Source organism: Vombatus ursinus, unplaced genomic scaffold, assembly GCF_900497805.2.
Source record: "Vombatus ursinus unplaced genomic scaffold, bare-nosed wombat genome assembly UNPS02014798.1, whole genome shotgun sequence".
NCBI lineage: Eukaryota > Metazoa > Chordata > Mammalia > Diprotodontia > Vombatidae > Vombatus > Vombatus ursinus.
In genome coordinates this window covers 4,195,398-4,263,904 of record NW_020954576.1, presented here as the reverse complement: position 1 = coordinate 4,263,904, position 68,507 = coordinate 4,195,398, and the positions used below count along the sequence as shown (strand labels likewise).

The following is a 68,507-nucleotide window of genomic DNA, read 5'->3' as shown; positions in this document are numbered from 1 at the left end:
CCATTTAGCATTTCACTACCAGCCCAAGTTCAACATACTAAATCCTACCTTTCCCCTTAAACTTGAACCTCCTAATTTCATTATTTCTATCATTGCCACCACAATTTGAAATCAAAATTACAGAATTTCAAGGTGGGAAGGGACCTCAGTGGCTGTCTACTCCAAACAATTCCTGAAAAGGAATTCCCTCTATAACATATATAAGTAATCATCTAACCTCTGCTGGAACACCACCCAGGGAGGGAAAATTACTACCTCCAAAAACAACCAATTCTACTTTAGGATAGCTTTAATTGTTAGGAAACTTGCAAATAAGCCTAAAGTTACCTCTTTGTAACTGCCACCCATTACTCTTAGTTCTTTCTGCCTTTTGAAACAGCTTGGTATTATCTATAACAATTCCCTCCCCTCTACCCTTCATACAAAATCTGTGACCAATTCCTGTCAATTCTCCCTTTGAAATATCTCTTGCATTAGAGTTCTGTCACTTCTCACTAGCCTCATACATTCCCCAGCACCAGAGAGACTATTTCAATAATGTCCTAAATAGGTCTTCCCACCCCATAGTCTCTCAGCTTCAATCCATCTTCCATACTGCTGCCAATAAAAAGGGGACAATAATAGCATCTACCTTGAATAGTTGTTGTGAGAATCAAATAAGATAATATACATGTAGTGTTCTGTAAACTCTAAAACTCTACGTAAAATTTGGCTATATTCTGTGCTCCATCAAAACTAAATAGTTGTCCAGGTCAAATATGGGAGCCTAGGTAAAAGGTAGTACCTCTGACAGAAATAATGAAGTTGAGCTTAGCACCCTTCAGTTTCCCATCTCTTTACCTTTGCTCATGCTGTTCCCTATGCTTGGAATCTTTCCTTCTTATCCCCTACCCCACTTTGCCTCTTAAACTCTTAACCATCCTATAGAGTCCAACTCAAAGGCCACTTCCTCCAGTAGCATTCTTGGATACTCTTTGTCATTAATGACCTCCTTCCTCTCCTAAACTAACAATAGTTCCCTGTTTTGCAAATTTCCCACCAACTAATTAACATATAAGGTTACATATTACAGTTACCTATATTTATTTCTCTTACTTCTACTATCCTCCCACTATATACCATCATGATTTCCTGGTGTAGCAATGAAAGCTGGATGATAATATTGTTAAGTAAATTTAGATACTGGTTAAGGAGCTGTATCTTATCTAAACTTTATTCCCCAAGTACTGCTTCTCCCTACTATGAAGTATCAGTGCCTACTGCTTACAACAGTGGGCACTAACCTGTCAGAGGGACAGGAGAATTTTGGTGAAAAAGTATATTGTATCACCATCCAACAATGAAATTGGCTTCCTTGTAAGTAATGAGCTCCCCATTATTGGAAATGTTCAGAAGGACACTAGATGCTTACCTATAAGGGATGCTATATTAGGGTTTCCTATACTGACTGAGACTTTGGACTAGATGAGACCAATTCAGGACCAGAATTCAGCCTGACTTTTTAGCCTTTGGATAGCAAAAATCCCCTACTAGCGTTCACCTACCTCCATTCTGTTATTGGTGCTGGTATCCACCAGTGTGGGCCACTCCCCAACAAATTCTACAAGACAGACAGAAAGTGTAAGACATTTTTATCAGGTTCATCTATAGAACATGCCACAAATTAATCTCAGGGGTACTTGCCAACCACACAATATGTACTCAATATGGATTTGTTGTTGATGATAATGAGTCAACCACAATTAAGAAAGAAAACTTATTTTTAAAATTCTCAACAGGTACCTTTGAGGAAACTAGTAGCAATAAAAAATGATCCTGATCAAATGAGATATTTGTAATGTACTTAGCACAGTGGCTAGCACATAGTAGGTATTTAATAAATGCTTGTTACCTTCTCTTCCCTTCTTAACAGCATGTCATAATTCTAGAACTAGAAGAAATAATCTACTCCAACCCAGTCATTTTATAGGTGAGGTAATTGAAGCTCAGAGTGGTTTAGTAACTTGTTTAAGGTCACAGATGCAAATAACAAATCTAGGACTTCACAGCTACATCCCCTCATTCCAAATCCAGTGTTCTAGTAGACCATACTGTCAGCTTTGACCAAGACTGCAGTGGCAGAGAAAATAACACCTAGACCTTTAAATCAGTGGTATAACTCTCAATTCTGGGGTCTCAAATAAAGCTTTTTGCATTTATGAATGCAATATAAAAATCTGCAATTGAGAGGACTTTTTATAGACTTCCTCATAATTCTGAGGTTGTTTGGACATTATCTATACTTCATATCCATCTAGCAATGATACCCAAGTGCTAAGTAACTCATGGAAACACTTACATCAGTTCCTTTTTTTTTTAAAAAAAGTCACTAGACTAATAGATGAGGGAAATGCCATAACTAGGAATATTTAGAATCCAGCAAGGCATTTGACAAAAGCCTCTCATGATTTTTTGATGGACAAGATGCGGTGATGAGAGGGGGATGATAATTTGTTGTTGCTGTTGTTCAGTCATTTCAGTCATGACTGATTCTTTGTGACCCCATTTTGGGTTTTTCTTGGCAAATATACTGAAGTAGCTTGCCATTTGCTTCTCCAGCCCATTTGACAAATGAGGAAATTGAGGCAAACAGGGTTAAGTGACTTTCCCAGGGTCATACAGCTATTAAGTGTCTGAGGCTGGATTTGAACACAAGTCTTCCTGACTCCAGGCCCAGTGCTCTATCCACTGAGCCACCTAGAGGCCTCCATATTATCTTCTTTTGGATATTGCTCCCTACCTATCCTTTCTTTATGTTACTGAGAAACATCCCATTAGATTTCAACAGATTGGAAGAGTGGGCTGAAGCCATAAGAGGATATTTACTTACGTCAATACATGCTTAAAGTCCTACGAACGCATCAGTATGGGCTTTCCCTCTGTGCAAACAGACCATGGTAATTTCATACGAGGTCCTTCACCATGTCTTTCTGTAAATACCCTATAGTGGATTCACATCCTAGAGGCCTTTCTCTGGTTTTTTGAAAGTGCTTCAAGGATACCAGTACAACTCCATCTGTCCCTTTGTTATCCCTCCATCTCACTACTTGACTATGTACCTTCTTCACGTATACCTTCTTCTCTAGGTGGCCTAGTTGATGTTTGCAGACTCACTTCTTGCACACAAGTTGTGATAGGCTCAAAAACCTCTGGTTTGGGGGGTTTCTCTAAAACCTATAAGGCTCATAAATGATATGCCTGTCCCTCTGCCTAGCTCACCCTACCTGCCCCTTTTCTGAAATCTTCCCTCCTAAAATTATTTATATTATAATCCTCCTCACTGGAAACTTCTAGTCCCAGGGTATATTTAATGAGGCCTTCCTAGGGAGCCTGGTTAGGCTGTGTCCCTGTAACCTTTTTGTTTGTGACGTCATAAACAAGTAACCAATGGACATGCCTGAGTGAGAAACTACCCCTCCCCCTATAAAACCCATGGCCCTCAGTCACATAGCTGTCTTTAAGGGTTAATCTTCAATTTTTTTCAGATTCCTTCCAACTATGAGATTCTGTTATTCTGTGACTCATATTTACGAAATTCAGTGCCTTTTGTTCCTACCCATAAGAGAAAAAAATCTGATCTGAGATCCAAAAGGTCCCATCCAATATAGACTTACAGAGAAAATTAAGTAGACTACTCCTTAATAACATAGTACCATGACATAGTGGAAAGTGTGTTGGACTTAGTAAGGAAAACCTAGCTTCAAATCCCTTCTCAGATACTTATTCACTGGGGAAAGTCACAGCCTTTCTGAACTTCAGTTTGCTGACCTATAAAATAGGGAAACATTACTACTGACTGTTCGGGGTTGTTGAGAGGCTCAAATGAGATAATGGGTGTAAAGCAGTTTTCAGACTTTAAAGTGAGCCCTATATAAATGTCAGTCAGTTGTTGTCATTAATCCAGGAAGACCTAGATTCATGTCCTACCTTGGACACATACTGGCTCTATGAATATGGGTGAGTCACTGAGCTCCTCAGGGCTTTAAGCTGCTAACCTCTGTCACCAAACCCATTTTTATGGGACTCTCTCCTCACTCCTGGAGTTAAAGGCCCTGCCCTATGAGTGGGGCAGAGCAGAGTTGTTGAGAGGCAAGAGCTTCAGTTCTTAGCTGGTCTCTTTTTGAGGGACTTTTTGGGGCCAGTCCCTCCTTTGGGACTGGTAAAACTTCAAGTTTTCTTGGAGTATTGAGTTGGTTTTCAGTTTTCAGAGAGAAAATGGAAAAGGCCAATCCTACTTCAGATTGCTGAAGGAAAATATTATAGGATGACATGTGGAGTGGGCAGTCTCCATCATGTCCCTATTCCCAGTTTGTTACTCTAGAGACTTTGGGGAGATTCCCCTTGGGTGAGATCCAGAACCCTCTCTCTTACTTGGGCTGAGTTATCTTGCTCCCAAAGGGAAAGCTCCTTCACTCTATGTTGTCTGGTGTATATTTTCCTATGTATTTGTTGTTTTTGTTGTTCAGAAATTTCAGTCCTGTCCGATTCTTCATGACACCATTTGGGGTTTTCTTGGCAAAGATACTGGAATGGTTTGCCATTTCCTTCTCCAGCTTATTTTACAGATGGGGAAACCAAGGCAAACAGGATTAAGTGATTTGCCCAGGGCCACACAGCTGGTAAGTGTCCAAGGCCAGATTTGAACTCAGAAAGATGAGGCTTCCTGACTCCAGTCCCAGCACTCTATCTACTGTGCCACCTAGCTACCCATTCTCTTATATATTCCTTCTCCAATTTCTGTTTTGCTGTGATTTGAATAAATGGATTTCTTTTCCTATCTTCTATGTGTTCATTATGGAGCTGGTATTAGTAGAGAAGGGGTCAGGTCTTGGATATAGAGCTTGTTGTCCCTCTTCCTCCCAAAATGATAAAGTGTTCAAAAGTTAGATAGGATCTGATCATATTCTTAAATGAACAATATTTAAGGGAGCAGATAGATATGCTTCCATCCTAGTACCCCCTCTCTCTAAGGAGAGCTGAGTGGTGGCCTCACCCCAATTTCTGCTTCTCCTCCTGGCAGGAATAATAGTATCACTGGGAGAAGGGTGGGGGAAGAAAATGTTAAAGCTGTCTATTCTGCCTCCCTTAGAGCTACACACACAAGGATAACACCCTCACTTCAGATGGGCCTCACCACATACATATGTAGAGTCCTCTACTCTCTTTTTGTCCCTACACATACATGTATTATGTATCTATACACATAAGCATTGTGTACATGAGTTCATGTGTTTATGTATATGTGTATGTGTGTGTTGGTATATAAGTTTCTCTGGAACATATATGAATTTCAGAGAAAGGACTTTCATGTAAAAGGAGTTTCCTGGCCCTGTACCAATAAACCAATGAAATCACTGGGTCAGGGGGAGGGGTAAGTCTTCATATATATTACCATCATCTGAGCAATAGAAAGATGGACCAACAAAACCATTCAATGGAAATGGTGCTGATACTGAGTACAGAAATATTGAAATGATGGCAAGTGTGCAACCCTGAGGGCTGGTGATGGATCATGAACACTGGGCAAATGCCGATCTTTTATTTTCCACCATCTTCTGCTGCACAGCTGTGTTGTTCCATAAGAATCTCTGCTTCTATGTAATCTCTCTGCAGGAGAAGAGAGAATGAGGATTAAATGATCAGTTGGATGCTGGTTGGTGACATAGGCTTCTTAAAATAGAAGAAATACAATATAATAGAATTTCATCTTAGAACTGGTGTGGGAAAGGTAAAATGTGGTTAAATTCAATTCAGTACTGATTTATTATGCCCTTAGTGTGATGCTTAACACTGAGATAACATTTGTCTAATGGACTTTTTGTATTATAGTGAGAGATGAAACCTGTTGAACAAAGTACCTTTCAATATAAACAGTTCTTTTTTAAAAATGAGGCATTTTATAAAGGTTTCAGTTTGCTATTTGTAAGGGGCAGGATTGGTCAGGTGGGATAAGCTTGATGAGATTACGAATATGAACTTTTGTGTGGAAGCATCCAAGGGACACCTTCTTACGGAGGGTAGTGTGCATGCTAGAGCTTTGCTGACAGGCTATGGGGAACTCCTCTGACTAGCACCCAGCAACTGTGGTCCTCTCCAAGATGATTTAGTGACTGACAGTCAGGTTGACAAACCTTTCATGAAAGGATCACAACTCTACTTATGAGCTAAAGTAAGTTGAGGCTCACTCTTTTATTCAGAACTGCTCTTCGCCTTTCCCCTTACACCTTCTTCTGGACTACAGGAGGAACAGTTAATGGCAATGAGGTAGCCTAAGGAGTTTCTGGGCCTCAAGTTCCCGGCTGCCTTCTGCTAAAACTTCCTTGTTTAAACATAATTCAGAGTCTAGATTGTTGAGAACAGACTTCCCCTGCCCAAGAAATGGCAGTAGTCAAGGCACTGACAGGGTTCCTATTGAAATTAAGGCATCAACAAAAATTTATTAAGCACTTTCTCTGTGCCAGATATTGTGCTAAGCAGTAGGGATGCACTGAAAAAGCAAAATAATCCCTTCCCTCAAGGACCTAAGATTTTAATTGAGCAGACAACATTTATATGTATGCATATACATATAAATATATATGTACCATGCATATGTTTAATACATATGTCATATGTGTATATTTATATATACTATACACGTAATTCATAGATGATACATATAGAGTATATAGATGATAACCTTAGAAGAGGAGTATATAGCAGTTGGAAGGGACAGGAAAGATCCCCTACAAAAGGTGACCTTTGATATGAGTTATATAGTACACCAAGGATTCTAATATATAGAGGTGAGGAGAAGGAGCATCATATACATAGGGAACAGCCAGTGTAAAGACATGGACATGGGAGATGGAGATTCATTTGTGAGGAACAGCAAATAGGCCAATGTGACTAGATCAGACAGTGCCTAGGAAGGGGCCAAGTTGTAAGGAAATTTAGATGCTAAAAGTGGAGTTTATGGTTGATCATACAAATAATGAAGAATGAGTCCATGATGTTAGTAAAAATCACTTTGGAAGATGAGTAGAAGATAGATTATAGTGGGAGGAAATGAAGCAGAGAGACCTATTAGAAGGCTTATTCTACATCCTAGACTATATATGGTTCCCAAAGTGGATGATACAGCCCCCTGGGGGGTGCTGGAATGATCCAGAGAGGTGATAATAGCCTTGGGTGTGATTGGGGGATATAGAATAAAAATAAGGGGGCAGTGGAAGCATAAGGAAAGAAGAGAAGAAAATTGTGAAAAAACATTCATACATGTTTCATCTGTTGTGTAACGGAAATAAAGTTGTAACAATCACATTATTTTCCAAATAAACACACAAAATGCAAGTTATAACCAATCAGTGGTCAAATCTGCCAACAGGTCTTAACAAGCAAGTGTTGGCAGGAGAGTGTGTCTCACGTTGTCGGGAAGTCCAGCATGCATTGGCAGGAATATGTGAATGTAATGATTTATTTATAATACAATTTTATATGGGTACATGAGGGAATATTGCATCACCAAAATTTCAATGCAGGAAAAAATCCACAAATTTACAATAGATTATTAAATTTAAGATGCATCATTTTTTTTAAAAAAAAAATTTATTTTTTGAAATGTTGCAAATTTCAAGGGGACTCTGAGTAATTTTTTTTTCAAAGGGGATGGTAGGCCAAATAAGTTTGGGAACCTCTGGTCTAGGAGAAAACTGATGGTCTGAACTAGGGCAGTGGCTATGTCAGTGAAGGGTACTTACATAAAGGATATTGTGAAAGTAGAACTGACAAGATATAACAACTGATTGGCTGTATAGGGCAAATGAGAGTGTGCAGTCAATGATGACATTGAGGTTGCAAACCTGGACAACTAAGAGGATGGTAGGGCCCTAGGTAGTAGTAGGGAAGTCAGCCAGTCAGTTAATAAGCATTTCTTTAAAGTCCCTGCTCTGTGCCAAGCACTTTACTAAGAGCTAGAGATACAAAGAAAGGTACAAACTAGGCCCTGCTCTCAAGGAACTTACAACCCAACAGGAGAGACAATATTCAAACAACTATATAGGAAGATACTATGTACAGGAGAAATTAGAAATTATCAACTGAGGGAAGACATTAAAATTAAGGAAGATCAAAAAAAAAAACTTCCTATAGAAGTTGGGATTTTAGCTGGGATCGAAGGAAGTCAGGGAAGCCAGGATGTAGGGATGAGGAGCAAGCACTTTACAGGTATGGGAGATAGTCAGTGAATATGACCAGAAGGTCAAAAAAGGAGTGGTTGGGTTTTTTTGGGGGGGTGGGGGAAAGAAGGTTAAAGAGTTCTGTTCTAGATAAATTTGAGATGTCTATATGACATCCTATTCAAATTGTTCAATAGGCAAGTTGGTGACGTGGGTCTGGAACTCAGGAGAGATTCTTGGCCTTGGTGTATAAATCTAGAGATTATGAGCACATTGAACCCATGAGAGTTGATGAGATCCACAAATGAGATAGTATAAAGCATTTGAATCGAATTCAAATAAAAATGAGTGTCACTAAAATCTACATATGAATCTTTGTGGGCTGAATATCGACTTAGCTTTAAAATGTAATATTATCTGCTCTATTGTATTTTAATTTATCTTGTCAAATATTTCCCAATTACATTTTAATTTGGTTTGGGCAGACTCATGAGTGTTGCAGGCAGTATATTGGACACATCTGGTTTAGAGAGCAAATAATAAGTACATAGGTAAGTGCTTGTACATGGCCCGAGAGATGAGATTCCAAGAATGTACTTTTCCATGGGAAAACTGGGGGAAACCAGATGGCTAATCAAAAGTTTAAAAATTCAGGCATCTGTCTGCTAAAGGGAGATATCTTTAATATTGGATTTCCTATAGAGAGAAGAGGATCACCAACTAGAGAATCCATTATCTCTGAACAGAATTGAGGATAGTTTTCAAGTCAAAAAGGAAGTCATACCAAAATATCACATTAATCACATATTATACATGGATAACAGACTATAGGCACCACTGAAAATCAGAGTCAACAGCTACTTCATCTCATGGGAACTTTCTCCAACAATATCAAAATATTATTTGGATTCCTCTTCACAGCTGGAAAACTGGAGCCACATCATGGGCAGAGGAGGGCTGAAGATCAGGACCTTACCACCCTTCCCCACTATTTCAGTGAGCTGTTCAAACTTGGCATGTCCAATGGGTAGGGAGTTGCTTATTTAGCAGTGTTCCCAAGGTGTGTTTACTTTCCAGGACTCTAAATGGGTTATTTGAGTGCCTTACACTTTTCTGTATCAGTTCATTGGGCTCCTATGAATCATCCACATCTTATGCATTTTCTGTTGGGGAGAAATAAAAGCTGCTCTATATCTGATAAGCATTTATTACCTGAGTGACTTGCAGGAGTTGGGGAGATTGTTACTCACATTTGAAGAAATCTATACACGAGATATACTATGAGCATAATTAAAAATAATCCTGAAGTTGTAAGTAATGAACAAGAGAGAGGAAATGACTCAAGTGTCAGTCCCCAGGATCAGATCTGGTCCATGTGAACCAAGGGCATTTAAGGGATCTTGAGCCTCAGGTTACACCTTTCATATTTTTTATTCATCTTTTAAAGGCCTTTGTAAACTCTTGCAACCTCAACAACAAATTTACAAATTCAAATAAACCATGTTTTGCAAAATCAAAACAATAAGCTGTGTTCTTTTCCCTTATATGCCCTTGGGATATAGCTTTATCATACATCAGAGCACAAAACACAACTTCTGGCACATAAGCATATGAAAAAGCACTAAAATATTTCATGTCCACATAGAAAAACTATTTTTGGCTTAAAACGTGCTATCAATATAATATTGCCACGATCAAATGATGTAAAGTGTGGCATCATGTGAGGAGACAGCTTAAGCCTACAATGGGCTGCCAAGCCTCAAATTCATGATCTTCACTTCTGAACAGAACTGAAGATGGCTTTCAATTCAAAGAGGAAATCATACCAAAATATCACAGTAATCATTTGATATATATAGACAATATCCACTGAAAATCATATTAAACAGCTACTTCATCTCTCAGAAAATTTTTCCAACAATATCAAAATGTTATTAAACTCCATAAATATAAAATTCTTAATGGTCACCCAGAAAGGATAGAGGCTGAATGTATTGAGCTTAAATACTGAGGTCAGACTGACAGAATGGATGAAGATGATAAAAATGTCTTGGTCAACTTCAGACAAAAGGCACTTGAATCCGGGAGGCTAGCAAGAAGCAAGTTGAAGCTATGTTTGTTAAGAGATCAACTAATCCCCTGAGGTCCAAGCACAACAGAAAGAACACATTTAAAGCAATTTACACCTGCCCAGTATCAGAAATAATGTATACTTTTAGCATAGTAAAGTGAAAACAACAGGGAGAACAGTCCCTAACAGTGTTAATGAAACACAAGACTCATCATCCCACAGCAACTAAGGAAAGATTAACATGCTGTTCCTTGCCAAAAAAGAGGAAGAGGACTGATAGGTGTTCTCAGGCCAAACAACCGTAAAAAATTTTTAGAAATACCTTTGCAACAAACAGACCTTACTTCACAAAGAAATAGTAAAGCTTGACAACAGGCGTATGCCACAGGATTTGCTGAATGCAATTAAACATGGTTCATCTCTGGATGAAGTCTGTGAAACAGCTGAAATCCAGGAGTAGAAACAAAAGGTACTTCATGGGCAATATATACATGAACTCAAAGAATAATATATTGACAAAGCAGTAATGAATAAATGGCTTAATTGTTTAGATTTGTTTCTAGAAATGGAAGGATTTATTCAAGATCATTGCTGCCAGAAATTACAGAAAGATTACCTTTAACAGGCCTTGACTTATTTAATGATGATTGTATAATAAAGTGGCAGAAACTGTGCAGCATATCACTAGTGGTTGCAAAAATTTAGCATCTAAAACCCAAAGACCCCAGCTTCTGGGATAAGAACTCACTATTTGACAAAAACTGCTAGGAAAACTGGAAAAAAGCATGGCAGAAACTAGGCATAGACCAACATCTTATACCATATAACAAAATAAAGTCAAAATGGATACATGATTTAGATATAAAGGCTGATACTATAAGTAAACTGAGAGAGCAAGGAATAGCTTACTTGTCAGGAGAACAGAAGAGTTTATGACCGAACAAGAGATAGAGAACATTATGAAATGCAAAATGGATAATTTTGATTGTGTTAAATTGAAAAGGTTTTGCACAAACAAAGCCAATGCAACCAAGATTAGGAGGAAAGCAGAAAATTAGAAAAGAATTTTTTACAACCAGTGTCTCTGATAAGGGCCTAATTTCTAAAATATATAAAGAACTGAGTCCAATTTATAAGAAGACAAGTTATTCCTCAATTGATAAATGGTCCAAGGATATGAATAGACAGTTTTCAGATGAAGAAATTAAAGCTACTATACTCATATGAAAAAGTGCTCTAAATCACTATTGATTAGAGAAATGCAAATCAAAACAACTCTGAGGTACCACATCACACCTATCAGAATGGCCAACGTGACAAAACAGGAAAATGATAAATGTTGGAGAAGATGTGGGAAAATTGGAACATTAATGCATTATTGGTGGAGTTATGAACTCATCCAACCATTTTGGAGAGCAATTTGGAACTATGCCCAAAGGGCTGTAAAAATGTACATATCCTTTGACCCAGCAATAGCAGTTCTAGGGCTATATCCCAAAGAGATCATACAAATGGGAAAAGGACCCACATGTACAAAAATATTTATAGCAGCTCTTTTTGTGGTGGCAAAGAATTAGAAATTGAGAGGATGCCCATCAATTGGGGAATGACTGAACAAGTTGTGGTATGTGAATATAATGGAATACTATTGTGTTATAAGAAATGATGAGCAGGCAGACTTCAGAAAAACCTGGAAAGACTTATATGGACTGATACTGAGTGAAGTGAGCAGAACCAGGAAAACATTGTACACAATAACAGCCACATTGTGTGATGACTAACATTGATAGACTTAGCCCTTCTCAGCAATGCAAAGATCTAAGACATCTCCAGAAGTCTCATGATGGAAAATGCTATCCACATCCAGAGAAAGAACTATGGAGTTTGAATGTAGATTGAAGCATACTATTTGCTCTTTCCCCCCCCTTCTGTTTTGTTTTTTTTCTTCTTTCTTGTGATTCCTCCTATTGGTTCTAATTCTTCTTTACAACATGACTAATGTGAAAATATGTTTACTAGGAATCTATATGCAAAGCCTTTCAGATTGCATGCCATCTTGGGGAGGGAGGCAGAAAGGGAGAGGGAAGAAAATTTAAAACTCAAAAACTTATGAAAGTGAATATTGAAAACTAAAAATAAATTAATAAAAAAGGTGAAAAAAAGAAAAAGTTTAGCATCTACTGAATACTTAGACAGCTACATCCAGTTGACTAGAATTACATACCAGAAACTCACTATCCTTTCTAAACTTTGTTATTCAGTCTTTTTTTTTTTTTACATGAGGCAATCTGGATTAAGTGACTTGCCCAGGGTCACACAGCTAGTAAGTGTCAAGTGTCTGAGGTCAGATTTGAACTCAGGTCCTCCTGACTCCAAGACCAGAGCTCTATCCATTATGCCACCTACCTGCCCCTTATTATTCACTCTTTTCAGCCATGTCTGACTCTCCATGACCTCATTTTCTTGGCAAAGATCCTGAAGTGGTTTTCCATTTCCTCCTTCAGCTCATTTTACAGATGAAGAAACTGAGACAAACAGGTTTAGATGACGTGCCCAGGATCACACAGTTAATAAGTGTCTGAGGCTGAATTTGAACTCATGAAGATGAGTCTTTCAGGTCTGACACTTTATCCACTACACCACCTAGCTCCCCTTTCTAAACTAAAAAATGACAAATCCCCATACTACAAATATAAATCCTCAAAATATTCTTGAGAATTCAACAAATAAACTGTGATGGAACTGAAGCATCATTACAGACAACTGCTGTTCACAACTGCCTTGGACATAGCGTTGATACATAAAATCTAATGACAACATTTTATTATGTAAGTGAATAGTTATATGGAGTGAAAGTTTGCAATGGGAAAGGAGATGCAGAAATGATAGAGATCCCCTCTACAAGGCTGAAGAACCTATTAAGCTCACAATGGCTGGGGGCACCTAAAAGTTACCCTTAGTCAAGGCAGGTGGCCTGGGTTGTCCTGTTGTGTAAATCCTCATTTGCATATAAACTGTCAGAGTGATGGTGGCCCTCCCCTCAGTTGAAATAAGGGTAAGGGACAAGGAACTATGACTGGGTGATATGTTAAAAAAAGGGGGGGAGGGGGTTGTCACATAAGAACTTGCAAAGAACCCAAAGGGTCCCACATGGTACACACTATAATACACCTCCCTGTCCCAGTTCAGAGTTGTCTTAGACATTTATTCTACATGTAGGTATTTTGACTTACTTTATATTATTTTATCTCCACTTAAAGTAACATCTGCTTATCAGCTTGAGGTGGTATAGGAACAGTATTGCAAATTGCCTGAAATATGTTTGTAACCTCAATCAGAGTTATTACCTTTGTCTTGTTGCCATGCAGAGGAAAAATTTATCTTTCACTTTATACCTCGTCTCTTGTGGTTTGTAGTTTCCTTCTCCAGCTCAGTTTATAGGTGAAGAAACTGAAGCAATCTGGGTTAAGTGACTTGCCTGACTTGTCAGACACTGAGTGTCTGAGGCCAGATTTGAACTCATTTTCCTGACTCCAGGCCTAGCACTTTCTCCACTGTACCACCTAGCTGCCCCACCTAGACTCACACATTTCCTGCAAACCTCAATCCATGCTGCTAATATTAACCACATAACTCAGATTAGTGGTTGCTAGTTTGTTTATATAAAGAATGAAATAAGTGATAGAAAAGGAAGAACAGAAAGCAAAAGAGGGAAGGACGGTTTCTGTATTTATTTTATCAGCCCTGAGCCAGGCAAACAGTAGCAGAAACTGGCTTTTCCTGCCTTAGATTCCTAGACTCACCCTGCTTCACCCCCAAGAGAAGGAAGACTAGACCAGACAATTCAAAAGAGTTACTACTCTCGGGGCAGCTAGGTGATGCAGTGGATAGAGCACCAGCCCTGGAGTCAGGAGGACCTGAGTTCAAATCTGGCCTCAGACACTTGACACTTACTAGCTGTGTGACCCCTGGGCAAGTTTCTTAACCCCACTGCCTAGCCTGCCCCCACCAAAAAAAAGTTACCACTCAGTTAATGGGAATAGCTCACTTCACAGACCCTCAGGGTCACAGGTGATGGAAATTGCCTCTGACAGGCACCTTGGATAACCTTACCAAATACAGTCCATACCAATGTAGCAAAAAGAAAAACTCAACTCCTGCCATAATAGCAATAGTAACCAAAGTTTTTTTGTCTCTGAAGGAGAAAGTTGAAGAACAATACCAGATATATCAATACCTATCCACATGGTATCAAGATGGAGAACATCTTCCTAATTCCAGCTTTCAACTTGGCTCTACTCCTTCTAGCTTCTTTCTCCTAGAAATCTTCACAAAACAATCCCGAAACTCCCAGTTCCAAAAAAATCACGAATTGGTGGATTCTGGGGTGGCACCAGCTGACACATCTCATCTTCTTGACAATATAAGTAACAAATAGATGTTGTCATTCTCAGTATCCAAAATCCACAAAATGCATGGAAGGAAAAGCTTTCAAGGTATACAGACCTCGCAAAAGAAATACTTTCAGATACTTTCAAAATGTCTCATTTAGTTAGCCATCTTTCATTCTTCAGTGATTTAAGAACTCACTGTTGAGTTTGAATGCAGATCAAAGCACACTATTTGCTATTTTTTTTTCTTCTGTTGTGTTTTATTTCCTCTTTCTGGTGGTTCCTCCTATTGGTTCTAATTCTTACTTACAGCATCACTAATGTGAAAGTATGTTTAATAGGAATGTATATGTATAGCCTATATCAGATTGCACACCGTCTTAGGGAGGGAGGTGGGAAGGGAAGGGGAGAAAAATTTAAAACTTAAAAGCTCATGAAAGTGATTGTTGATAATTCAAAATAAATAAATTTTTAAAAAAAGAACTCATTGTTGCTATTCAGTCAGTACCAAATGACTTTTTGTGACCCCATTTGGGATTTTCTTGGCAAAGATGCTGAAGTGGTTTGCCATTTCCTTCTCCAGCTCATTTTACAGAGGAGGAAACTGAGGCAAACAGGGTTAAGTGACTTGTCCAAGGTCACACAGCTAGTAGTGTCTGAGGTTAGATTTAAACCGAAAGGTTGCTAAAAAAAGAATATCATAGGACAAAGTAAGAAGCGTGCTTTCCAAAAAGATTCCAGATCCTCTCCAAATAATTCCATTCAAGGTGTGTTGTTTGGATTACCTCCACCCCTCAGTAGATTCCAGGTTAATTGATAGAGGTTATCAAGCTTTTAAAGTCTTTTTAACCTGGCCATTCCTACCTTTCCAGTCCTTTTACATTTTACTCTCCTCCATGTATTCAGTGATCCAGCTGTACTGTTCTTCCTGACACACAAAACTCCATCTCCCATCTCCTACCTCTATACCTTTTTACTGGCTGAGCCCATACCTGAAATGCTCCTCCCCCTCACCTCTGCCTCTTAGCTTCCCTGGCTTCTTTCAATACATAGTTCAATGACGGCAAAAAATTGGAAATTGAGGGGATGCCCATCAACTGGGAAATGGCTGAACAAGTTGTGGTATATGAATGTGATGGAATACTGTTGTGCTATAAGAAATGATGAGCAGGCAGATTTCAGAAAAATCTGGAAAGATTTACATGAACTGATGCTAAGCGAAGTGAGCAGAACCAGGAGAACACTGTACACAGTAACAGCCACATTGTACAATGGCCAGCTTTGATAGACTTCGCTCTTCTCAGCAATACAGTGATCTAAGACAATTCCAAAAGACTCGTGATGGAAAATGCTGTCCATATCCAGAGAAAGAACTATAGAGTCTGAATGCAGATCAAAGCATACTATTTTCTCTCTCTCTCTTTCTGTCTCTCTCTCTCTCTGTTTTACTTTTTTTTGTTTTGATTCTTCTTTCATGACACGACTAAAATGGAAATATGTTTAACATGATTGTATGTATATAACCTATATCAGATTGCTTACTCTCTTGGGAGTGGGGAGGTGAGAGGAGGAAAAAAATTGGAACTCAAAATCTTACAAAAATGAATATTGAGGGCATCTAGGTGGCGCAATGGATAGAGCACCGACCCTGAAATCAGGAGGACCTGAGTTCAAATCCAGCCTCAGACATTGTGTGACCCTGGGCAAGTCACTTAACCCCATTGCTTAGCCCCCCCCCCCAAAAAATGAATGTTGAAAACTATCTTTACATGTAATTGGGGGGAAAAAAAAAAACAAAATACTACTAAGTGTAAAAAAAAAAAAGAAAGAAAAGAAAACGACAAAACTCAAAACTTACCTTCTCCAGTAGGCCTTTCCCCCACTCCCACTGCCCACTGCTAGTTCCTTCCCTCTGAGATTACTTCCAAATATCCTGCATATATCTTGAATGTACCTGGTTATTTATGTATCTCCCTTTGTATCTCCAGCGTTTAGCACATTACCTGGTACATAGTAAATAAACCTTTAAATGCTTGGTGAAAACTATATGGAATACATTGTTGCAACAAAGAATGACAAATATGAAGCACTCAAATAAAAATGAGGACATTTAAAGCATATACAAAAGTATATATAGACGGATATATTAATGTAACTCGAGACAACATAAGATGGCAACGAAACTCAAGTTTAATACAATGAATTGGTATTCGTTGAAATGAATGCACACAGCCTTTCTTTTTTTAGAAAAGGATAAATTAGAGAAGTATGTGGCTGTTTGATCAGTCAGAATCAATCATTGGGAGATTGTTTTACTTTAACAACTCTTGGGAGAATATACTTTGATTTTTATTTGTAAGTTTGTTTATATTTGTCTTCCCTGTTAAAACAAAATGTGTCGAAAAATAACAGTAGCAACTTCAAGCAATACAACTGTCAACTTCAACCTATATAAAAAAAATTATTCTGAATCATCAATAATTAGCAAAGTGGAAACCAAAACAACTCTGAGGTTTCATCTCACACTCTGCAAATTGATAAAGAGAACAAAAGATAGGAATAGTGTCAGAGGCATTGTGGAAAGACAAGCATACTAATAGACTAAGCTGGGAATTGTTCCCCCAATAGGAACCTCTCTAGAAAACAATTTGAAATAATGCTAAGAAAAAGAGAGAAAGTTCTACACCTTTTGACCTGGAGATCCCATGCAAGGTATATGCCCTAAGGATGTCAACAATAGAAAGTTCCCAGGTGCACTAAAATATTTATAGCCACACTTTGCATAGGAGTGAAGAACTTGGAGGAAAAGGAGATGCTTATTAAGTGAAGAATGGCTAAATGAATTATGGTGTATGAATGTGAAAAGGGCAGCTAGGTAGGCCAGGGGATAGAACACCAGTCTTGGAATCAGGAAGACTCAACTTTGTGAGTTCAAATTTGGCCTCAGACACTTACTAGCTGTGTGACCCTGGGCAAATCACTTAACCCTGTTTGCCTCAGTTTCCTCATCTGTACAATGAGCTAGATAAGGAAATGGCAAACCACTTTAGTGACTTTGCCAAGAAAACCCCAAATGGGGTCACAAAGAGTCAGACAACAATGTAAATGTGATGGAATATTCTGGTATCTTAAGAAACAATAAATATGTAGAATTCAGAGAACACAGGAAGACTTATTTGAACTAATATAGAGTAAAGTAAGCAGAACCATGAATACAAAATGCACAAATGACTGCAATAATAGACATGGAAAGAACAATAATAAAACCAAAATTGAATGCTATGTAATTATAATGACCATGACTGGCACCAAAGAAGAGCAAGAAAAATGCACTTCTGCCCTTTTCTTTTAGAGACTGGGGACTAAACTTTGAAACACAGGATAAAACAGATTTAGTTGATATTTTAGTTAATTTTACTGAAATGCTTTTTTCTCTTTCTTTGTTATTCTTCATTATAAGGGATGACTCCCTGGGAATGGAAGAAAGGACTGATATATTGGCAAATGAAAGTGATATAAGAACAAGATATATCAATAAACTTTTTTAAAGCTCCCAGCACAATTTGCAACATGAATATAGTCTTCCAAAAGCAGGCATCAGTCTCACAAATCCTGTTTCATTACAACAGAATGTATCTGTATTCCTCTATGATAAGTCACAGAGTGATTTCAGTCTGTCTTCTCATACCAGATAAATAAGAGAGAAAAAAATGAAAAAAATTTTAGAACTCCCACATTAACTGAAAGAATATTCAATGCATGGTTAATATAATTGTTGCAAATGTGTGACTGATCTCCACCAATATTCTGCTAGTTATTCAACATCTTCCAAAGGAGATTTGGTTTGAATCATTGACGTTAGTATTCAAGTTATCAGCTGATAGGCAGACAATTTTCCCAACAAGTCTGAGGCATCCAAAAGAATTGAAAGAATATTCTGTTAATTGGTTACTTGTCCTTGGCAGGACATCGAGTTCAAGAATTTGACCATTAGCTCCATGAAAATATCCATGAAGATAGGAACAACTTTTTTTTCCTTTTCTCTTCTTCCTTCCTTCCTTCCTTCCTTTTGTAGTTAAAAGAAACAATCCTTATGGCTAGACACCACATTTCATTCATTTCCTGTGGCAAAATCTTTTGAACCTCTGAAGCATGAATACATCAAGATGGCTTCTATTTTTGTTTGTGCTGATAAAAATTTAGTTTCAAATAAGACAAAAATTAGCTCTGACGTATAATCTAAAGATCTGGAATTGGGATTGTCTTTGACAGTATTGTAGTCAATTACAATTTCTTTTGCCATATGCTACATTTTAACAGAACAAGCTTTTGTAAGAAAAGTTCTAAGTGAAACATTAGAAACTTCAGACCTACCTAACTGAGATTTCTTTGGTTGAATATGTGAAGTGATATCAGATTGCCCACCATAAATAGCATTTATCTTACTACAGCACTGGATGTAAAATGTTGTTTGTAGGTTGTTGCATTTCCTTTTTCTTTTTTTTTTAAGTCATTTCCTTGGTATGGTTAATTCCCAGTGTGAAAACTGCCACAATTGAGGCAGGTAACAACTAGTCTGTAACAGAGCAGAGAGATTTGCCTGGGTTATAGAGAGGTTAAATAACTTACTGATGGTCACGTGGCTAGTAAGTGTCAGAGACAAGCCTTGAACTCTGATTTATCTTGTTCTCAAGCTGGCCTACTATTCACTGTGCCATGCTGTATCTCTTCCTTAAAATACATAAATACATCAAAAAATACTTGGAGATCAATAAAGAAATTGCCTTTCTGATCTATGGATAGTGGTAGAGTTCATGAGGAGGCAGCTTGGTGCTTCAGGGGATGGACCCGTAGGTCTAGAGTCAGGAAAACCTGAGTTCAAATCTGGTCTCGGACGCTTATTAGCCGTGTAAACCTAGACAAGTCACAACTTCTGTTTGCCTTAATGCACTGGTGAAGAAATGGCAAAAAAAAAAAAAACCCAAACCAGGAACAGTATGATTTACAGGGTCACAAAGAGTCAGCCAGGACTGAACAACAACAACAAAAGAGTTCATGAGTAAATAAGGCATTGAAATGATTACAAGAGAAAAAATGGACAATTTTGATTATATAAAATTTAAGAGGTTTTTGCACAAACAAAACTGATTCAGTTAAAATTAAAAGGGAAATGGGTAACTAAAGGAAAATCTTTGGATAATTTTTGTGATAAAAGAAAGTCTTATATCCAACATACATATTATACTCACTCAAGTTTATAAGACCAAGAGTGACTCCCCAGTAGATAAATGGTCAAAGAATATAAATAAGTGGTTCTGAAAGGAAGAAATCCAAGCTATCAATGACTACATTAAAAATGCTCCAAATCACTAATAATTAGGGAAATGCAAATTAAAACAACTCCAGAGTTCCATCTCACAGTCATCATATTGGAAAGATGATCCCAAAAAGGGAAATGACATCACCTGTAGCAGTGATACAAAAGAAGATAGAAGATCGGGTATATGTGGACTCCTGGACTTTGAACAAGAGGACTAAAGTGGAAAGCCAGGAATCCAAGAGGCCATGGACTACTGCTTCCTAGACAGTATTGGATGGCTAGATTTTGTTTTTGGTTTATACAGTGGTTATCACCAGATTCTGATGGTAGCACTTCACATGATGCCTGGCACATAGTAGGGGCTTAATATTTATTGACTGACTAAAAAAGAGAAAACAGCATTCATCCACTCAGCAAGCAGGCTTTTTCTAGTTTATACATATGCCTCAAGACATCTCAAGAACGGGGAAAGGGGGCGGGACAGTGATACCGGAGCTGGGGCAGACGAGAAGGGATGTCAGGGTATGTACCCGCCCCCGGTGCCGCCGCCTGTGCTGCTGCTGCCACCACCTCACCCTTGTCATGATCATCTCGGTGCTCTGCTTCACATGTGGCAAGATCATGGGAGGCCTACCTGGGCCTGCTGCAGTCGAAATACACCAAAGGGGATGCCCTGGGCCACTGGGCCTGAAGCACTACTGCTGCCTGCTGTGGGATGCTGCTGGACCACGTGGACCTGATAGAGAAGCTTCTGAACTCTGCACCCCTGGAGAACTGAGCCCCCATCCCCGAAGACCTTCTCAGACCTTCATCAGCTATCTGCCACGTGGAAGAGCCCCCATCAGCTGTCTGCCACAAGGCTTCCAGAGATGGCAATAAACTCACTATGGTGGGGGAGGGGGGAGAGACATCTCAAGAGCATGTAGTATTTTTCAACAGCTTATGGAGAAGGGCTGCTATACGTAGAAAACATAATTGCCTTTGGAAGGACCATAGATTAAAGCGAGGAAACAGGTATAAAAGTGTTAGGCCATTTAGAAGAAGCTAGTCTGATGCTGTCGATTGGCAAATGCCTGTTTTGCAGAGCCTCTTTCAAGTCTGAGGACCACATAGTTATTTCAGCAAGGAGTTGTTGTTGTTGTTTGCCCTTCATTCTGGAAGAGGACTATGACATCAGGGAGGTGATGCCATGATACGCAAGTGAATTGAATTTAAGTGAGGCAGGAGTAAGCACCAATTCAAAGAAGATCACCACACTCATCTGCTGGCCATGTTGAAAGCATCCAGAGGAATTAAGGACTTTTCTAGGATTGAGCACTTACCACCACAAATTTGTGAAGATCTGTGCTGCTCTCGCTAAGCCTCTCGATGGTCTCACTCAAGGATAGAGAATTAGAAAGAACCAAAAGCAGAAGGACAAAAAAAAAAAGTCAGCTTCACTTAAACCTGTAAAATTCAGTTGGAGGCCATTGTGATGGGAAATGTGAAGAAGCTTTTGGAGATCTGACCAATTGTCCCACATGTGCAGCAGTGTTGCCTTATGCAGACCTGAGCCAGTTCCTTCAGTTTGGTACCAAGAGAATGATGGTCATCAAAAACCTTTTGCATTTGTCAGTGGAGGACTTACTGCCAATCAGCCTCAATATCCCTACACAAACTGGAGTTACATACCTTATCTTAGAATCCTAGATTTAGAGATAAAAGGGAGACTTTAAGATTATCTAGTTTAATCCCATTTTACAAAGAAACTAAAGCCAAGAAGGGCTGTGACTTGCTTGAGGTTTCATAGTTCACAACAAAACTTCCCCAAGCAGCAGATCTATTCTTTCTCTGTTTTTCCTTTTTGTGCCAACCTAGCTTAAAAAAACAAAAACAAAAACAACCAAACCCTTTTTTTGTTAAGAACTAATGATCAGAAAAATCTCTTCCTCTGACCTAGGAGTGGGATGGTCCCCTGTCTTGTTTCCTTAGTGACAGTCTCTCAGTTATCCCAGAAGTATAAAATGACCATAAGAAGGCAAGCTCTATTTTACCATTATTTTTCAAAATAAAATACATAGTCTTCTTTGGAGAAGAAACATAATATGCAAAGAAAACAGAAGACAGAAATCTCTCTCTCTCTGTCTCTATCTCTCTCTGTCTCTGTCTCTGTCTGTCTGTCTGTCTGTCTCTTTCTCTCTCCTTTACATTAATATGCCACTTCGAAACCAGGTGTTTCCAAATTCACCCAGGTGGGGTCCTCAGGGACCTAATTTTCCTACTCCCACCATGGCTGCTCCCATTTTGCTTCAGGAAGAGTGTTTTGGGCTTTTGGCCCACTGAGATTACAGTGTAAATGATACCTACGCTGGTCAGTAGGACTAGGATGGGGTATCTATTTCCTCTTGACTGAATTTATAGTAGTGTATTATCTACCTAGCAAGGCCATCAGGACATCATTTATCATGTTTATAAATAGATTAAGCATCTGTGTAAGCCAGGCACTCTTCAGAGTGGAAAATGCAATCATAAAATAAGAAGGGAGAGAATTATTTGGATTTGTCTTTTTCAGGTACTTAGTTTACATAACATGAAAGTGCATTTTTAGATGCACTTTGGAGGGGGATTAGAAGTTTGGAGTTTCATGAGGTCAATTTCTCTGAGGAGTCAGTCAGCCAGCAATACTGAATGATAGTGTTTGAACCATTTGAGTAGACATTATATTGAAAAGGTTTAGGCACTAAAGAAAGAAAAGATTTGACTTCAACTTTAGGGGGACATGGAAAATTTGGGGGCAATCATAAGCACCCCTAAAAAGAAATTTCTTCTATGCTCCTGTCTTCCAGTGATGACTGCTGTGCTCCTTGGTAACATTCAACTTGGGCAATGGAGAGGGGGAAATGTCAAAATCTTAAGAGCCAAAATGTAAAACATTTTTGAAAAAAAAACGAATGCACAAATCCATTAAAACATTAAAGCATACGTATAGCATTTAAAGTACAACAAGGAGGCAGCTAGGTGGCGCAGTGGATAGAGCACTGGGCCTGGGGTCAGAAGGACCTGAATTCAAATCCAGCCTCAGACCAGACATTTAATACTTACTAGCCATGTGACCCCGGGCAAGTCACTTAACCCCAATTGCCTCACCAAAAAAAAATAAAATTAAGTACAACAAGGACTATTCTCCAATAAATAAGCAATCAAGAGAGAGAAATAGTTTTTTTTGAAGAATTATAAACTATCAACAACCATATTTTTAAATGCTCTAAATCACTAACATTAAGAAGAATAAACCAAAACAACTCTGAGGTTTCACCTTATATTTAGCAAATTGGCAACGATAATGATGATGAAAGTTTGAAATAATCAGTAATGGAGGGATTATGAGAAGACAGGCATCCTAATACAAGGTTAACAGAAGCTGTGAATTGGTACAGCTATTTCGGAAAGAAACTTGGAATTGTATGAGTAAAGGGACTAAATTGTTCATACCTTTTGACCCAGTAATTCCACTATGAGTATATAGCTTCCAAGGGGGTCAACAACAGACAGTAATGTCCCATAAATGCCTAAATGTTCATAGCAGCACTTTCTATGGTAGTAAAAAACTAGAAACAAAGTAATTGTCAATTAAATGGATGATGGCCCAATGAACTACGGCATTGGAATGTGATGGAATATTATTGTACAGCAAAAAATGATAAATATGAAGAATTCAGAGAAATAATGAAAGTCTTAGGTGTACTGTTACATAGTGAAGGAAGGAGAACCAGGAGAATACCATACACAATGACTATGACGTGACAGCAAGAGATAGCAATAAAACCTTTAAAAAAGGGAGATGGCCAATGGGGGCATGATTCTTGGAGCATGTACTGGTTTACTGTAACTGTTTCCTCTCTGCTTAAAAGAAAAACATTTTAATTGTCTGTGGGCACCAGAATTAAATGTATGTATGAAAGACTCCAGCATAGGAACTCACCCTCTCTCTCTTTCCAAATGGTAAGACAATAATTGCTGTAAGCCTCTGGGTGGGGAAAAAGCTAGTGTCACTGGCATACTCTCCATGGCCCAGGCTGACATGGGACCTTGAAAACATGGTACTGATTTTTCTTTTGTTCTTTTGTATTTCTTTCCTGTTCTTAAATAAATGAGATTTTGAAGATGGAATATACCAATCTATGATCTTATGAGCTTCAAAAGGTGAGAAGAGTCAACAGAGGTCCAAGAGCCAAACCCAGGAATGAGCTGACTTGAGAAGCAATGACAGCCCAGCAGTGTATTAACCCAGCAGCCCAAGACACCCACCACATCCTAGAAGCAAGAAAGTGATTCATTATTCAGCTAATCCATACCTAGAAATGAACTTGGTGATAGAAATGTTTTGCAATCACTACCTTAAAAGTTTTAATTTACTTTCCCCAAGGGAATAAGGGATGTGTAGATGGGAGAGGTCACTCTTGGTTTCAAAAGTGGTTTTATATTGGTTCTTGCTATATCTTTTCAGCATATGTATGCATGTATACATTTGTAAAAGCTAATTGATGTTAGTTATCAGTGATTTCAAGGAGATATTCACAGGTTAAATGGTACTGAGGCATTAATAACTGGTGATGATATTGAGAACACACTGGATGAGGGAAAGGGTGAAGGCTGGACAGTGAATCCCTCTTCCCAGATCCTCTGTTTAAAAAGGGCACCCAGAGCGTCCATTTCACTATTTCCCATGGTTACACTCCCCAGACTTCATCTTGTCCCTGTCCTGGGGCACTTACCCCTCCTTAGCTTTTTAGCTTCTTTTTTATGTGTTGTTTTACCCCCATTAGATTGTGAGCTGGTTGTGAGTAGGGACTGTCTATCTTTCTCTGCATCCCTAGGGCTTAGCACAGTGCATGATATATGAGACACAATAAATATTTATAAACTGGCTGAAAACAGCCCTAAGAAATCTACTGAGCATTATTGCCACCAATCTTATAGATGAGAAAATTGAGGCAAACAGGGTTAAGTGACTTTCCCAGGGTCACACAGCTAGTAAGTGCCTAAGGTCAGATTTGAACTCAGGAAAATGAGTCTTCCTGACTTCAGGCCTGGCACTCTATCCATTTTACCATCTAGCTACCTGGAGTCAGACAGACCTGAGTTCAACTCCTACCACAGACACTTACTAGCTGTGTGACCCTGGGAAAGTCACTTAACCTTTCTCAGTCTCAGTTTTCTCATCTGTATAATAGGTTAATAATAATAGCATCTACCTCATGGGATGTTTGTGATTATAAATGTTAGCTCTCATTATTATTATTATTGTTAAAGATGAAACAGACTCAGTTTGAAAGCAAGAATCTCATAACATCTAAATATGCTCATAAAATAGTATTTACTATCATTTGCATATACAAACATATACTATATGTAATGAGGTTATCTTCCTTCTACTCTGAGGGTCCTTATGCTACACTCGGGTTCAGGGTGGGAGGAAAGGAAATACATTCTGCTCATTCCCTTTTTTAAAATTCAGCTCCTAGTCTCAGTTCAGACAAATTGCCAGAAATCAAGCATACAATTGAAGGGTACCAACAAAACATAATTAACAAGGAAACACATAATAAAATGTCTTTGATAAACCATTGGAAAACAATACTGCTTTTCCCCCACACTCTTTTGCTAATGGACAAAAAGAACAAAGCATTTTGACTGGTTTGCTCCTTTGATCCTATCAAGTTTCCTTTTATATTCTTGTATTATACTTATTTTCAGAAATGCTAAATCACTTTAATAATCACCCTCTTCTCCTTGTTACTCTCTTCTCTCCAGGCTTTTGGGACACTATACTCCAAGTTCTCCTGCTACCTATCTGACCACTCCTCAATCTCTTTTCCTGAATTTTCATCCTGGTTATGCCTATCAACTATGGGTGTCCCACAGGACTGTGTCCTGAGCCCTCTTCTCTTATCCCTCTACATTGCTTTCCTTAGTAATCTCACCAGCTCAGGATTCATCTGTTTGCTGATGATTTTCAAATCTATTATCCAACCTAAACCTCTCAGCTGATCTCCAGTCTCACATCTCTAAATGTCTATAAATATCTCAAACTGGATGTCCTATACATATCTTAAATGTAACATCTACAAAACTGAACTCATTATCTTTCTCCCTAAATTATCCCTGCTTCCAAACTCCCCTACTACTGTCAAGGGCACCACCATCGTCCCAGTCCCCCAGGCTCTACAACCTAGGTGTCATTGTTGACTCCTCACTAACTCTTACTCCCCATATCCAAACTGTTGCTAAAGCCTGTTGATTTTACCTTTGCAATATTTCTCCTCTGACACCCTGGTGCAGACTCTCACACCTGGACTATTGTAATTGCCTATGGGCTTATTTGTCTGCTACAAGTCTCCCCTGACTCCAGTCCAACCTGAATTCAGCTGTCAATCATTTTCCTAAAGTGTAGCTCGACCACATCACATATTCTCTCTCTCTCTCTCTCTCTCTCTGCTCCCTAGCACTTATAGAATCAAACATAAAATCTTCTGTTATTTAAAGCCCTTCATAACTTAGTCCCTTACCTTTCCATTCTTCTAACATATTACCTACCACCATGTACCATCCAGTGACACTGGCCTTCTTTATGTTCCTCAAACAACATCACACCTATCAGATTGGCCAACAGGACAAAACAAGAAAATGATAGATGTTGGAGAAGATGTGGGAAAATTGGAACACTAATGCATTGTTGATGGAGTTGTGAACTGATCCAACCATTTTGGAGAGCAATTTGGAACTATGCCCAAAGGGCTATAAAAATGTGTATATCCTTTGACCCAGCAATAGTACGTCTTGGGCTATATTCCAAAGAGATCATACAAATGGGAAAGGACCCACATGTACAAAAATATTTATAGCAGCTCTTTTTGTGGTAGCAAAGAATTGGAAATTGAGAGGATGACCATCAGTTGGGGAATGACTGAACAAGTAGTGGTATATGAATGTAATGGAATACTATAGTGCTATAAGAAATTCTGAACAGGCTGACTTCAGAAAAACCTGGAAAAACTTTTATGCTCTGATGCTGAGTGAAATGAGCAGAACCAGGAGAACACTGTACACAATAACAGCCACGTTGTGCGATGGCTAATATTTATAGACTTAACCCTTCCCAGCAATACAAGGATCTAATACATCTCCAAAGGCCTCATGATGAAAAATGCTATCTACATCCGAAGAAAGAACTATAGAGTTTGAATGCAGATCAAAGCATACTATTTACTATTTTTTTTTCTTCTGTTGTGTTTTGTTTCCTCTTTCTGGTGCTTCCTCCTATTGATTCTAATTCCTACTTACAACATCACTAATGTGAAAATATGTTTAATAGGAATGTAAATGTATAGCCTGTATCAGAATGCACACCATCTTGGGGAGGGAGGTAGGGAGAGAGGGGGAGAAAAATTTTAAACTCAAAAGCATATGGAAGTGATTGTTGATAAATCCAAATAAATTAATAAAAAAAGAAATAAAAAAAGAAAAATTTAAAACTCAAAAGCTTATGGAAGTGATTGCTGATAATTCAAAATAAATTAATTTAAAAAAAAAGAAAAACAAAAAACAAGACACTCTCAACTCTGGGCATTTCCTCTGGCTGTCTCTTATGCATGGAATGCTCTTCCTCCTTAACTGTGCCTCCTAGCTTCCCCGGCTTCCTTCAGGTACCAGATAAATCCTACCTTCTTCAGGAAACCTGTCTGAATTCCTCTTCATTGTAGTGCCCTCTCTCTGTTGAAAGCTTCTTCTTTATCCTGTCCATAGCTCAATGACATATAGTTATTTGCCTGTCATCTTCCCTATCAGATCATGAGCTCCTCATAGGCTGAGATTATTTTATGCATTTTTCTGTATCCTCAGCACTTAGCATAGTACCTGGCATATAATAAACATTTAATAAATGTGTTGTTTAATTGAACTGGTTTTCATGCTAGCAGTTCTTGGGGGGAGGTTACTGAGAGGTGCTTGAGTGAACTGTCAAACCCCCATTGAGAAACTTCTTTTCTAAAGATACTAGAGGAATGGCTACTTTGTGCTGCTATTTCCTAACCCAGATGAGAGGAAGGGATGCTTTGAGTCACTGCCAGAAGGCTCTCTGGACAGCTCCTTGCCTCCTCAGCAGTCATTTGGATAGACAGGACCTACACAACAGAGGACTACCTTTCCTCTCCCTACTAACCCTCCTGTTTAAAATGTACTTGGGAAATATTTTTTAAAATAAATGAAAATAGAATAAAACATAAATACTGTTAATACGTGGTTTTCTGCAAGGATCCTTGTGTAGGGAAGGGTTAGTGGCCTGTTTCTATTTGAGTTTGACATCATGGGTCTAGATAATAAACAAAACAGCAAATCAAGCCTTGATTTGTAGCCTTTGTTGATTTCCAAGGTGTAAATGCTCACACTGAATATTTAACAATTGGCTCTTCCAAATTGGTCAGAGCTGGCACCAGCATACCCCTGCCTGGGTCACATTCAATTAAATTAATTCCAACTCAGACTTTTATTGAGTACTTCTAATGCACAAGTCACTAATGTTAAGTGTTGGGGGTAGGGGAGGTTATAAAGACACAACCGAAAATAGTTCCTGCCCTCAAGGAGCCCACATTCTACTAAGAAGATGCAATATATCCACAAATTAGAATTATATCCTCTAACTACTTTAAGGATCAGGGAAGGTTCCACAGAGGAAGTCAGCTAGTTAGTCAAAATAAACATTTATTAAGCACTTAATATGTGTACAACTAGGTGTGGGGGGGGGGGGCAACAAAGAAAGGCAAATACCTAGTCCCTGCCCTCAAGGAGTTTACATTGTAATGGGGCAACAATCTCAAGTACTGAGAAAAGTATACAGTGTAAGTATACAGTGTATGTGGGGGGTAATCTGAGAGCAGAAGGCATTAGCAGCTAGGGAGACCAGGAAAGGCCTCCTGAAGAAGATGTAACTTGAACTGAGTCATGAAGGAAGCCAGGAAAAGTAAGGGGCAGAGGTGAGGGGACAGCCAGTGCAAAGGCACTGACATGGAAGGTGGTGGGTGTGTTCGAGGAATAGCAAATTGGCCAGTGTAGTTAGGTCCTAGATTACATGGAGGATAGTCCAGCTTAAGAAGAGTAGAAAGGTAGAAAGGGACCAATTACAAAGAGTTTTGCTTGCCAAACAGAGATGTTTATTTTGATCCTGGAGGTAATAGGGAACCACTGGAACTCATTGAGCAGGGGAGTGGCCACACCTGCACTTTTAGAAAAATCATCTTTGGCAGGTAAGTGGAGGATGGATTGGGGTGGGGAGAGACTTGAAGCAGATGGACTATTTAAAAAGCTACTGAAATAGCATAGTACCTGGCACACAGTAGGTCCTTCACAAATGTTTATTGATTCATTTATTGATAGTCTAGGTGAGGAGTGATGAGAGCCTGATTTAAGGTTGTGGTTGTGTGAGTAGAGAGAAACGGAGAGTTATGAGAGACACATAAAAGTAGACATTCAATTGATTCAATTAAAATGTCTCAGAATTCTGTGATTAGATTAACTGAGGCAGAAGTGGAATACCCACCCTTACACATACTAATTCAACTTTCAACAAATGTTAAGGAGAGCCTACCAGGGCCAGGCACAGTGCTAAGTAGAGAGAAAGATAGAAAAGTAATTAAGTCCCACTCAATTCCTGCTCACCAAGAACTTGTGATTTGATCAAGATATGAACTGAGAGGCAGCATTGTTTAGTGGTGAGGGTCAGACTGTGAGTCAGGACGACCTGGATTCAAATTCTGACTCTGACACTCCTGGCTATGTGATCATCAAAAAGTTACTTCACCTCTCAATGTCCTAGGCAGCTCCTAAGACTATCAATTGCAGGAGAGTTACAGAATTTCCTCAATAGGAATTCCCTATATCAAGTCATAGATCTGAATTTTTTTAACACAAAAATTAATTTAATAGAAAGTAGGCGCATAGATGAAGTAGAAACATAGTCCTAGGAGAGAGCTGAGAAGGAAACAAAACATTATGTACTGGGGTAAATTTTGATCGTCTGAGAATTTACCCCTCTCAGAGTTAGCTAAGAATGGGAGAGTCCCAACTGAACTCACCTGTACTTTTCGTCCGATCCAAGACTTGAATGTTAAGCTATAAAATAGAATTGGAGGTGAAGAGGGGCTTCAAAGTTGCTGAACTCTTTCAGATGGAGGGGTGAAGTACTGAGTGATTAGAATTGGAAGAGGTAGGACAACGACAACCTGACCAAACTTGACCTTATCAACCCACAGAGAACAATGTTTAGGCACATTTAACTCTGGGCTCTGAGTGTTTGGGTGCATGGGTGAAAGCTAGAGAAGGTGCTTTTTTTAAAAATTAATTAATGCCTAAAATTGGTTTCCTGCAGACAAAAATGATAGATTACTATCCCATCTACTAACCATGATATTCTGCTAGTGAGGCAGGGGCTTATAGAATAAAGGGAAGTAAACTGGATGTATGAGTAAGGGTTCATTTAGGGGTTGCCTTCTTTATCTCCCTCACCCTTGTTGTTATAATTTAAAGCATAAGTTACTACGTAGCCATGACCATGTAGATGATACAATGACCCCTCCCCCACTTTCACATCTAGTGGCTCAGGTTACTAACCAGGGAAACTGTAACAAGATCCCCCAGACCCTGAAGCAATCAGGCAAGTGACTTACCCCAGGGCAGCATGCCTGAAAAGAGATAATGATCCTAGTTCTTAAAACCATCACCCAGTAGCTCTAACCCCTTTGACCCTCTTGCTGAAATCTGGGCAACTGAGCTACTTCTTCAAATGCAAATATTGGTAAGAGGATGACTAATTAAGCTTCAACTACCAGCTCTGAAGCTTGCCTGGGGAAAGTGCTCAATAGGCATTAAGTTGGCCCACTTGTTCTTCACACGTAAGTATGAAAGAGTTTAATCAGCCCACTTTCCTCTGTGACAGCTACCTGTGGGAAAGTCCAGGGTTTTTCCTTTTTAGGGTCTAGATCGCATCCTCATCAATACTCTCTAAAGATATTATTACTGTTATTGCAAAGAAGTGTCATAGAAGGCACATTAAGATCATTTAATTATGAGTGTAGATGACAAAGTAATGTGAGCAGGACCTGTGGTTTTGTCACCAAAAGTAATCATAGATATTTTCTTTCTTTTTTTTTCTTAATGTATTTTATTTTTTAAAAATTCTGAACTTACATACCCAAGAAGAACATTTCCATACACAAAATAGAACACAAAAAGAGGACTGTATGTGAAACTGAGTCTCCATTTTATGCTGTTTGATTTTTTTAATTGGTAAAAATTTCTGTTACTCTCAACACTGTACTATTTATCTGTGCTTTCTTTTATTTATTTTAAATTCAGTTTTATTTATTTTTTATTAATCATAAATATTTTCATGTCATATTGCAGCTACTGCAGATATCTCAAAATATCATTTTTTACACTCACTACTATGTAGAAATTGCCAAGTATTAGACCTACCACTAGCTATATTACTATGTTTTGAATTTGTCTTTTCAATATCTTAAGGCAATGGTATTTCAGCATAGTTGATTTCCTTTGTAACCCCATGTATTTTATTTTACACATTTAAAAACATTGTCCGGAGATGGGGTTCATGGGTTCTGCCAGACTGTCAAAAGGGACAGAGATAAAGGTAAGAACCCCTAATCTAATTCATATTCCTCCTTTTTTGACTGAGGAAACTGAGACCTAAAAAGATTAAGTAACTTGCCCACTGTCACATAAGTAGTAAATGACCAAGCTAAGATTTGAATCCAGTGCCTCTGACTCCAGATCCAGCATTCTTTCCATTGTATAATGCTTTCTAAGTATCATCATTTTTATAATTTTTTTCAGCGCCATCAAAAGTTTAGGTCTGAATTAATCTGCAGAGATTCAACACCGTGCATTCAGAAAAAAACCTTAATGAAAGGTAAAACCGAAGCCATTCTGGGAGGGTAGAATTTCTCATCTGTCAGGAGAAAAAGTGCTTTATTTTCCAATTACACCACTTTCTAGGGTTTCTGTAACTACCATGTGTGAGTATCAGGGGAACTAGACCATCTGCTCAATAGTTCACTGAGGGGGGTTTCCCAAAAATTGACTTGTCATTTCATTTTCTAGCACACAGAATTAAACATGTACAGGATTAATCTCACAGCTGAATGTCACACTGAATGCTAGGGCATGAGAGCTACCTTCTATATTTAGCCTTCATTCCCTGCAGATCTAAAAGCTGTGATTCTAGAAAGGTGATGGCAATCAGAGATGATTGAAATTAACCTGGAAAAGTCATGAAATACATAATTGATACCTACAGAGATTTATCCTTTGGCCTTCCTGACTTTTTTCATAGGATGAGGTTTCAAGGCTCCTATCCTCAATCCTAGGATCACCATCATAGCATTCTCCATTTGCTTTCTCCCAGATGGAGTTATTATTATTTGCCTCATGCTGTGAATAGATTGCATGCTTTCTGAAATAAAGCAAGGTTATGGTAATTTACTTGACTTTTCCCCAAAGAATTTGCTAACTACAGTTCACCTCCAAATGCTCCTTTAGGTTCTTTTTCATTGTCAATCATCCCTAAAAGGGACCTTTTAGCAAGATTTGATGTTAGGCCTGGTGGCCCATCCCTGCTTCAGGGAAGGCTGAACTTGGCAGATCTTTTGAATTCTAGCATTCTGAACGGCAGTGGGCTAAGCCGATTGAGTGTCCGAACTAAGTTCAGCACCAATATGGTGAGCTCCCAGAACAGGGGTCCATCAGGTTGCCTAGGTTCCAAATCAGCCCAGGTAAAAACCAGGTCAGGTCAAACTGACTCCTGTGATGATCAGTAATAGAATCTGACTGAGAATGAGCACTGACTTTCAACCTGGGTGAGACGGGGAGACCCAATCTCAAAAACAAACAAACAAGCCAAGATTTGATAAGCTAAAACATTGAAACTGATCACACAAGCATTTTGATAGGAATCCTGAGGCCAAATCCTGGCCACTGGGAGATCGGTGTAGGAGTACAAGGAGTGGAATCCTAAAAGAACATAAAGAGCCTAGCTCTGTTATGGGTGTATTCAGTTATTTTCTGTTCTGCAGATCTGAAATCAAGGCATAGAACAGGGAGCAGCAGAGGAGGGGAGGTCATTGTGAGTTATACCTCAGCAGAACCTTCAAGAAGAGTTTGGATGATCACTTGGGTATGTGGTAGAAGAAATTCTTGTTCAAGCATAAATAGGACTAAGTGGCTTCTGAAGGCCCTTCATCTGAGGGGTGAATGAGGGGATAAGAAGGAAAGAGACAAGGGAAGGTTTTTCACTATTCATTAGGAAGCGCAAGTCACAGGAGAAAAGGCTTGGGGTTTCAAGGATTAGATTTGTTTGTTTTTCAGTTAGATTCTAACAGTTTACCAAATGGAAGAGATGAGTGGTTTCAATGTGCTGTACCATTTTGGACGTGGAGACTAATTTCCAGGAACTGGAACACAAAGACACACCAGAGTCCATGGATCTTGAAACATATTGAAATCTCTAGAAGGAACATCAAAACATACCTGTTTGATCTCACCTTTCATCATTTCCAACTCATTTTACTTTCTGTAAATGGGTGGTTTCTTATCACTACAGGAAAAGGTGAGATGAAATGTGATGCCCTCAGGAGACCTAAGACTATCTTTTTGCCTTTCAAAAAATTTTTCTGTGCCTGTTGGTGAAACCGTTTCATTTTCAATTGAAGCAATGATGTAATAGATAAGTTTAACCAAATGAAGCCCCGCCTCCCACTCTCCATGCCCCAACTGCTCCACTCCCCCACCCCCCCCCCCCCCCCCCCCTTACATTAGGCACTGATCATCACAAAAAGTCAGAATGATGGTTATTTGCCTTGGGATTTTTGTTATTGTTTTTGTTCAGTTGTTTCAGTTACGTCCAACTCTTCATGACTCCATGTGGAGTTTTCTTAGCAAAGATACTGGAGTGATTTGCCATTTCCTTCTCCAGCTCATTTTGGATGAGGAAACTGAGGCAAACAAGGTTAAGTGACTTGCCTAGGGTCACACAGCTAGTAAGTGTCTGAGACCAGATTTGAACTCAGGAAAATGAGTCTTCCTGACTCCAGCCCCGGTACTCTATCCACTGCACCACCTAGCTGCACATAGAATGAGATACATAGGATTAGAAAGGAAACTAATTATATTGAAATAGAGTTGTTAAAATATTTTTAAATGACCTAAAGCACAGCCCTTAATTCTGTCATTGCTCCTACTTAAAAATCTATGCACTTGAAATCCATCCATGAATCCCTGTGTTGTCTGTGGATAACAGGTCTTGATAGTAGGTCAAGAACCTCTGCTCTAAAGAAAGTCATCCTTTATAGAGAGTCCTTGGTCCTACATCATCCATACAAGTTATTCCCTGTATGAAGGTAACATTATGGAGATGCCTTTTGTTGTTTCTTGAATCCACTATTACATACGGACCAAGAGCACAGTCTGAGTACTCTTCTACACAACACCCAGGGACTCTTCTGCATGGTCTAGGGATGTTACTACCTGGTCCGGGAGCTCCTCTATTTGATCTCCTTCATCTAGTGCCAGTTTTTCAATGCATTTGGTTTCTTGAAGAAGTCAAATGAATATCCACACTGCTCCCTCCAGGCCACTGAGTCTAAGTCTATTTCCTCTCTGTTTGCTGTCTCCTGTATTCTTCTAGGCTCTAGCATTCGTGTGTAACTCTGTGCCCATTTTTAAAGATCAAGCCTAAGGGTATGGTAACTGGCTATGAATCAGTCATCAATCATCAAACAATCCTTAGAAATGTGGTATCAGTAGAACAAAAAGTACTCAGGATAAATCAAGGCAATACACCTCATCAAAGAGACATCATTGAGACCAGAAAACATCTTTACTGGTGTAACTAGGACTTCACACCTTAGTAAGGTGACTTCATCAACGCCAGAACTAAGTGGACAACAAGAAACAAGAACAATGCTTGGGTATACCCACTGGGCAGACAAAAGAGAACACGTCTTAGGAAGTTGACAGTGATGTCCTGGAAATAGTATTGGGTAGTAGTCCTGACACTTGGGTTCAAGTTTCAGCCCTACCACTTACTAATAGTGAAGCCTTGACATTTACTAGCTGCAAGTTATGAGCAAGTCATCTCATATTTGCAGGACTCAGTTTCCCGGTCAGTAAAATGAGGAGGTTGGGCTAGATGTCCATGATCTCTTCTAGCTCTGAACTGCTTGGACTGTATGATGCAGATGCCTTGTTCTGCATCAGACCAAGTGTACATTTTACTTCCAAACCCTTCCCAAATGGCCCTCACTCATCAGAATTTCTGAGAACAGTGTAAATAAGAAAGTTGATAACATTTATTGAACAGTTGTTGTATGCCAAGTACTGTTATAATTGTGAACCTGGTCAGATTTGTTCATCAAGTAGAGATTTTCTCTCTGGTTCCACTCAGTAGAGGATGTGGGGAGAGGGTGGCCTCTCTCACAGTGGGGGGGCCATTTTGGCAGTGTGGGGCTCCTTCAGGCATCCTTCTACCACTATCCACCTCACAGGTTTGTGAGTAAAGTGATTTGTAAAATATAAAGCATTATGAAAATGTGAATCATCAGTATGCTTATTACTGTCATTATTATTGTGCCAGGAACTACTGCCTCCCAGTTGAGTGCTCCTTATTCAGTAATGCATCATGCAAAAGCAATCTCCTGTGCTCCTCACCCAGGAATCCCATGAGGTTTCCGAGAACCAGGACTAATTGTTCCTGAAATTTCTAAGTGTTGTAGACTACAGATCTACAACTCTGCTCTTGTAATCCTTAATTATAGAAACAGCAGATGATTGTTCCCCAAGATGAATAGCTTTTAGTGGCTGTCATCTCCCTAGGACAGCTTTGTGCAGATAATTAGAGTTCCCATCTCCCCTGGAATTCTTGAGGAAAATACTGAGATTCTGTTTTCTCAACCAGAGAGAAGTGGGGGGGGGGGGGTATTGGCAAAATTTCAAGACCCTGTCTTGATTGATGGTCTGTTGTGTGGGGATGGCTGTGAAAAGAGCCAACTCTTGGAATAGAGAAACCAAGCTGGGAAGAGACATTCCCTTCTTCATTTCTGGCTGCAGAGGATAGAGCTGTTTTTAGTCAATAACCAGGGAGAGAGCATCTGTTTTCCTCTCCCCCACTCCCATATAGTAAGTGAAAGTCATGGACCGCTCAATAGCAATACAGACAGCATCAATGCATTACCAGGTGGCTATTTATAACAATTGTGAGAGGAGCTAAACAGTGTTTCTGAAGTGTGCAGTTTCTGTATTCAGAAAAGGCAAATACTTAGGTGACAAAATGGGAGTGAGTTTTCATTGGACAAGTCACATGAAGAAAGACCATATATGAGTGTGCACAAGCATGTGTCTAAATATACAGGGCAAGCCCTACTAGGAAGTGAAGTAGGCAGCCACCTACATGCTTCTATTTGAGTGATAGCAGGAGGTTCTGCCCATAAAGAAGCAATTTTCCCACTGGCTTAGCATTGTTCCACATCTCCCTCTGAACTCATCTGAAGTCCTCTCCATAGGAGTCCTCTCACTGGGTTAGGCAACATAGGAGGGAGACCACAACATGTTTCCTAGAAAGGGAGGAGTATCTCTAGTGTTTGAGAGTGGGGCAAGGGGAACCTATCCAACTCATTTCCATTAGCACAGATTAATTTACCAAATCATTGTTAGCCCTCACTGGAGGGAGGGAGAGGCCAGTATGAGGGCATTAGGGCACATAGCACAGTCCTTAGGCAAGGGGATGCATCTGGGATGGATGCCAGAATAGCCAGGGTGGGTGATAGAGCACACCACTGAGGAAGGGCACCAGTTCCAAAGTAGGCAGAGCTTTGCCTTGGGTTGTGCTCATAAATATATTAGTAGAAAAATAGGGCTTCCCCTCAGGGGTTAAAGAATGAAATAGACAATCAGCTATAGCCTCCAGGAGCATAGAGCTGCCAGCTGACTTGTATCTTTGAGAACAGGAATTATGTTGTCTGCTGAGTCTTTACAGACTCTCTGGTATTCTTGGAAGTTAGAAAGAACAAGAAAAGCTTCCACTGATTTCCAAATATCCATATGTAGAACCAGATCTAAGATCGAAATTCATGGTTCCAACCAGACTTCCAATAATGAAAAACTCAAAAACAGCCCCAGCCACTGTCTCATTCAGTGCCAAAGTGTCACAAATAAGCAAACATATTGTCTGTAGAATAACTGTCTCATCCATAACTGCATTAGTGAGGGTTTTTTTTTAACATATGTAGGTTCCATTATGATTAATATAATAAAAATTCATTTAAGAGCATTATTGAATTCACACTAGATTTTAGCACTATGCATCTTCTTAATCAAGAGATGACAATAGTGCAACTACTATCATGAGAGCTCTCATAATCAAAAAGGTTAGGAACCACTGACCAAGGCAATTTAGATTGTGAGTGGAGAAGTGACAATTCATTAATGTTGGTAAGGAGCACTCTCGATTGCTGTCTTATTGGAGAGTTCAGTATAGTTCAAGGAGCACTGCTACAAAAATTTACAGAATCTGATGCTGTGAAATGGAGAGACAGATAGTAGATATGAACAGACTGTAAAACATTTCCAACCCAGTTTAGCCAGTTAAGCTCCTAGTCACTGCTAGAGAGTCTCCTATTCAGCCTACTAGTTCATGCTGCCCCGTTGAGACAGATATACTGAGCTATCTTCTGTATGACTGACAGGGAGTCCTTGTTTTTTTATCCCTTAGCTCCACCTCTTACCACATGGTAGGGTCACTGGTTGTCCAGGAATATGTGAATTTGTATATCTATCAGTTAGAACTTAGCTCTGAGAAGACTAAGTGTGAATCACTGCATACATGTAGGTCTTGACTGTTGTGTTGGTTAGTTTTGCTCAATGTATTCTTCTACTCATTGACTTTTTGGACCTCTTTTGGCATTTGGGTTAGGCTATTTTTTAAGGTGTTATTTTCTTCAGTATTTTTTGGGGTCTCCTTTAGCAAGCTGTTGATTTGTTTTTCATGATTTTCTTGCATCATTCTCATTTCTCTTCTCAGTTTTTCCTCTACGTCTCTTACTGGCTTCTCAAAATCCTTTTTGAGCTCTTCCATGACCTGGGACCAATTCATATTTTTCTTGGAGGCTTTGGATATAGGAGCTTTGACTTTGTTGTCTTCTTCTAGTTGTATGTTTTGATCTTCTTTGTCACCAAAGAAAGATTCTGTGGTCTGACTTTTTTTTGCGCAGTTTGCTCATGATCCCAATTACTTGAGTTATAAACTCTTTGTTAAGGCAGGGGTCTGCTTCCAGTGTGGAGAATGTACTGCCCCAAGCTTTGGGGGTTTTGTGTGGCTGTTTTCAGAGATACTTCTAGGGAAAATTTCAGTCCTTCCAAGGTGGTACGATCAAGGGTGAGGTGTTTACTCCTTTCCTGACCTGGGCTCTGGTCTATGAGTGACCACAAGCACTCTTTTCTGCCTTGGAACTGTGAGGAGGATTTCCGCTCCACCACCATGCCAGTGCTCCTCCTTGCCCCAGGACCACCACCCAGAACTGTGACCCAGATCCAAGCACAAGCAAAGCAAGAGAATCCTGCCTCAGCACCACCAAAGAGATCCCTGAAATCCCCCACTGATCAGCCACTCGATTCCCCCTCAGTCTGTGGGTTGAGCTCTGGAAGCAGCCACTGCCCCTGGGCTGCAGCCTGGGACTGGAACTGGGATGGAGCTTCTCTCTCACCAAAGTCACAGACATTTCCTACTGACCTTCTAAGTTGCCTTTGGTATTTGTGGGTTGAGAAGTCTGGAAACCGCCACAGCTGCCCGTGATTCAGTCTTCTGAGGGCTGCTCCAGGTTCACTGAGGCCTGTTTTGCCTATGTGCCCACGCTGAACTTTGTTCCTCTCCCAGCCCAGTGTGATAGACCTTTCCAATCAACCATCCAGATTGTCTTGGGCTGGAAATGTGTTTCACTCTGTCTTTTTGTGGGTTCTGCTGCTCTAGAATTTATTTAGAGTCATTTTTTACAGGTATTTGGAGGGGTTTGGGGGAGAGCTCAAGCAAGTCACTGCTTCTACTCCACCATCTTGACTCCACCCCTCAATGGTGTTAAGTCCAACCATTTTAACCAATTACCATTGATCAGCATTTATAAAGGGACCAAAGTGTTATAGGAGAGAATGTGTCCCCAAGTATGGGGGCAAGGTGGTTGTATTTCTGATTTTGCTGTATCTTCAAAGTATACACATTTCCCTCCAACACCTAGGGGTACACTCTCCTCTATGCCATTTTGGTACTTGGAAGAGTAGATTCAGACAATGCAGTTTCTATATAGCTTTGGTTCCACCAAATTCACATGAAAATGTGGAATAGCTGATGGATGAGTTTGTATCTCAGCTATGACTGGCTGATCCTGAAGGTCATTCCTTGGGGCCTCAATGCTTGGTTGGCTGCAAAATCTGACATGGATTCCAGCTCCAGAACTCTGGTGACTTGCTCCCCTGGCCTTTCACAGATCATGAGGTCATAGCTATTTTCAATTTCCTTCAATTAAAACAAGAAAAAATAAATACAAAGAAGCAGAGAACAGAAACCCATATTCACAGGCCACATATCAGTCTCTCCCCTTACAGGGGGAGGGCCCAAGGTCTGATCCCTTATAGAATTAATTGTCTCACTAGAATTCAGCCAGGAAAAGAAAAAGTCTAATCAAGAGCCTGGCTCTGGCTGACTAGTGCCTTTTGAACGTACCCCAGTTCTGATGATGTACATATCAATGGTCTGCCTCTTCCTCACATGATTAGCAGAGTGGAACCAGAATGTCTACATATACTTTAACTTTGGGAGCATTCCATTACACATTATAATGCCTTTCTGGAAACAGGCTCCCCAGCCTCTTCTACCTAGGGGATTTCATCAGTCCCTCTATTACAACTGAATGATTTGTAATCCAAATGACAAGGGGGACCTACACACTGAATTCTAAGCCCATGATATCCTGAGTTGTGGATTTGAAAGCTATAAAGCTCTCATCATCATCCTTTTAGGAGAATGGTAAAAAGTGTCCTCAGGGACATTGGCAGTTTTTCTGTCTCAGTGTCACCGTGGCATTGTAAAAGACTCTTATTTCAAGGGCATGTCTCTATTATGTGGAAAAGCCTATAAGAATTATTCATCTAATTCCATAACTGGAGAACAGAGATATGGAACCTCTGACTGATCCAATCAATTTCATTTGATCCTTGAAAATTTTCTTAGAACTATATTGAATTCAATAAACATGTACAAGGAACATGCTATATGCAGAGCACTGTAGTTAGAGGGGAAGGTGTAGCAGAGGTTCCCAAAGTGAGTGATACCACCCTCTTGGGGGTGCTGGAATGATTGGGGGGAGGTAATAGTAGCCTCAGGTACAATTGGGGGCCATTGAATAAAAATAAGAGGGTGGTAGAAGCATAAGGAAAGAGAAGAAAAGAAAATTTTGAAAAACTGTTTGTACATGTTTCATCTGTTGTGTAACAGAGTTAAAGTCATAGTGATTACATTATTTTCCAAATAAACACACAAAATGCAAGTTATAACTGATCAGTGGTCAAGTTGGCCGACCAGGTCTTAACAAACGAGCGTTGGCAGGCAAGCTTGTCGTGCGTTGTTGGGAAGTCCAGCATGCACTGGTAGGAATGTGTGTGTGTAATTGTTGAGGTTTAGAGGTTTAGGGGTGCTGGGACCCCAATATCACAACATGCAAGTCCTGCCCAAATGAATTTGACCCAAGCCTTCTTTCAACCAAAGACCAGGTTTATTAGAACATCTGCCAGATTGGCCAGTCTTAAGGAATCTGAGCATTTGTATCACTAATGCAAGTGGGCCAGATCTTAAGAATCTGAGCCATTGGCTAAATTGTAAGAATCTGAGCACCTTAACGGAGACTAGATGAATCTTATATACAGAAAGACTATGGGAGGGATCCAGGAGTGGTCAAGTAGTCTAGGGTGACTGGAGGAGGGGTCTAAGGAGGATCTGGATGGAAGTGGCCAGTAAGGGGTGAACAGAACACCGGAGACCTGGAAGATGTGGCCAAGGGAGAATGGAGACTAGATAGGATTAAGGGTGGGCAGTGGTCAGGGGCAATTGGGAGGTAACAGAACAGAATTGGGAGATTGGGCATAGCCATAATGAAAGGCTAGTTGAGTGGATTACAGCCTCAGGCAAGAACCAGAGATTTGGGAAAAGCAAAGGAATTTTCTTTTTGGGGGTCCAGATCCCAAAGACATGGTCTTTTCCTTTTAGGGGTTCAGATCTTATCCCCATCATAATGACTTGTTTACAATAAGATACTATATGGTTACATGATGCAATATTGCATCATCAAAATTTCAATGCAGAGAAAATCCCACAAATTTGCAAAAATTATTAAACTTAAGATGCATCATTTTTTAAAAAAAATTTTATATTTTTTGAAATGATGCAAATTTTAAAAAAAAATTAAAAGGTTAGAAATTTCCAAAAGAGCACTGAGTAAATTTTTTTTAAAAGGGGGTGGTAGGCCAAATAAGTTGGGGAACCTCTGGAGAGGTAAGATAAAAACTTTGGATAAGCCAAGATTTCTTCCCTTGTAGACCTAATAGTCTAGTAGGGAGACAAGACTGGGTAACTATAATACATGATAAGTTCATGAGAGAGATGCAAAATAAAGGGTCATGTGAGGTCCAAAATTGGGGAAGGTCTGAATGAATAGTGGAGATTAGAGAAGACTTTGTGGAATAGGAAGTATTTGTGTTGGACCTGGAAAGGTCATGAGGAAGTCAATGAGGGAAAAGAAGGGAAAACATTCCAGTCATGGGGAATGGCAAAAGCTGGGGTGGGGGTGGTGGTAGGTAAGGAGTAAGGAGGTAGGAAAGTGAAGGGAATGATCAGGAACCAAATAAAAATTAGTCTAGTCTGGCTAAAGCATAGAATGTGTGGTGGGGAGTAGTATGAGCTGAGGCTGGACCCATAGGATGCTGCTAGATTGGCTCTTCAGAGCTGTAACCAGAGTGAGGCTACTGGAACACTTTCCCAGGGCACCAACATTTAGAGAATACTAAAACGTGAACTAATCATGTGAATTATATATAGCAATTGGCAAAAATCATATTTAAAACAGGAATCTATTACATTTGGTCCCCCAGCAACAGATCTCCAACTGAGGTTTTACTTGGTCTTGTCTGCCTGGTGGCAACCTTCTTCAGGCATAGCTGACAGTGTCTTGGAGTCTTTTCCTGTCATCTCTCACCACTGGTGCTTATTTACTGGGCCCTTTCTCCCTTCCTACTCAGCTGAATTTATCTTAATTATTTCAATTCTTTTCAGATTATGAGTTATAAATTGAACTAAGGTCATATTTATGCTGCTTGCCCTGGATGCCAAAATTGCTATCTAATCTGAAGTAGACAGAAGAAAGTTGTTGTCATATCTATGAATAAAGAAGATTACCTGACAGATAGGTATGAAGGATGGAAAGAGAAGATAGTGGAAGCTATTTGTTGCAATAATACAAGTGGGTGGTAATGAAAAATTACTAGGACAATGGAAATAGAGAGGTGAAAACTGACAAGAAATACTACAGAAGTAAAGTTGAGAGGATTTGATAAAATTGGATATGAAGGCAGAGGGAAGAGAGAAATAAAACATCAACATTTCAGATTCAGGGAGTCTGGGTGAATGGTGGTGCTGTGAGCAGAAATAATGAAAATAGAAAAAGGAGCTGCTTTAGGGTGAAAGCTGGGCATTGGATATGTTGAGTTTGAAGCATAATGGAATATTCAGATGGAAATAATCTATGGAAAATTGAATATTCATGCATGGAATTCAGTGGAGAAGTCAGGGCTGCAGTTACAATGTCGGGAATTATCAGGGATAGTGGAAACTGCAAGAATGGATGAGAGTGCCTAAGAAGAGAGAGTAGAGTGGGAGAAGAGGGTGAAGCAAACAACCTTGGGGGAACACCTAATTTAAGAGTTTCTAGGACATGAGAACTGAAGTAGAAGCAGCAGCTCAGAACCATTAGCAGGGTGGGGTACAGGGATTGGGGAATGCCTGAGCAAAGCACCTTAGTCTTTCTCTCCATTGTATCTTGTTTTTCTCATTTACTCTTCCTTCTTGAAGTCAGTGTCATAGGATCATAGCTCTAGAAGAAACCTCTAGAACTAGAAAGGACATCAGCGGACACCTAGCCCAACCTCTCATTTTGTGAATGAGGAAACTGAGGTCCAGGGAGGTTGAATGCCTTGACAGGTAAAATCAGAGGTGGGATTTATCTCATTTCTTCCTTCCACCATGTATTCTCCACCCTTACCCTTGCCCCATGTCCGTTTTTATACTATTGCCCCTAAAACTATATTCAAAGAGGGGATCATTCTAAGAAACAGCCATCAGAGCATCACCTCTTGACTACTCCCTTCTCATTTTTGCTGAGGGGAATCTATCTCTTGCTTCAAAGCTCAGCTTTTCATGAATCTATTCTTCATTTACTATAGCTCAAAGTGCTCTCTTTCAACTTAAATTTTCCTAGAACAATTTGAAGTATCCTTTTGCCTTTATCATATCCTACTCTATCATATTTATTTATGTACATGCTGTATTGTAAGCTCCATAAGAACAGGAAGTGTGTCCTTTTTCCCAGAATCAGACTTTCAGAATTCAAAGGAACCTCAGTGGCTTTGACCCACGCCTGAACAATAAGCCTCTCTATAACTACCTGATGAACCTCTGCTTTAGCCCTTCAATGACAGGGAACCCATTACCTCCCATGGTAGCCCCATTCCACTTTGGGATGACTCTAATCATTAAGAAGGTTTTCCTTACATAATCTTAAATTTGCTCATTTCAACTTCTACCTATTGCTCCTAGTTCAGTGGTCAATCTCTCTTTCCAGGTAACAAGCCTTCAAACATTTAAAGACTTTTTTTTAATGTCCTCTCTCCAAATCTTCTCTTCTCTGGGCTCAACATCCCCAGTTCCCTCAATTGATCCTTGTGCGGACTCAGTTTAGAGTCTTTTGCCATTCTATTTGCTCTATGCTAAATGCGCTCCAGCTTATCAATATCCTTTCTAAAATGTAGGGTCCAGAACTGAACCCAGTACTCCTGCTGTGGTCCGACAGGGTAGAAGTCACAGGTAATATCATCGCTTATTCTTGGAAATGATACTGCTCTTAATATAGCCCAAGATCCCATTAGCTCATATTGAGCTTGCAGTCTTCTCATGACTTCCAGATTAATTTGGGTACAAGCTACTCCCCAATCTTGTGCTTCTGGAATGGATTTTCTGACTTAACATTTATCTCTTTTAAATTTCATCTTGTTTGATTTGACTCAGTGTTCTAGCTTGTCAACATCCTTTTGCATACTGTGGTCCAGTGTGTTGGCTAGCCTTCCAAGATTTGTATTATTTCAGATAAGGTGAGATGGGCCTGAGCACTAGCAAGATTACTCTTATGGATCACTAGGCCAGCAGGCACCAGCTGTCGGTAAGGAGAATTGTAGAGATTTGCCTATGCCAAGTGCACAATTGATTTAATATTATTTGCCATCTACATGTAAAAACAATTATTAACATTTAAAAAAATTTTGAGTACTAAATTCTCTCCTTCTTTCCCTCCTTCCCCACCCTTCCTCATTGAGAAAGCAAGTAATTTGATATAAGTTATACATGTGTAGTCATACGAAACATTAGTCATATTGTAAAAGAAAACAGATTCCCCCTCCAAAAAAAACCCAAGAAAAATAATGTAAAGAAAAATATGCTTTGATCTGCATTCAGACTCCTTCAGTTCTTTCTCTGGAGATGGATAGCATTTTCATGACATAAATCCTATGGTATTCTCTTGGATCATTGTATTGCTGAGAATAGCTAAGTCATTCACAGTTGATTATTGTACAGTATTGCTGTTCTTGTGTACAATGTTCTCGTGGTTCTGTCCATTTCACTTTGCACCAGTTCACGTAAATCTTTCAAGGTTTTTCTAAAAGCATTCTGCTTGTCATTTCTCATATCATAATAATATTCCATTAAATCATATACAACAACTTGTTCAGCCATTACCCAATTGATGGACATCCCCCCAATTTCCATTTTTTGCCACCATTAAAAGAGCTGCTATAAATATTTTTGTAAATATAGATCCTTTTCCTCTTTTTTTAATCTCTTTGGGATACACACCTAGTAGTGGTATTGTTTGTCAAAGACTATGTGTGGCTTTATAGCCCTTTGGGCATAGTTCCGAATTGTTCTACAGAATAGTTGAATCAGTATACAACTTCACTAACAGCACATTAGGGCCTCAATTTTCCCACATCCACTGAAACGTTTGTTATTTTCCTTTTCTGTCATATGATCCAATTTGATAGTTGTGGGGTGGTAGCTCAGAGTTGTTTTAACTTGCATTTCTTTAATCAATAGTGATTTAGAGTATTTTTTTCCCAAGTGCACAAAAAAATACTCTAAATCACTATTGATTAAAGATTTGAAAAGAACATCCTCCTTTCCAGAAGAGAAAGAAACCCATGTTGACATAATGGGCAGCACAGGGTAATGCAGAGTGCTACACTTGGACTAATAATGAACTGGGTTCAAATCTCACCTTCAATACTTACTAGCTATGATATCCTGGGCAAGTCACTGAATTTCCCAACTCCCTAGGGTATATTGACTTTCACAAATGTGTCAATAGACCATGTATTAGTGCCATGGTTGTTGTGAAGGTCAAATGAGTTACCATATGTAAAGTGCTTCTGACACCTTAAAGCACTATGTGAACACTAGCTATTGTTAAGGACGCTCATAATTCACATTCACATAACTCTTTTAGATGGACAAAGTGTTTTCCTCAGGACTCCCTTGAAAGGTAGATGATGATAAGTGTAATCATCCTAATACTCAACATATTGAGAACATTAGACAATAGATGTAATGTCCAACACCCATGGACTTCTGCAAAGGAGTCAGGGAAGGTGTCTTCTTATATCTCTTCTTTGGGGTCAGGTTCATTCTTCATCCTTTAGTAACATTCAGTTTTGATTATTCTGTGCTTGTTTTTTCCATTTACATTGTTGTAGTCATGTTGTAGCTTGTTTCCCTGAACAGGCTTTCCTTGCTTCTCTGTATTCATCATGTTTATCGTTTCTTACAGCACAATAGCATTCTGTGACATTGGTGTGACATGCATTTCTTTCTTTTTTCTTTCTTTCTTTCTCTTCCTTCCTTCCTTCTCTCCTTCCTTCCTTCCTTCCTTCCTTCCTTTCTTCCTTTCTTTCCTCCTTCTATCCTCTGATAAGTCTTCCTAAATCATCGCCCAATCATCAGCATAGAACCCAGCTATAGAAACTGGAACAAGTAACTGGCATGGCACTGAATGAGAGAAGAGTAAAATGTGAAACTTGGAAAAATGAGTTATGCCTGTACATAGGAAGAGAAATTTGTGTTCCTATATATTGTGAATGGGTAGACATTTTAAAATTCTAAGCAACTAATATTTATTGAGCATCCGCTATGGCCCCAGGACTGTCTCAGTCTTTGGCACGATGAATGAAGCCTGGACGTGTTGCCTTCCTAAATTATTCCAATCTTTTTCCTCACCCTCAAGCCATGGGGTTCAGGTGTGCTTTGTTTAGTGGATGTTTCTTTAATTGGAACTGTTACTTTGTAAAATTCAAGGCAGAATTCTTATTTGTCCCAATCAAAACAACTTAATAACATCAATGTGACAGAAGCTCAGCTGGAAAATCCACTTGATGCATTAGAAAATCATCTCTTAAAATTACTGTGTAGCAATTCCCAAACAATGGTGGCTCTAGGCCCCAGCTGCTGCCATGGACCTGAGCCTTTTGGACTCTGCTCTTTTCACTTTTGAATGACAGATTGGCCCATAAACACATGAAAGATGCCTGAAAGACACAGCAAGATCTGCTGTGAGCACAGTCCAGAAGTGAAGAATGTTGAGTAGAAAGTCACATGAGACTCATTCTCCAAATCTTCCTTGATAAAAGTAATCTCCCTGCTCTACATGAAATTCCTAGCACCAGGCATGTCTTAAGGACTAAGACATTGTGGCCTGAGAAAAGTTACCCATTAAGTATTTTAGTTATATTAGTTCAGCTGATTAAATCTTTACCAACTCACACTTAAAGAGCTTTACCATTGGCAGACTTTTCCCCATCACAGTGCTGTGAGGCAGGTATTACATTTTAACAAAGCTTAAGAGTAGACCTTTCAAGACCCCACCCTGCCACCTAGCTGTGAGTGTTGTCTCTCCAAAGTTAACCTTATATTTCATGCTATCTTAGATTAAGAACTAGAAGGGATCTTTGGAGGTCATCACATCCAGTTCCTCATTTTACAGATGATGCAATTGAGAGACTCATGGAGGTTAAATGATTTGCCCAAAGATATACTTGCGGAAACAGGATTCAAACCCAGGTCCTCTGATTCCAAAGCCAGGCCTCTCCACTGTGCTATTTGGCCTCCCTTTTCTGTTATGTATGTATGTATGTATACATATATATATATACACACACACACACACACATATATATATACATATGCATATATATGAATGTGTATGTAGGTGTATATTATATATATGTATACTATGTACACATATACCTAAACACACACACACACACACACACACATATATATAATATACACATAGATAGATAGATAGATAGATAGATAGATTCTCCCATTAGAATATAAGTTTCTTGAGAACAAGAGCTGTTTTAATATTTTATTCCAGAGTTTGGGACAATACCAAGCTCATAATAGGTGTTTATTAAATATTTGTTTATTGATTATGTACAAGGCATTGGGAATAAAAAGTCAAAATTCACAATCCCTGTCTTACATTTGGTCCGGGGAGAAGGAGAGGCAGATTACCACTCAGAAAGCTCAGGAATGACCTCATATAGGAGGAGACAACTGAGTATGCTTTAACAGGAAGCTAGGAATTGTTGTTCCTCTTTCCTTCTGGAAGAAGACTAATGATATTGCAAGAATGAAGCCTTGATTTGTTCCTGAATTGTATTTGAATGAGGCAGAGCTGCAAAAAATCATCAGCCTCACTCTGTCTTGCAGAGTCATGGAAGTCCAATGGCAAGACAAAAGCCAAGATGACTAGTGATGACCCAGCATGCAGTGGGTGACCTTGGTCTTTTTAAATTAAGATCTTTCTCAGATATCAGTTTATTTGAGGCAGCTCTCATTCAATGGATAAGGGCTAGGTAAGAATTGAGACAAAAGATGGCCTAATTTATTATCACAAAAAGATCAGTCTCAAAGGGAAAGACCCTCAAAGTTTTTGGCCAGAACAGGAAACAATGGCTATTTACACTCATTCTAAATCTCCAGAACCTAAACAATGAGTCACAGAGGCTTGGGGGGGTGGGTTGTGTGCTATTATTGACTATTCAATGAAAGTCAGAGTAACTAGGGTTTAAAGGTATAGTCAAGTATTTGAAACACAGATGGCTTTTTTAAAGCCTGTTTTTTCAGAGCTATATTTCAAGAAATCATGAATGAAAGTTGCATAGGAAAAAAAAATAAATTATCCCAGCTTTTTGAAAAGTAATAAATAAATAAAAGTTGAAAAAAAAAATCTACCCCTAAACCTCAAAATAGCTTACAAGATGAAAGTGACCAAAATTGCATTCCTATGGACAGAACACCCACATGTAAGGATATGGCACCCCAAGTGGAGAGAGGACCACATGTGGTGAGGGAAGGAGGAAGAGGAGGAGGAGGAGGGGAGGAAGAGGAAGAAGAGGAAGGGAAGAAGAAGATGAGATGAAGACAAAGACAAAGAAGACGGAAAAGAAGAAGAAGAAATATTGTGGAGGTTAAAGTATTAAAACTTGGGAGCTGAATGGATATGGGTGAAAGGTGAGGTAGAATCTGACTTTGTGGATTTAGGTGACCAAAGGGTGGTGGTATCTTTGGTGGAAATAGGGTAGTTTGGAAGGGGGAAAGAACATAGAGGAAATACGATGCACCCCATTTTGAATATGTTGAAATTTAGAAGTCTACAGAACATCTAGGGAGAGATGTTCAAGAGGTAGTTTACTAATGTGGGACTGGAGTTCTGGAGACAGGTTAGGATTGAATATACACATTTGGGAGTCAGGAATTGCTTCAAGATGGCAATGGTGGGGGGAAAAAGATCCAATGAAATCACAAAAGAAAAAGAGTATAAAGAAGATGGGACTTAGGATAGAGTTTCAAGGGACGCTCACACTTAATGGACAGAAGAAAGATAACGATCCAAAAGAGGACTGAGAAGGAATGGCCTTGTTGGTAGAAAGAAACTTTAAAAAGCAATATTGGGGAAGCTACGTGGGAGGATAGAAAGTCCCCGGGAAGATGGGATGGTTGACAGTTTCAAAAGCTGCAGAGAGGGCAAATAGGATGAGGAATGAGAAAAAGCCATTATATTTAGCAGTTAAGAGAGCATTGGTAACCTTGGAGACAGCAGTTTCAGATGAGTAATTTGGGGGAGAAGGAACACTGCAAGCAGTTAAGATGGGAGTGAAGGGGGTGGAAAGGGAGGAAATCAATGCCATGAGAGCAGGTGATGCTTCCTAGGAAATATGAAATGATAGCTTGAGAGGATTTCAGGGTCAAGGGAAGGGTTTTTTTTAAGGATTGGAGAAACTCACAGGCATGTTTGTAGATGGCGGAGAAAGAGCCAGTAAATTAGGAGAGAATGAAGATGAGAGAAAGGGAATGATTAAGGGACAAGATCCTGTTGGAAATGGGGAAGATGGAAGGGAAAAGAAGGGAATAATCATTATACACTGCCTACTGTGTGCTGGGCACTGCTAAGCACTATCCTCTAAACAACTCCAGTATCTTTGCCAAGAAAACTTCAAATGGGGTCAGAAGAGTTGGACAGGACTAAACCAGCCAAACAGCACTTTCCGACTCCAGGCCCAGCACTCTATCCACTGTGCCACCTCACCGCCTGTAGATAGAATGAGATATTACAAACATTATTATTGCCATTTTACAAGTGAGGACACTGAGGCTCAGAAGCGTTACAAGTTTTTCTGCAAGGTCATGTAACTAGTGAGTGTATGAGACGAGATTCAAATTCAGCTTTCTTTCTTGAGCTGTCTAATTCTGTCTCCGCTATATCACTAGAACACCTAAGTCTGACTCATTTAGGTATAGAAGGGAGCCTGTTCTCAAAAGCAAGGTACCAACAGTCTCTGCTGTGCTTGGAGTGAATTGATTAGGGTTCTGAGGACATACTGGATCTGCTTTCTGAGAAAGAGCCTAGGAAGTCTGCAGAGGATTGTCAGGGGCAAACTGGCTGTCTGGTGATGAACTCTTAGCCCATAGCTATAACCACGGCCATTGTCATTTAGTAAGAGCAGGGCCATCAGCTTAAGTTTTGATGAAAGAAGGAGGGATCAGGAACACCACAGGGAAGTGGGAGCAGGGGGGAAAAGGTAGTAGAAGAGAAGACATAAAAAGATAAGGTGGAAAGAATGGCAAAGACTATTTCACAATTTTTATTTTCGTACTGCCTTATACTTCTCTTTTATGTACTTGTTATATGCAATTTTGTAATATAGGTGTGGAGTGTGTGTGTGTGTGTGTGTGTGTGTGTGTGTGTGTGTGTGTGTGTGTGTGTGTGCCTGACTGCCTACTATGCCCCACAGCAGACTGCTGGGTCTATGAAGGCAAGGACCTCTTATTCACCTTGCTATCTCATGTAGGCTTTGCACAGAATTCTGCACATAATAGATGTTTTAAAAGTGAGCTGAATTTCATTGGATTGCTGAGGGCAAGAACAGTCTATTTGACCACAGATAGCCAGAATTTACCGGTGTCATTGACAAATGGCCACAATGATGATTCTCCGCCCCCCCCAAAAAATTTAATTCTTGATTCATGTTTTATATTGACAGATGTTTGTATTATCCATCCATTTTTCTCCACATTATAATCTTATTTTTAGGTTTTTCAAAAAAGATATAAAATTACTTTTAATTATTGCATCAACACATAGAGAGAGGCAGTGTGGCATAGTAGACATGGGCTTGGAATTAAAATGTTTTGTTGTCATTCAGTCTTGTCCGACTCTTCGTGACCCCATTTGGGGTTTTCTTGGCAAAGACATTAGAATGGTTTCCTATTTCCTTCTCCAGCTCATTTGACAGATAAGGAAACTGAGGCAAACAGGATTCAGTGACTTTCCCAGAGTCACACAGCTAGTAAGTGTCTGAGGTTGTATTTGCAGGTCTTTGCCAAGAAAAGTCTGAAGGGTAGGACATGACTGAAATGACTCAACACCAACATCAACACCAACGTCCTGGTTCCAGACCTGGCACTCTGTCCATAGTGCCACCTAGCTGCCCCAGAATCAGAATGACCTGAGTTCAAATTCTACCTCTAAACTATACTGGTTGTGTGACCCTGGAAAGCCATTTAAACTCTCACTTTCTACCTCCAACTCTGAGACCCAAAGTTGCAGAGCAGATGCGGAAGTGCATTAATGTAAGGAGTTTCCGCACTCCTCATTCCCCATACCAATGAAATCACAGATCCCAACTCAAGAAAAAAAAAATCACCGAAACACCTGCTTTGTCGATCCTATTCAGGTTTTTAAAAATGTTTTGTGGATCTATGACTTCATGAATGCATCAAGTTCCTTGATGAGGAAACCCCTCTCTACTTATGCAAATCCACAACTGTTTTGCAATTTAAATTGTTAGAAAATTACTTGGGGTAATTAATTACCTGTTCAGTGTCACACAACTAGTATGTGTCAGGGACTGAACTTCAACCTGATTTCCTGACTTGAAAGCTCTCTTTTTATTCATTATGCCATGCAGTCTCTCAGCCAACACACACTACATATTTATGGGGAACCTGGTGCTAAATCAGTCATAGACTACCTGCTTCTGGGCTGGGATCTCATCTGTATCAAAGCAGCTACCTCACTGTGAACTATTGCATTATTCAGATATAACACATCGTGGGCGAATGGGTGTTAAGTGTATCCAATGATGATTGTTTCTAATGCCAAGAGATCACAGGGAGTGTCTCATTACAAGGAACTTTAAGAAAGCACCCAAATTCTCTGACTGTACTGGAATTTTATTAGAGAAAATAAGTGGACTATTGACTGGCAGACTCACAATGCTTTTTGTTAACACAGATATTTTTAAAATAGTATTTCAAATCTTTCAAGCCTAATAGCACACTTTACAGACCATTAAGCTCAATCCTTTAGTTTACAGATGAGTAGACTGAGTACCAGAGAAGTTGGGTCTTGCCCATGGTCACAAAGCAGGGTGAAACAGGTCAGGGACTACAATCCAGATTTGCTAAATCTCAGCTCTTTCTAACTTACCACCACCCTGCTGCTTGGAAATTTGTCCTCGAAAATATTTGTCATCACTTGTTTATCAAGCAGAAGTGTTACAAGAATTGCTAAATTCTATAAAGTATTTTGGTTATTTTTAGTGGAAGATACTATGTGAAAATATCTCACCATCCCCAATGACTTTCAGACAATTGCTGGATAGTGATTTATATATATTTTTTAATCTTATTTTTCTACTGAATTTTGTTTTTTTTTTTGCTTGCTGACCGATGTGTGAGACACTGAAAAGCCACTAAACTTTGACCTCCAAACAGAATCTGTATCTTTGTTTCACACACAGAGTATGAGAGAGTATGTATGTGTGTCTCATGCATTTCTATGTCCACGTCAGTCTGATCTGTCTCAAAGAACAGTGTTCGTCACTTTTTTTTGCATTTCCTTGAGTTACATGAATGCTTTTATGTGCGAGCATATGGATGTAAGCATGCATGTACACATCTACATTTAAGTCAATATCTATACACAGTGAGTGTGGATAGTATTCCCGAGTTGGACTCAGAAGACCAAAGTTCAAATCCTACTTCTGACACTTACTCTCCTTGTGACCTAGGCAAGTCACTTAACCTCTATGAACCTCAGGCAAGGCAAAGTAAGTCAAATCTACAAGTATTTGCTAAACATCTGCCAGGTACTGTACTAAGTGCTGAGAATACAAAGGCTAAACAAATACATTGCGGTCCCTCTCTCAAGGTTCTCACAGGCAAACTCCCCAAGACTTATCTATATCTATATATCTAGGTAGATACAGGCTTTTAGCACTCTTTTATAAATTTTTTTTATTTTCATTTTTTTTTTTTAGGCAATTGGGGTTAAGTGACTTGCCCAGGGTCACAAGGTCAAGTGTTTGGTCTGAGGTCAGATTTGAACTCAGGTCCTCCTAAATCCAGGGACAGTGCTCTATCCACTGCACCACCTAGCTGCCCAGATATAGGCTTTTAGACATTAAATTTAACCCATCCTGGGCCCATCTCATGATTACCTTACAATTCTCTCAGTGGCAATAGTCTTTGATCCTCCTATCTGACTGCTCAATTGGCCAGGCTTTGTGGGGTTGTGAACTTTCCTGAAGGCTGGTTAGGTGCTCCCAGAGCAGTAAGTAGAGTGTAGTCAAGGGCAAGCCAGGTACAGAAACTCCTCTAGCTGCTATTTCTTTCTCCAAACTCCACTGCTCAAATGTTCCTTCTGGCAAGTATCTCACGTTATTTCAACCCCTGACTCCTCTGCTCCTTGGTTCTCTTACCAACTGGTCTCTGTTTTATGGTTGGGGCTATCCTGAGACAAATGGCTTAGGGTTCATTGTGTGGGCAAAAATATATCCTTTGCTATGATAACACCCAGTCTCTCAGAGAATTGAGCTTCTTCCAAAATCTACACTATCCATATGCTCACATGATCCTAGATATTGGCTCTTTCTATTTGCAGAAGCTTCCAGGCCAGGCTGCCAAACCACTATTTAACATATTCCCGTCCTAAAGTTATTTTGTGAAACTACTGAATGGCATAGAGATTGCAAAGATTTGGTTGCTCTCACAGCCACCCCCAATGGGAAGGAGATCCAGGGATCGACTGACTTGGACTTTCTTTCAGTATCTGCATAAGGTTCAGTTGTGAGAAAGCTATATACAAGTAGGAAAATGGGGAAATGAAAGAGAAAAACTTTTCTCTCTCAAAATCAAAGCAGAGGCGTTTATAAGACGTTACTGGGCTCCAACAGGAGAATCAAGCTTTTTGAACTTCTGAGAAATGATGTATTTAGTGAAGCCTCAAGTCCCCAATGCCACATTCACCTCTCCTTGTTTCTCCTCATCCCATCTCATCTCTCTCTCTCATCCTTTCTTCCTTTCTTTTTCTCTTTCCTTTTTTCTTCCTTCTTTCTTTTTTTTTCTTTCTTTCTCTTTCCTGGTTTCCTTTTTCTTCTTTGACCTTCCCTCTTCCTCTGCTTACTTTTCCGTGTTACCTATAAATATACTCAGATCTTCCCATTCTTTAAAAAAAAACACCTTTCACTTGACCTTGCTATCCCCTCAAACTATCATTTTACATCTCTCCTCCCTTTTACTACCATATTCTGGTTTTAAAAAATAGTAACCAAAAATCACTGTCTCTTTTTAAATTCACTTTCCAACCCCTCTTGACTTCTGTTGTATTCACCACAGTAAACAACAAACTCTTTAATTGCATAAACTATTTTATATCTTTGTATTCTCAACATAGAGTACAGTGTTTTGGACATAGTAGGGAAAAGTTAGATTGTTTCCTGTTTGCACTGGATATACCTTGTACATATGTAGTAATTTGCCAGTTGTCTCTCCTTGAAATGTAATCTCCTTGGAGATTGAGTTTTTGCCTTTCTTTGTATCTCCAGTGCTTATCACAGTGCCTAGAATGTAGTACTTCATAAATGCTTGTTACAGAACCAGGAGAACCCTGTACACAGTTACAGCCACATTGTGGGATGACTGACTTTGATAGACTTGGCTCTTCACAGCGATGCAAGAATCTAAGACAAGTCCAAAAGACTCACAATGAAAATTGCTATCCACACCCAAAGAAAGAACTATGGAGTCTGAATGCAGATGGAAGCATACTATTTGCTCTCCTCTTCCTTTGTTGTTTTATTTTATTGCTTCATTTTCGTGGCTCCTCCCATTAGTTCTAACTGTCATTTATATCATGAATAGTGGGAAAATATGCTTAACATGAATGCATATATAGAGTTTATGTCAGATCATATGCCATCTTGGGGTGGGGGGAAGAAGTGGGCAGGGGAGAAAATTTTAAACTAAAAATCTTATGGAAGTGAATGTTGAAAATTAAAAAGAAATAAATTATCCAAATAAAATAAAATAAAACTAAATTAAATTTAAAAAAATAAATGCTTTAATTGACTGACTTACTGCTTAATAAATACTTGAGTTAAATTAAATTAGTTTTATTTCAATTAGTTGTATAATTTTTTTTTTTAGGCAATTGGGGTTAAGTGACTTGGCCAAGGTCACACAGCTAGTAAGTGTCAAGTGTTTGGTCTGAGGTTGGATTTGAACTCAGGTCTTCCTGACTTCAGGGCTGGTGCTCTATCCACTGTACCACCTAGCTGCCCCCAAAAGTAATTTGTTTTGTTTTGTTTTGGTCAGGCAATTGGGGTTAAGTGACTTGTCTAGGGTCACACAGCTAGTGTCAAGTGTTTGAGGCCAGATTTGAACTCAGGTCCTCCTGACTTGAAGGTTGGTGCTCTATCTAATGCACCACCTAGCTGCCCCTAGTTGTATAATCTTGTTATGATAAATGGTATCCAAAGGAGGAAGATATAAAAGTCATGGGAGGGGTGGATTTCATGACAACCAAAATCTCTTCGATAAAAAGAAAAATGTAACCAAAAGAATACCAACAACTACTAATCTATATACCTATCCTCTCACTGATACAAAAATTTTATGAATGTCATCTATAGATAAATTGAAGGCATCCTCAATGAAGATATTAGTAAGGAATAAGCAGGCTTTCATTAATTATATTGAACAATCTAAATCTTGATCGTGTCACAATTGACTGAAAGATGTAGAGAATAGAAGATCCCATTGGACCTACTGCTTGTTGATCGCAGAAAAGTTTTTGTCTTAGTAGAACAAAACACTGCTTTACAGGATATTTTATAACAAAATGCCCCCCATCCATATAGCAAGATCAGTCAGGATTCCTCGGTAGATATGACGGCAGAAATAACATTAAGATTAACCAGTGACTCTCTGATAAACATTAGGAGAGGCTTAAAGTATGGAGATGCTACTATGAAAGCAGTGCGGCATTTGGGTTGAGAAAGGCTTCCTTGTGGGTGAATGGATGGAACGGGAGGTCCCCCAAAATCTCCTGTTTACAGAGGACATTGTGTTGACTGCATTAAGCCCCCAAGACACTGCAGAACATCCTAAATGAGCCCTATACTCACTAAAGGCAGTTTGACCTGTCCATCCACATAGCAAAGATGAAATAGATGATCAATGTCTATTGTCCAGATGTCAACATGCATCTGAACTGATACCATACAGAACTTGTCCAACAGTCTATACGTCTTGACTACACAATACAGATGGACAGTGGGCTGGTTGAAAAGGAGTTATAGAACTGGAGGGATACTTTCAGGAAACTCTGAAGCACTTTTATTGACCCCCCCAAGCTCCCCATATTATTTTCAATACACAGATATATGGCAGAAATACCAGGAACAACACTGCTTACAAAAAAAAAAAAAAAAGAGCTAAAGACTGGAACGAAGATGAGACCTAGCCTTCTATTGATCTGCAGTGGGAGATGTGACCTATCTGAGAATTCAGAATGGGGAAGAACTCGGTCTCCTCATCAAGTCCCATCTTGGAAACAGAGTGGAAGACAGGAATAAAAGGAGACATCATATATGTACAGGGAGTTAGGACAGCCCAGACTGTCCAATCTTACTGAGAGGAAGTGGGACAAAGGTCAAGAGTCTTTCAGTTTTCCCTAATGAGCACAGCCACTGCTATTTTCACAGAAAAGAAGAATTAATACAGAGAAGGTTAAAAAGATTTGTTCCTAAACTATGACTCAGCTACTTTTCTGTTTGATAAAGGAGACCTCAGGGGATACTTATCTCAGTCAGGGGAGTACAATAAGACTAAGAACTAACAGGGACTTCTAACCAAAGATAGGTGACTGCTGAACTGATAGGGGAGACAATAGAGGACAAACTGTGTCTAAGGAACACCCCAGGATCAGTCCGAAGAGTTCAAAGATCAGAAGAGTTCAAAGGGTAAATCTGATCTTGGCTGAGACTCCTGTTAGCTTCACTGACTTCTTACTGTATCCGAGATTTTTAAAAAAAAATCTTCTTTTTGACTTTTAAAGCTCTCAAGGTACTCCCACTCCTGGCTAGGGGATATTGAGAAAGTTTAAAACACAAAGAAAGTTTAAAGTTTAAAGAGAGACCTGAAAGAGAATGGGCTAAGAGGCCTACTTGGTTCAGAGAAACAATGCCATCCTCAACAGTCAGTGACCTGACAACCAAATCCTCCTCAGTAATGACTCAATAAGCACATATTAGCCACCTACTGTATTCTAGGCACTATGCTAAGCACCAGAGAAACAAAAGATAGTCCCTGACCTCGAGGGGCTTATATTCTAGTGATGGGAGAAGTCAAAACTATGTAGGAATAGGAAGATGCACCTAGGTGGTAGGTGGCACAGTGGATGGAATGTATTTAGAATTAGTATTTTGCCAAGAAAAGCCCAAATGGAGTCATGAAGAATTGGGCACAACTGAACAACATTTATTTTCCAAGTAGCTAGATGGTGCAGTGGATAGAGTGCCAGGCCTGGAGTAAGAAAGGCTCATCTCCCTGAGTTCAAATGTGGCCTCAGACACTTACCAGCTGTGTGATCCCAGGAAAATCACTTAACTCTGTTTGCCTCAGTTTCCTCATCTCTAAAATGAGCTGGAGAAAGAAATGGCAACAAAGTAAAATGTGTACAGCAGAGAACAAAAGAAAACCAACAAAACACAATGCATAGTATTTAATATATAGGCTTTCTTGAAATGGAAATTTATTGGTATATATTTTGAATCCTCTCTTACCTTCTGCTGTGCAAACAACATGTTTTTTTTTCATATCTTACATTTACGTTTCAATATATAAGTTTATAGTATGTTTCTTTTTCTTTTCTTATTATATATTTAAATTTTAATAAAAAAAAGAGAAATGGCAAGCCACTTTAGTATTTTCTGCCAAGAAAACTCCAAGTGGGGTCATGAAGAGTTGAACATGACTGAAACAACTTAACAAGTTCCTGAAGTCTTAGGAGGTGGTAGTTATGGGAAATGAGTAATGAGAATGTTCTCTGTTGGATTTAAATGCTTATTTACCTTTCATTCTTTTACTGTGTATTTCTTTACTTTATTATGATGTCACATGATTATTTTGGCTTGAGAGATACTTGTGGTCAATGGGGGTTCTTGAACTATAGATTGAACTAGGTTCTTTGAGTAATGTGGACCTGGAAATAGACACCTGGAAGGCACATCAGGGGGCCCCAGTGCTGCACACAGATAGTCCAAAGCTTGGTATGCTATTTTTGCAATTTCTAAGGCACTTAGGTCATAGGATTTAGGAGTGCATCTCATCCAAATGCCTCATAGGGAAACCAAGGCCAGTGACCTGGCCTGATCTTCAAGTTGCAAGTTGCAGTAGAAGGAAGAGGGAGAATGATAGGTCCGAGATGACCCAAACAGTCCACATAACTCTTTTTCCATCCCAAGTTCTCTAATTCTAAAGCGAACGTCTGTCTGCCCCTTGTCGCTCTTGTATTACTTCTGACTAATACTAAAATCCTCTCCTGATGATGGAAAGTGCCACCTTGAAAAGGGCTGCAGCTTTCCACCACTTTCCATTTGTCAAGTAATCCTGTATTGTAGTTATCTAGGATTGAGTGTTATCCACCTATTAGATTGTAAGGCCCTGGAGAACTTCGCATCTCTAACAGTGCCTAGCACATAGCAGGGCGAGCTCGGGCACGGTAGACACTAAATAAATGTTTATTTAGCAAATAAAAGATGGTGAAAAGTCCTCTGAGCCCCAGTTCTCCAGTGCTCCACCCAGCAGCTAAGATTCAATAAATACCACAGAGCTGTACTCTAAATGTGGTTCAGCATAAGCCAATATATCTTGATGGGGAGAAAAAAACCCAAGACAAAACTAAGATTTCTCGAAGACAAATACCATGAGTCATTTTAGCAAAAACACTCTAGGGTTTAATATGGTTTTTATGCTGTCTATTAAGCATAACTTACATTTATATAACAGTTGTTTAAGTTTACAAAGCACTTTTCTCATAGCAACTCTATGAGATAGGTAGCGCATGAATTCTATCCCTGGACCTCAGTTTCCTCATCTGTAAAATGAAAGGACTGGCCTATACGCCTTCTGAGGTCCTTTCTGTCTCTGGAGCTGTGATTCATTATCCCATGATCCAAAGGAAGGAGGAGGTGGTGGAGCGGTAGGGGATTAAAGAGGGGACAAGGATAGATTTGGATCATAGTGTCTTAACAGACAGGGATAGGGGCAGCTAGGTGGTGCAGTGGATAGAGCACTGGCCCTGGATTCAGGAGGACCTGAGTTCAAATCCGACCTCAGATACATAATACATACTAGCTGTGTGACCCTGGGAAAGTCACTTAACCCCATTGCCTAGTCAAAAAAAAAAAAAGAGAGAGACAAGGATAAAATTTGGATGTGGAGGGGACTAAATAGAGAGACTTTTCAGGCCTTGGGTGCAGTAATTGTCAAGGGGAAAAGAATTGATGGTCCAGCAAGGAGCCCCCTCCAGAGCCGACAGCCCAGGCTGTCTGGGCTCATCTGACTCAACTGACTCACTTCCTAATATCAAAGAAAGTCAATTGTTTTAGGCTGAACACCTCGGTATTTCTAATTAGTTTTCCACTCTCTGGTGTCATAGTCATATAAGTACCAATTAGCCAGCAAGTACCAATTAACTAGCTGGAAGACAGCAGCAAGGAAAATTCTCGGCTTATGGGTTATAGAGAAAAAGGAGAGGGAAGACAGTTGAAGTAAAAAAAGAGTAGGGAATATGTCTATAGTAGAGATATCTTGTCATAAAAATAAAAAAAAAACCCAAGCCCAGAAAACTAGAGGTTTTTCTAGAATACCACAACACCTAAAAAGGAATAACATTTTCTTTGAAAATTCAGAATTGACAGAGGCCTTTCCAAGTTACGCACAGTATGTCCAGAAAATTTTTTTGGTGTAATTATCCCTTGCTTAATGTTTTCTTCTACCACCCACTGTTCAGTGAAATCAGTCTCACTTTCACTCTTGGGACTGAATCATCCTCTCTGGCAATATGGTGATGGTTGTAAAGATAGCTCACAGCTAGAAATCTCCCATCTCACTTCTGGCAAATGTGGAGACGTGCACACTCTATGAACTCCAGTCTGGGGACCAGGCCTACTGAACAAGTTTTGGTGCTGTCTAATAAGGGCAACATTAGGGGTCAACAGAGATATTGTAGGCTGGGCACTGAACTAATTGAGAAGAGAGAGCAAATGTCCTGGTGGTTCATAGGTAAAAGTCACCAAGATCTAGACTGGTATCAGTTTCCTCATTTTGCGAGTGAGAGGGTCAAATGAGCTAATTCCTAAGGTCCCTTCCAGCTCTGACATTTTAAATCCTAAATCATTCATACCCTCCTGGGAATTCTTTCTATCGAATCTCTGGATTGTCTAATAGGAAGTAATTTTGAGGTATGAGACACTTTGGGGAAGCACCTTTTCTGATTAAAAACTCCTAAAACAAAGGGATCATATTTACCATTTCCTTTCTTATCACCGCAAAGTCCAGTCCAGTGTATAGGTTCCATGAATGTTTACCAGTCGACTGATCAAACTAGCTAGTGTTGCCCCTGCTGCCCTCTCCCCTCCTCTTCTATCAGTAGCATAGGCTGCAGATTATAGGATATGATTTCATAAACTTGGAGAGAACCATGCCCTCCTCCCCACATCCTCACACACATCCTCTACCCGCTCATTGATGCCTAAGATTCCACAATTAGAATCAGTCTCTCCATATGTATAAAGGCTATTGCTTATACTACTTAACTCATGGGTACCTCCTAGAGTTGCCCCAGGTGCTACAGAAATGTGAGCTACATAGGGACAGCTAGGTGGCACAGTGGATAGAGCACTGGCCCTGAAGTCAGGAGGACCTGAGTTCAAATTCAGCCTCAGACCAAACACTTGACACTAGCTTAATTGGGTTAGCTTAACCCCAATTGCCTAAAAAAGAAAAAAAAAAAGAAATGTGAGCTACTGTTGTTTATTCCTTTGGCTAAAGGCTTCTTGTCAAGGATTAAAATGAAAATAATTGGGGTGGGCGGACAGTGTTTAGCACACTAAACCGTATCAATCACATGCCTCTCAGAGCTTTTCCTCAGAGCAGTGGGAATGGAGAGGGAGACCATGAGGATGCTGAGAGGTTAAGGAGAAGCAGAGGGTCCCAAAAGGAGAAAGGGGCTCCTGGGGAACTCTCTTAATCAATCTTAACCCATATGATAATTCTTTCCTAGGTCAGTCCTATTTCTCTCTTAAAAAAAAAAATCCTACACTCTTCCCTCCCTCTTCTTTTCCCATCAGCCCTAACTCTAGCCTAGAGATAGGGACCTCATTATTTTGAGCTCCCTATGAGCACAGCAATGTAGTTATTGATACAGATGGTATTTCCTTCCTATCCTAAGGCCTGAACCAGCTGTGAAATACAAAACAACAAACTGTTAAAAGATTAGACTTCAATTTCAGAAAGATTCAGATGGTCTATTTCTAGAGGGAGCTGTAAAACACACACATGCACACACACATATCACAACCACTTTAGGAAAGATGACTTTCTCTTTAGATTTTTTTTAATTAGAGAGGAAACATAACATGTGAAAATAAATGTGTTGATAAATTATCTTCAGAATATTGTCCTCAGGACATTCAGGAAATGAAAAAGCTTTGAATACCAATGACAGATAATTACTCCCTTTTAAAGGAAAGAAATGAACAACAAAAGATAATCAAAGTAAAGGAAAACTAACTTGCTTCCAAACCTACAAAACCATAGAATCCCAGGTCTAGAACTACAAGGAATATCAGGGTCTAAATATCCACTACCCCCCACCACCCACCTCCTGTCTTTTACCTATGAGGAACTGGGAAGCTAAGTGATTGACTCAAAATCATGAAGGTATCAGGATTTGAATACTTCTAGAAAATACATTTGCTGCTAATACTGAATGATGATGATAATAATAATAGTATAATAAATAGTAATATATATTACTATATGTAACATAGCAATATATAATGTAACATCTAATATAGTAATATAATAATGGTATAATATTTAATAGTATAATAAAAGTAACAATAAACTAGAATATTGATTTCCAAAGCATTTTTTATACATTATTTCATTTGCAACTCTGTGAGGTAGGTATTCTTACAATCTCCATTTTATAGATGAGGAAACTGAGGCCCAGGGTTATTATGTGACTTGACAGGATCACACAGCTAGTAATAACCTAAGGCAGTTCCCTATATATTTTAGAAATGAGGCCTTTATCAGACATACGGGTTGTAAAAATTCTTTCCCAGTTTTCTGCTTCCCTCCTAAGTTTGGATGCAGTGGCTTTATTTGTGCAAAAACTTTTCAATTTAATGTAATCAAAATTGTTCATTTTGCATTTCATAATGTTCTCTATCTCTTGTTTGGTCATAAATACTTTCTGTCTCCATAGATCAGAAAAATAAACTATCCCTTGATCTTTTAGTTTGCTTATAGTATGAGTCTTTATATTTAAATCATGTATCCATTTTGATTTTACCTTGGTATAGGGTGTAAGATGTTAGTCTATGCCCAGTTTCTGCCATACCTTTTTCCAGTTTCCCCAGCAGTTTTTGCTAAAAAGTGATTTCTTATCCCAGAAGCTGGAGACTTTGGATTTATCAAATAGTAGATTAGTATAGCCGTTGACTACTGTGTCTTGCATACCTAAGCTATTCCACTGATCTACCACTCTATTTCTTAGTCAATACCAAGCAGTTTTGATGATTGCTGCTTTTATAATACAATTTAAGATCAGGTACAGGTAGGCCACCTTTGCTTGCATTTCTTTTCATTAGTTCCTTTGATATTCTGGATTTTTTGTTCTTCCAGATGAGTTTTGTTATTGTTTTTTCTCGCTCTATAAAATAATTTTTGGTGATTTGATTGGTATGGCACTGAAAAAAATAAGTCAATTTAGGTAGAATTGTCATTTTTATTATATTAGCTCAGCCTCCCCATGAGCAACTGATATTTCCCCAATTATTTAAATCTGACTTTATTTGTGTGAAAAGTGCTTTGTAATTGTGTTCATATAGTTCCTGGTTTTGTTTTGGCAGGTAGACTCCCAAATATTTTATACTGTCTACAGTAATTTTAAATGGAATTTCTCTTTCTATCTCTTGCTGCTGGGTTTTGTGAGTAATATACAGAAATGCCAATGATTTCTGTGGGTTTATTTTATATTCTGCAACTTTGCTAAATTGGTTTATTATTTCAAGTAATTTTTTACTTGATTCTCTGGGATTCTCTAGATATACCATCATATCATCTGCAAAGAGTGATAACTTTGTTTTTTCTTTGCTTATTCTAATTCCTTCGATTTCTTTTTCTTCTCTAATTGCTACAGCTAACATTTCTAGCACAATATTGAATGACAGTGGTGATATAATGGACATCGTTGTTTCACTCCTGATCTTATTGGAAATGCTTCTAGTTTATCTCCATTGCATACAATGCTTGCTGATGGTTTTTGATAGGTGGTATCTATCATTTTAAGGAAGACTCTGTTTATTCCTATGCTCTCTAGTGTTTTTTATTTTTTTTTTAGGCAATTGAGGTTAAGTGACTTGCCCAGGGTCACACAGCTAGTAAGTGTCAAGTGTTTGGTCTGAGGCTGGATTTGAACTCAGATCTTCCTGACTTCAGGGCCAGTCCTCTATCCACTGCACCACCTAGCTGCCCCTCTAGTGTTTTTAATAGGAATGGGTGTTGTATTTTGTCAAATGCTTTTTCTGCATCTATTGAGATAATCATATGGTTTCAGTTAGTTTTGTTGTTGATATGGTTATGAACAGGCAGTTCTCAGAGGAAGAAACTAAAGCTATCTATAGTCATATGAAAAAATGCTCTAAATCACTATTGATTAGAGAAATGCAAATCAGAAGGACTCTGAGGTACCACATCACACCTATCAGATTGGCTAACATGACAAAACAGGAAAACAATAAATGTTGGAGAAGATGTGGGAAAATTGGAACACTAATGCATTGTTGGTGGAGTTGTGAACTGATCCAATCATTCTGGAGAGCAATTTGGAACGATACCCAGAGGGCTATAAAGTTGTGCATACCCTTTGATGAAACAATACGACTTCTAGGTACGTATCCCAAAGAGATCATAAAAATGGGAAAAGGACCCACATGCCCAAAAATATTTATAACAGCTCTTTTTGTGGCAGCAAGGAATTGGAAATTGAGGGGATGCCCATCAATCGGGGAATGGCTGAACAAGTTGTGGTATATGAATGTAATGGAATACTATTGTGCTATAAGAAATGATGAGCAGGCAGAATTAAAAAAAAAAAAACTTGGAAAGACTTACATGAACTGATACAGAGTGAAATGAGCAGAACCAGGAAAACATTGTACACAGTAACAGCCACATTAAGGGATGACTGACTTTGATAGACTTGGTTCTTCTCAGCAATGCAAAAATCTAAGACAACTCCAAAAGATTTGTGATTATTATCCACACCCAGAGAAAGGAATATGGAGTCTGAATGCAGATGGAAGCATGCTATTTGCTCTCCTCTTTCTTTGTTGTTTTATTGCTTCACTCTAGTGGTTCCTCCCATTAGTTCTCATTGTTCTTTATGTCATGACTAATGGGAAAATATGCTTAACATGAATGTATATGTAGAGCCTATATGGGATTATACGCCATCTCGGGGGTGGGGAGAAGAAATGGGAGGGGGAGAAAATTTAAAACTCAAAATCTTATGAAAGTGAATGTTGAAAACTAAAAATAAATAAATAACCTAAGTCAGGATTCAAATACAGGTCCAAGTCCATGTAGCTCAGGAATGCACTCTCTGTGGGCCCAACTGGTTACCCAAGGAAGTTGAATGGATGTGTAAGCTTCCCCCCAGTCTTTCCAGGGACACAAGCTTTGTGTGTATTTTCTATGTATATAACCCCTTTCTTCCCTGTTCCCCAGCACCAGCAGAGAGCAAAGTCTGAGTTTGCTCCTCCGTGCTGTGGCTCTCTTCCTCGCTGTTCCTTGGTTATGGCTCTCAATAATAATAATAATAGCCTGCACTGATGTAGTACTTTAAGGTTTGCAAAGCACCTTGTGTGTGTTAGCAACATCCCTGAAAGGTAGGTGTTATTATTATTGTTCCCATTTTGCAGATGAGGAAAATGAAGCAGACAAAGATTGTGACCTTTTCCAAAGTCATACAACTAATAGGTATCTGAGGCTGGATTTGAACTCAAGTCTTCCTGATTCAAGATCTACTTCTATAATCATCTGTAGGCCTTAGAGTTTCCCTAGGACACTGCCCAGCTATGCAGGCTTCCCGTCAAAAGGACCTGTGTTCACTCTCTGTTGGGCAGCACTTTTCTCCTACTTGCTCTTCATCTGCTGCCATTTCTGGGACCTTCCTCTCTAGGACCTTACTCTTCTGGGATGAACTGGTTCCCTGACACCCATGTTCTCTGGAGGGCATGCATGGAACTACATCAGTTTTCCTCCAGAGAACTGGAGCCTTGGTGTGTCAAACTGGCCTCTTTCTGACTGCCTTGGTTATAATTTTCTCTATATCTCATATCTCCACCTCTAAGGGTAGAGCCTAGGAACTCTAAAATTAGAGGTAAATCATCTTTAATGTGGTATCAATGAGCTAAGCAGTCCTTAGAAGCAAAGAAAATTCATACCTTAACAAGTAGAAACCATCAATTCCAGAACAAATCTGGTTAAAGGATTTAGTATCTGATTGGCATTTCCCTGGAACACACTGTATTTACTGTGGCATCATCTTATACAGCTTATTTTTAACTAAGAGGAAGTAAAGTCAGGAAAGTGATAGGCATTTATTATACTCTCACTACGTGCCAGGCATTGTGCTAAGTACTGGGGCTACAAATACAAGCAAAATGAAAAACAGTGCCTGCCCTCATGGAACTTATTTTCCAGTAGGGGACACACAAAGGGGAGCCAAAAAGAGGGGTGAGAGGGAGGAAAGAGCAGAGAAGTTACCTGAGTGAGAGGCATGATGACAAAGTCCAGAAAGTCAGAAGCAGAGTAGGGAGGAGAATGACTTTGAGTCAGCTTGGGTCCCTCCCCAAAATGGAAAGTTTTCAGGAAAAACTTTCCAGTGGGAGAAAGGAGCTGGCATGATGGAGGGATGTCCCAGGGTAAAAAGGTTGTAGAGGGAAGATGAATATTCTAGGGTGAGGCACTAAAGAAAGTTCCAGTAACTGAGGCATGATGGCAAAGTCTCACAAGGTAGTAATGAAAAGAGTCATGGATTTGGAATCAAAGGAAATGATTCCAAATTTTTATTCTACTCCTTGCTTTGGGAAAGTAACATCCTTTGAACCTTGGTGTCTGAGTTCATCTGTCAAATAAGGGGAAAGAATTAAAGTACAGTTATCCTTTCCACATCTCAGGTCTTCCTGACCCCAGACTCCAGTGCTCTATCCACCTTGCCACCTGGCTGTCCAAAAAATTATTTGGTACTGGTTAAAAATACAATAGCAGACCAATGGAACATATTAGACAAGGAAGAATCAAAAATAACTGAGCTCAGTAACTTAGTTCTGATAAACTGGAAAACATCAATTACTTAGGAGAGAGCTTTCTTTTTGACAAGAATTATTCGGAAAACTGGAAAGCAGTCTGGAGAAATTAAATTTAGACCAACACCTTATAGAATATATTGTATGTTCAAAATTGATACATCATATGAATGTTAGAGATCATACCATAAAAGCATTATTAGTGTATTCTACCTCAACACACCTTTAACCACTGCCATGGGAGCTTTGGAATTAAGAAGTGACTACTCATGGGGTAGCTAGGTGGTGCAGTGGATAGAGCTCCAGCCCTGGAATCAGGAGGACCTGAGTTCAAATCCATCTTCAGACACTTGACACTTACTAGCTGTGTGACCCTGGGCAAGTCACTTAAACCTAATTGCTTCATCAAAAACAAAACAAGAAGTGACTATTCAAACATGAGCAGATAGTCCCCCACCCCCAGTAGATAATATTTTATTTTTTTCCAATTACATGTAAAGACAATTTTTAACATTCATTTTTCATGTAAAATTTCGAGTTCCAAATTTCCTCCCTCCCCTGTCCCCTCCCTAAAATGGCAAGCAATTTGATATAGGTTATATATGTGCAATCGTGTAAAACATAGATCCTTATCAGTCATATTGTGAAAGAAGATACAGAACAAAAGAAATAAAGAAAGTGAAAATAGCATGCTTCAATCTGCATTCAGACTTCATCTGTTCTTTCTCTAAAGGTGGATAGCATTTTCCATCATGAGTCTTTTGGAATTGTCTTAGATCATTGTATTGTTGAGAAGAGCTAAGTCATTCACAGTTGATCATCATACAATGTTGATGTTACTGTGTACAAAGTTCTCCTGGTTCTGTTCACTTCACGCTTCATCAGTGCATCTAAGTCTTTCCAGGTTTTTCTGAAATTCTCCTATGAGCAGACATTTTTATCCAGAGTTGACAAATGATGGTGACATTGGAGTAGATGACACCAGCATAGCCATGGCCACCAGGTATAAACCTTGATGGCTATCAAACCTGAATCTGTTTTGTTATTCAATCAAAGAGCAAGATAAAGAGAGAAGGAATCCTCAAAGAGAATACTTACAGGTCTTAAAGAGACAGTGTAGCTGGGGAGAGGGAAGCCAGAGCCAAAGAGAGTGTGTGTATTTTTCAAGCAGTCATTCAGTAAGCATTTATTAAGCCCTTACGATGTGGCAGCACTGTGACTGGGAATATAAACACTAGGAAAAAGAAAGATAGTTTCTGTCCTCAAAGAGGTTATATTCTATTGGAGAAGACAACACACAAAAACAGCATGGGCAGGAGAGTGAAAGTAACCGGCATGATGGGCAGGTCATGATGGAGAAATTCAGAGGAGTACAGTCAGGTGGGAGATGAAGAAATGGCTAGCCTTGTCCTCCTTCTTAAATGGGTGTTCTAGGAGAAGATACTTTTATGCTTTCTTGTTTTGCATGATTGATAACCTTTCAGAAGGCATGCAATCCCATTCCTACCCTAGACTCACGGAGTGGGAATCAGCTCCAAGGTTGCCAAGGGTGTCGAGGCTGGCAGAGAGGTTGAAAGTGAGGAGGCTGCCATTAGCCTTGGCAGAAC

The 68,507-nt window shown here is 39.3% G+C and overlaps 1 pseudogene; it reads left to right on the top strand.

Annotated features, from left to right (window-relative positions):
- The first annotated feature begins 20,559 nt into the window (after window positions 1-20,559).
- Window positions 20,560-20,755, top strand: LOC114049949 (annotated as a pseudogene).
- The last annotated feature ends 47,752 nt before the right edge of the window (window positions 20,756-68,507 follow it).